Consider the following 72,089-nt stretch of genomic DNA (forward strand, 5'->3'; position numbering starts at 1 on the left):
TGGTATTCTTGGGCACGTCTCTATGTCATGCAAATAAGGAGGGAAGGATTTCAGCTGTTGGGGGCAGAAGCTCATTCAATGTGAAGATAGCAGGATTCATTGCTGAGAGAAAGGGATATCGGGGCCTCCTTTTTGATTTCATTAGGAAGCTAAATTTGATGAAAGTCTTGATCTCAGAGGACACTTAGCAACGCCTCTGGCAAATTGACAGGCATAATGCTGTTTTATTTGCAACCCAAACTGAACAGCTGACTGGCTCTGAATATATTCCACAAACAGATTGTTTGCCGTTATTAAGCGGCAGATGACACCCCTCCACACAATAAAGAAGAGACAAGGAACAACAGTGTATAATGTGTGATGGTCCTGTTTTATCTGTGGTTTGTTATTGTTAGTTGGTCTGAGGATGATTATGGACATAGTGTTTAATATATTTTGTTTTGTCACACCAAATCAATAAGTAGCAGAAAGATTAAGCTATGGAAATAAAAGCACTGTAGCCAGGCTGCACAGATCTGTCCATTGCCAAACAGTAATGGTCATCACGGGTCCGGGTAGACCCTTATAACTGAGATCCGACCCTGGTCCGATCTGGTTCGGGTCTGAAATTCTAACTTGTCCCCGATCGGGTCCTGTTTGATTGTCATGGGTCTAGGGTCTATGTAACTATAGCTGATAGACACAAGTGGACCCGAATGGACCTGACCATGGCTCTGTATAGCCTATAGCATATTTATTTTAACACTAATGAGGTGCATTTATTGACTTATAGAAGGCCTAGCTAATATATCAAGACCTATTCCTTATCCAGAAGAGCAAAATGGCTGATTTAAAAAAAAATGTCACTCGGGTCCAATCACGTCTGGTTTAGACCCGGACCCGTTAGGGTACGTGTCGGATCTTGGTCGAGTTGTCCTCAGGTCCGTTCGAGTCCAGGTCCCCATTTTTTTAGTCTTTGCAAGGCGCTACTAAAGAAGATTCAGGCCTTTCTATTGGATAGTACATTAATCATTTGCATTTTGTGATCTGGCTGTAAGTAAGTCTGATGCTACAGTAGACATGTCAGTTTAACCCAGAAGAGAGGGTTGTCCATTATGGCTTTAAGTGGTAGCGCGTATATTAGAATACCCCAAAATATTTCTGTTTGAATAATAAAGATTGAATAAATATCCCATTTTTATTTTGCTCACCCTGTATTGAAGCAATATTTGAAGAATTTCCACCAGCTCCTTATCAGTTTGCCACGGTAGAATCTTAAACTAATAGCCCTTACCATGCACATTGGGCTTTTGATGAAGACAATTGCACTTCCCCACACAATTACAGGTCACGTTTACCATCCTCCGCCCTGCACCCACATTTGTTTTCACATGGTGTTCCGTCCCTGAGTGGCTGTCAGGGTCTTCTGTATCCATCCGTGGCTGACAATCATACTTTATTGAGAATGGAAAAGTGACGGCTAATTGATTTTACAGTGATACCGATGGAGAGACAATGAATGTGCCATCAATTCAATCCGCTATTTAATGGTTCCAATTTAGCCTCTGTAAACGCTCACTAAACTAATTTCTCCGGGTGCAGCAATCTGAAAAGCTATCATATATCTAATCTCCTCCTATATATTCATCAGGAAAAGGGAATTTAGCCAATTCCAAGGTGTGGAGATGATCTGTTAGCGCAGTGTAAATGTTTAGAACGCTGCAATCGAGTTCATTTATAAGGATATGAAACGTTTTATTGGCAGGGTCAGTGGAGTGGAACTGTTGGATAATAGGCAGTTACCCAGAAGTGTTTGAAAGCTATGAAGCATAGAGATGTAGGGAATAAAATGCCGGGACATACCCTAATCGGAAGCTAAACTGAAATTCTAAAACAGCAGGGCTGTTAGATTCCCACTGATAAAAGGTTCAGTGGCACAGGCCATTGCTATTCAACCATCTATTTATTTTCCTCTGTGTAAGCTCTTCAATTTTGGCCAAAACTGGGGAGCAGTGAGCCGCATATGCCAATGCGATGTGAGATGGAGACGGGGATGCAATGGGCTCTACTTTTCCATCAGAACGTCTCCCAAACCCAATCATCATCGGATATGACTTTGACTTCACGAGGAGAACAGGATGATAATATGGCTATTCTCTCAATAAAGGGGAAAAATACACAGTAGCCTTTTAGTGATGAGATCATTCCATTCAAAACACAATTCAGTGCCTGTCAGAATGACCCCGATCCTTCCCTACCCCCCTTCTTCTTTTTTACTCGCTATTTCCGTCTCCTTCTTGGCGACAGACACACACCTAAACACCCTCCAAGGCCTTGGTCCTGTTTTTGAGTTTTCTGAAAATGAAACTTTTAGAAGCTATGGTAGGTGTATCAGGTCCAATAGTCATCAGTAGTGAAGAAAACAAAATAGTCCTTTTTCTTACAAAGGTTCAGCTCCAGGGTTCATATTTGTCTTTATCACATGCTGTGAAAATTGTAACCTGGATAGATTTCAGTGGGGACATTTCCTGATGCTGCTACACTGGCTGTCACTATGGAGAAGTCCCTACTGAAACCCCTGGAGTGTGATGCTGTGGGGTTTAGCACAGCCCATTCCCACCCCGCTGCTGTTTGTTTACTGCAGGTTGGACTCACTAGGCTGCCATTTACTCACTAATTTAAGCTATTTGAGCCATAATGTGCATCAATCCAAATAGATGGAATCAGGCAAGCAGAATTGGTGTTCTCCATTATCCAAATCAAGCCTTGAGATGAGATCCCTCCTTCACACTGAAAGATGAGACTCTGAAGCATGAGACCCTGAAACAAAAAACAGTATAACAATGTATCTCTTTGCTATATAGGTTAATAAAGTGGGGAAGACATTTTCAATCATGTCTCAATGGATGCACATTGTGGTGTTAATGTTGGCAATTAGTCTTGTGGAGAGTATTCCTGAGTGTCAGAGAGACAGGGGTCTGAGAGATGCTTGTGTCAGAGGCTGGTGATTATCTTCCAGTGATATTCCTTTAGGGGACTGAAGTCCTACACTTACGCCTGCTCCCTCAAGGTGAAGATGTAAATATACTGGATAAACTTGTTTTGTTACCATAGAGACAACTCTCTAGACTATTAACCTCATCGGGTTTCCAACACCTCTCTGAAATATTGATGGAAATCCTTTAAGAAATATTCTTCCCATTTCAAAACTGCTTTCAAAAGTACTTATACATATTTTAATTCTTAACCATAGCAATATACTTGGTCACGTAATTTAAGGTTTTTTTACTAAAATTTTTAGAAAATATATTATAATAAGACATAGATTACATTTTAAATATAATATCCATAGCTTTTGGATTGTTTCTGGTTTAATGTATTGTATAGTATTGATTTAATCCAGCACAACATCTTGTGGGATGCCTTGATAATTTCAGTGAGGCGCAAATTCATTTTTTAAAATTCATAAATTGATATTGGAAGTTAATAGGCTCTTCCCTGTTTTCGAGGGACATGATTAAAATATCCATTATGAGATCAGCTCTATAGTTTCTACGTTGTGGATTATTTTTATCGTCGTCAGCCTGATAAATTATGCAACTCTGCTCTCAATCTAATGAGGTAATTGCTTAAAATATATTCATTGTTCACTTTTCATTCCATCCTAGCAACAGAACTCTCTCATGGCTATGAGCTCTTCCCAGCAATTGTATTTTCTACTTTTCCCTCCATTACTTTATATGCTTATATTTAGTACACTTTTGTACCACGCATTTCATTTGACCTCAAATACGTTTACAGTGTCTCGTTTTCTCTCTGTGATGGTTGAGTGCTCCAATGTTTACTCAACCTGGTTTGCTCAGGTTCAAGTGAGCTAATAAAACTTGGTCAGTGGCCTATGCTGATGACAGTGAGTGATGGCACTGGAACTGAATTATACCACTGTTGTGGCCAAATAGGGATGATGCCACAGAGGTAGGAAAAAAACTATAATCCCTGACAAACAAGCATCTTTGGCTGTGAGTGCTTTTGTGTTTGGTGGTGGAGCAGCGCGAGGCGAGGCAGGGTGGGGCGAGGGCCAGAGTTAAACAGAGGGCCCCCGAGTGGCCAGGGGAGAGCCCAGCTCAGCACAGATAAGGGCGATCATGCTGAAAATGACTCATAGGTAAGACCCCTATCTCTGGATACCCAGCTAGAACAAGCCTTATCAACCCTGGCCCTGATCTGGATCTTAAAGTCCAAACTGCATGAACTCCCCCAGCAGAGAGCTAATACAGTGGAGGGAGTGGTGGCTGCTTTACGGGACCTGAAATTGTAGGCTTACCCTGGGATAGGTTAGAGTGGTCACCCAGGTCTAAAAGATATAACCCATTTATTTTGGGAAGGGGGAGTATTGGTCATTTCACATATCTCCAGGAGATTTGTCTTGGGATGTTTTCCTCAATTTGCCAGGAAGTGTTGTAGTGAGAGGAGGGTACACAGGCATATAAATGGAATGTTTCATTATTTGTCAGAATCATACCACTTTCATTACGGTGTCTTTACTGTATGTACAAACCTGTATTTGATTTTAAATACAAACCATTACTTGCTCTTTGAAAGGGATTGTCAGCCATTTGGATCATGAACATCATTCCTTTTTAAAGTACATAAGTTCAAGCTGTGACGACCATTTCTTTTCATTTCAGTTGAACAAATCATTTGCAGCTATTGTTGAGGAGAAGCTTAAAATTTAAAACTCTCCTTCTGAACTACTTTGAACTCACTCTACCCCAGAGCACAAGGCTCAGGGATCTCATTGTAAGGCTCTTGTAAGGGATCTCATTGTAAGTGCACAAACCTAATTTGCAAGTTTTATTTCAATAGTTAAGGAGAGTGAGATAAGGATGTTTCTGTGAATCAGGAGTATTCCCTTTCAAAATCCCAACACACAAGACTCCGGATTAAAAGAGCCTGATTAAAAAACTCAATTTAATTAGAGTGAACGGATAGATCCACCGCATGAAAGAGCAATAACTAAGGTCCCACTTAGAGCCAGATATCTTCTGACCCACTGAGGTATATAGCTGCCTACACCACAGGTAAAATTGAAGATCCAATCAGTCCCAGTAAGAAGTACGAATAAACTGCTCAAACAGACTTCCTGTCTGGGGACATAGGGTAGCTCTAGTCTAGTGCTTCATGATGAGTCCTGCCCAGTGTTCACAGGCCTTGTAGCCTAAATGCAGATCAATTACAGGGCAGAGAAGTCACTGTGTCACATATGATTCACAATATCAATTCCATGCCTTTCGGAAACTGTTTGGCAAGTGTTTCCTCACTTTACATCTGCTAACCAATCGGAAGGCGATGTGTCGAAGAGCAAGACAATTTAATGGTGTGACAGTTAACCAGGGAGTGCAATGTGTAGAGAGATTCTCCCAGCAGCCTCACTCTGTCTGTCATAGGCGGATATTTATTTATTTACGGGCACGGCGCTGCACAAATAAAATGTCACATCTCATTTACACGTCTTGGTCTTTTGTGAAGCAAAAATTCTCTTTAAATCAGAGCTATGGGGAATGCTGTCTGATTAAAGCTTCTCTAGCAGCGAGGCCAGATGATGAAAAACCACTGTGGCTGTTTATGAGGAGGATGATACAGAGTCAATGAATAGGCCTAGTGAGTCCCCAAATCATCTGCTCTGTCATGCTGGCTAATTTCACCACTAAGCAACTGTATGTGGCCCTTTTCCAAGTCTGGGCTGTCTGGTCTATGTACGAAGTGGGTAGGATAAGATGATTTGGTCTGGTAACAGAATTGGAATAATAATCTTTCAAATTATGATATCATTTTTCAATCTTTAGGTAAAAGGGAAAGTCTAACAAGAGTAAACCCATACAGTATGTTGCGTTTTCTCCTAGTTTTCAATATTGTGCTTTTCAAACTCGCAAAGCTGAGTGGCCAAAGGTAGCATGAATAACATAAATAGGTATTTTTAAAAGAGCCATGAAACAACAATGAGGTGAAATCTCTGGTCTTGGTAGCAGCCATAGTGATCCCCAACCCCCTCTTAAAGATGGCCTCCACAAAGGACGCGGCTGAACTGGATGAGGGCAGGCAATGGCGCTCTCAAGAAAGAGACAAGATGCTTCCTCCTGTCCTTGGAGGCCTGTTTTTTTTTTTAAATAAACATGTGGCAGTGCCAAAGCCATTTCAAAATCTGAAAGGCCGCTGTCCACTAATCTATGAATGGGGAGCCCAGGAGCCCCAGTGACAAATGTTATCTCAGCTTGGCATAGAGGGTTCAGACCCCATTCAGCCCCCACTCTACAGGCCACTGCTGAGATTATGTCACCATAATCCCCAAGCAGGCCCTTTGTTGCCTAAACGGGCAGGTGATTCTATGTGTGAGCAAAACAGCCAGTGCAAGGGCAGCAAGGAGGACCTGTTATTTATTCTCGGCATGGTGACAGAGGTTTGGACAGTCAACGTGTTGTCATATTGCATGTACACATTTGGGTTTTGGGGAGATGTAATTCCAAAGGAAAAAGAAGTACTGTAGAGGATGGATTATTTTCTCATATCAGGGTCGAGGACATGGTCCACCTTTTATACACACCTCTGAGGGCGAGCTGTGTAGCACCACGGCACACATTTCTATGTTGATTGATAAGGAGCTGAATGTTACAGTGCAATCTTGTGTATGGGCACAGTTGAATGTATTAGCCAAACAAGCAAATGAAGGAATGGTGAGAGTTGAAGAGGTCAGTGCATGCATTACTTCTGTCCCAGAGGAGCCAGAATAACTTTGTGAGTGGGCTATTTTAATTGATTCATCCAGAACTACAGTATTGATCACTTAAGAGCCTCTGGTTTTAATGCCCACCAACCTCTTCACACCCTCATAAGCAATAAACAGCATTCCCAGGTTTTACAGCACCTATGCAGCTGTATGTACAAGGATCTTATAAAGGCCTCCGCATAAACATCACTGACCCCACTGGATGAAGGGATTGTGCCACCTTGATTTGATTGCATTGAGTTTGTATCTGCTTTCATTTGAATGTTGATGCAGCCTTGGATGGGGCCACTTACAGGACCATGATTTAATGAAGAGTAATTAAAGTTCTTTCATTGGTGGAGGTTTGGGGAATTAATCGCTGGACGCTCAAGGACACCGAGCCAAGATGTCCAGAAATTAAAAAGGATTAATTGAAAATCTTAATTACTTTCTGAGGGCATAAACATCTCAATATCAATTAAAATGTGTTTCCACTGCACTTAGAGGATATGAGGAGCAGCAATAATTAGATCTGAAGACTGACGGGCTAACTCAGTGCTTTCAACTGAAGCCCTTAGATTGAACTACTATGATTTAAAGATGCAATCTCAAACCTTTGTATAATTTCAGCCGGTCGTTTTGAAAGTGGTGCTCGTGAGCCAAAAGTGGTCCCCATTTTTTGTGTACTACGTCGTCAAATTGTGTACCACGTCATCAAATTGTGTACCACGTCATCAAATTGTGTACCACGTCATCAAATTGTGTACCACGTCATCAAATTGTGTACTACGTCATCAAATTGTGTACTACGTCATCAAATTGTGTACTACGTCATCAAATTTTGTATACGTCATCCATTTCGTATGACATGAATCCAATTCGTAACTGTATGTTATGAATTTGTTGTGCTTAAGATCCTGGAGTGCGTCTTTAAGTATGTAAATAATACAGACCACTTGAGTGTTCTTGCATGTTATTTTTAAACGTTCAGAGTCACCTACTCGAATTTGAACAAAGTTGAAGGTTAGATTAAAGAGAGGTTCGAGGAAAATAAAGAAGCAAAAAATATTTGGGGTTATTATTAAAGTTTCTTAAATTATAGACTGCATATTAAGCAGAGTTATATGACTGGGGCCAACAGGGAAATAATATCCTCCAGCTGCTTCGCTAGCGCCGTGCGGTTGAGTGAACAGATAAAAGCTGGGTAAAAATGGCTAGTGGATGAGGAAATGTTTTGGAGGTGTAACTGTGATTGTTATTCAAGGAACACCCTTCTGCCACTGCCGGCAGTGTGGCCTTGAGCCCTGTCTGTCATCTCCCTGAATTTAACACTTATCTTTTTGAATAATGTGTGTTTATTCATTCATTTCTCTCTTTTTAGGGTTCCAATTGATCTTTTTGGAATTTTTCAAGGCCTTTTGTTTTTACTGGGTATGTATGGGTGGTAGGTCCTCCTCCTCCAGAGCAGGAAGAGGGGACCAGTCATGAACCATTTAACCAGAGAAAATGGGGAGGGAGCTCCTCCAAAACTGGTATTTCTGGACCAATCTGGGCAGTGTATTCGAATTGCAGAGTAACAAATGGACAGTGGAAGAGGTTTGTAATGGTGATTAGAGTCTGAAATTGGTTCAGATTTACAGTGTCAGTCAGAGATGGAGGGAGAGGAATAAGCAGTCTAAGCGGTCTAATGGATCCATCAGCTTGCTTCGGCTGCTCAGTGGGCCGAGCGGGGTCACCAGCCATCCGCAGGCGCAGCCACAAAAGCACTTCAATTTTGTTAGGAAATGTATCAATTTAACTGACTCGAGCGGCACACTGGAAACCTAATGAATCTGGACTCAATTTTCCAGCACACTGCCTCTGTGAACTGGAGGAAACAATGTTGGTGGTGAAGGGGTGAGGTGAGGCCACTGTGATTGGCTGGCTCTGGTCTTCCCCAGTCCTCACCGAGGCCCAGTCCGGGAAACAGGGGCAGGCCTCCGTTTATCTAGCGATAGTCGTCGCGCCGACTGCTGTCACTCATCTGACAATGATGTCATTAAAGGTAAATTGGCTTCTATTTCAGTTGGATGATAATGCTAATTGAGTGGCAAAACATAATACCAGGGGCTGTTGTGCGCTGTTAAGGGGAGGAAGGGGACAGATTAAATGGCCGTACAATAGTGGGCGTCAGGCACGGCAGATGTTGCTTTGTGCTGAGGACTGCATTGACATATCTCTTGCTTGTCAGGCCTGGGCTTTAGGAGAGACTTATAGGACAGGGGGACCAGATGGTCCCACACAAAGTCCCAATAAAAGCAGTTAAACAGCGGCACTGTTTAAAAGAAGACAAGTCAGCCACAAGAAAATGCGGCTAGTTGGTAAAGTAAAAGGAGCGGGACTGGCTTATCGATCCTGCTGCCACGCGCCAGCCCTGACTGTAGGCTAATGAAGGGGCCCTAGTCAGTAGGCGTCATGTTTATTTAGGGGCCAGGCTGTGATCACTGCTGACCCCCCCTCTCAGAGGAGCTGTCAGCCTGGCCTGCCTTATACTGTAGGGATAGAGGCTGGAGAGAGAGAGAAAGGAAAACCTGTGAGAAAGGCTGCTCTTATAAATGAGGTCAGCAAAATCATCTGGTTACATGTCTTGTAATCTCTTTCTTTAAATGAAAGGAATACAATGGTGAGGTCAGTCCATTGATGAATATCCCCTTTGAATAAGCAAGCGTTTCATTTGGGCCTCATCATCATTTTTACATTTATAAACATGATTGTAATTTGAATGGACTTCCACTTTCTTTGGATTTATGGTAATTCCCTTAATATGAGCCGTATCTTCCCCTGGATTAAACCAATGCGTGTGCAACGGGGGACAAAACTGATGGGGTTTGGCTTAGATTGTTGACAACACGCAAACAATATTTATTCTCCAGCGTTTATCGAAAACATAAATGCATTTGCACAATGAACACTTGTTGTCTTTCAAATTCGTCCTTACAGTTGTTGGTTTGCTAGCTAGTGATTTTTGTTGTTGCCATATTAGCATTGACATTAAATCCGTCAAAACACCTCAAAAGCAAGACATGGTTTCGGGAACAAGATGAAACCACCTGAAACGAGACACTTACAATTCCCCACATGGCAAGTTTCTTGTCATTGTTTGTTTGTAGCTATCTGGCCATCCAGAATGACGACTCACGGACTTCTGCCCCATTGAAGCGTGCGCATCGTATTCATTACGTTGTCAGTTTACCCATATAGATGACCATCCGTGATATCAACATTCTAGTTTTAACCATGTTTTGAGGCTATAAATTGGTTGTTTACATTTACATTGTTTACCAACATTGGAGAAAAACAATCTTATAATCTAGGTTCTGATGGGGTATGACAGTTGAACCAAGCTCATATATATATATATTTTTTTTTTTAATTACTGGAGGATGTCTGTGGCACACTACTAGTAGTAGTTTGGGATATTTTGGCTTTCAAAGACTGATACAATCCCAAAAACACTGAGACCACTATTTCTGGTTTCACATCTTCTGTGTCGGAATGAACTCTTTGTGTGTGGCACGCCACCAGGTTCAGTCCTCCTGCTATTCTTAATTGATTGGGTGGTGATCACATGTCTATGTACTGTACTCAAAGCACATAATGCTGGCTGTCATTCTGCAATGGACTAGAGAGGCTGTCCCTCCACTTGACCCCACCATTATTGTGAGCACTGATCTCATTTGGCAAGGCAGGCTCGAGCAGCCTTCAGTGTCTGACATGTCTTTGCAGCAGCAAATCCTTCCCAATGCAGAGCTAATGGGGAGATGGAATAGAAACCAATGGTAATCAGAGGGCATCAGATCTAATGGGTGCAGAATAGTACGTCTCTCTCTTTCATCTTGATGGATGACAAAGTCAATTCCAAGCCATTGGTCTAATCCATGATAATTGTATCACGGTGTGATAGTAAAGTATTAGTGCTAGTTATATTCACCAGCATGGTGTGGTCTTTCACAGGGGCAAAAATGAATAGGTGCCAAGTCTGAATTTGACCATTTTCAAGTTGCAGTACAGCGCTGATGAGGAATTTATGTTTTTCTATCAAAATATGTTAATTTTTAATCCCTGAAACCCCTTTACAACATTCATTTCCACCAAACAGGATGATAACATGGTATTATATGGAAAGTTCCAGTTTGATAATGTTCCCTCATTTAATGTCATCTTAACCTGATGGACAAAGCCGTCGTATGACTTTTGACATGTGCAGAATTTGTTGGGGAAATGCCTATTTATCTGTGACTGTTTAGGGAGCACTTCTGTATGAAGCATTGTATCAATGTTTTGACCTTCAATCTTTGACCTTCGCTATTTTGTGTCATACAAACTACATTAAGCCTTGTCCAAACATCATGTTTTTAGAGTATACAATCAGTGTAGATATAAGGGCTAGGCGGATCACTTAGAATATCTAATGATCTTAACCAAACCCAAGATTGATGTGTGATTTGCTGACATTTCCCCATGTCTGTCCTGTTTTTCCTCAATCACACTTTAACCAGCCGAGCTCTTGTTATTTCAACTGGAACAAACATAAACAGGTAGATGTGTGAAGCCCTGAGAAAGGGGAAGTTAGAGATCCTATTTGACAGGTTCACAGTGACTATTTTATTTTGTCTCTCCCCTCTGTCCCCTAGGTAGTTGACTGTGAGACATTTAATCGAGGGACTAGTGGTTTCATATCAGTAACAAAAATCAAATAATGCAAGATGATTTACTCCCGCTAGCAACCAGGGAGCGTATTCTTAGCAACCAGCCAAGCCCCGGGCCTCGGTGTAATCAGCTTGAAAATATTTCAATTATTGTGTTGATTTTAGTGGATTTGAGAGGTGGTCGGTGGGCGCCTTAGTACATTCAGCCCATGACCTGCAGAGGAAGACATTGATTTAAACAGGTGCCAGAAAGGAAAAGTAGAGGCAATTTAAATGGGAATAGGATAGCAAAGTCATTGAGCATTGTTCAGTGCATGTGTGACATCCACCCGATGCTGCCAAATCAATGTAGCTCAACTGAACTAAAAAATGTACCTTGAGGAATCATCCATCTGCCATGGACCACTGGAGCAAGAGGATTGACTCTCCCTTTCCTTCCTCCTTCCACTTTCCTCGCCTATCTCAAGCACAATCACATTCTCTTTTCACACTATTAAGATATATAGTACTGGGGATGATTGATCAACTTTCTGTGACAAAATGCTCTGATTGATGAATGTTTAGATTTGCATCTCTTCATGATAGAGCTTCAGCAAACGTATGTCACACACAACCAGGGAAAGAAACAAACAACGTGTTTTTGACTGTTTTGTCATGACTGTTTCAAGCTGTGTCGTTAGGTGGACATTGTGAAATCTCTCTGATGCAGATTGCCAGTAGCAGCTGGTGTAAAACAAAGTCTGGTTTTCAATGCAATGGAACGGTATTCAAATATTTCCTTTTAGAAGATCTAGTCAGGCCAAATTGGCCAGTGGTGACCCCCATTCATCTTTAATGGGAAAATATTAACACACCATCCTTCATCAAATTTGCAGGGTTACGTTTGGCATGCAAATTGATTCCTTTCACTTTTCCACAAATGCAGATCATTTTAGCCCAGCTAATTTGAGGTTGTGAGAATAGGGCTGTAAATTAACATAACAGATTTGCTGTGGTAGGCCGATATTGTCCTAAATGCATTCCCTCACTCACTAGCCATATCCTTCCCCAGCCATGATTGTATCATATTGCCTGGCTTATCTTAAGTGAGCAGTGATGTCAGTGGGCACTTACTCGATTACTTCCCAGTATTTTGCTTATTTGCACTCAAAGCTGTAAAAATTGTTAAATGTTACACCGTTAATTACCAGTTGTGCAAAATAGTGAGTGACAATATTTCCCTCCCCTCCTTGCTCTCCTTATGAATATTATCTTCTCCAGTAAAGGGCAATGTAATGGGCACTGTATGGCACCGGCGTGAGATGACCAGCCGAAGAAATCTTCAGGGAAGGTTCGAGAAGAGAAATTATTCCTGTTTGTTCGTGACCTCAGGTGACAGCAATTAAATGTGTTGCACTGCTTTGAGATCACATGGACTACCATTTGAATCATGTCTCTTGTTGATATTGAAGTGTGCGCTGTTATTCTGAGTGGGCTTGTGTAGGTGTTGTTTGTATTGTAATATGTGTGGGCGCTCTAGACTCTAATGGTTAAACATGCTTTCTCTTCATTTAGAGATGGAAAAGGATGCCATTTTAAATATTTCATTTCTACTGTAACTAATGTAAAGGACTGACCTATAACACCAGGTGTGATGGGTAAATATTGGCCTATTTCAATGCCAAGATACTGTGGCCTGGCTTTAAAGTAACTCAGGTGCATTCAATTTCTCTAACATAAACATGTAACCCCCCTCACCCCCCTTTTTAATGTCACAACAGCTTGTTTGATTGTCTTATGACTTTTGGAACAGGCATTCTTACTTTAAGTCCATTGAATTTATGTTTATTGAAGTAATTATATGTAATGCATTAATTGCTACTTTTCATGTATGTTGGAGAGAATGAAGCTTGCACAGTCCATCTGTCAGTCAACACTTGCTTTAGATATGATCGCAATCCGTGCAATCAGTTTACCTCTAACATATGATTGTCCCCCAAGCTCATGAGAGGACACATTTTAGAGACATGTTCTTGAGTAGCTGATGTCCATGGGTAGCTCAAAATGGGGGAAGCCATCAGAAAATGTCGTGTTGGAGAGGTGCTAATGTGTGTGATCACACATTAATCGTCTGACAGTATCTCACATTCTACAGTTAGTCCATTTTCACTGAAGTGAGGTCTAAGTGTCAGGTGTCATAATTTAATTGTGTTGTTTTCTATTTCTCTACAGTACTTAGGGGACTGGAGAACAGGCTAATCTATGACAGAGTCTACTTCTCTCTTTCTTTCCCTCTCCCTTGCTTTCTTTCTTTCTTTTTTTTAATTGGGGACACTAGGGGTTCACTTCACATTTCCCTTTAATCTTGACCTCAGAAGATTAACTGCTGATAAAGATAAGAATCGTTATCTGCCCAAAGAAATTCAAGGAACAATTTTCTCTGCTCATTTTTGTTCATTAATGGAAAAGTGCTTTTGTAGTTGAAGATATCTTGAACATGCACACAGCCCATATCTCCTGTGATAAAGCAAGCCTTTTGTAAAGGAGTTTACGGATGTGTTGTCATTTATTTAAAATTACCTAAAATTATTTTTTGGGGTGGGGTTGCAAGTAATTCTGTTTATATAAATAGTCAGCATGTTGATGACATTCCCAAGAGGGCAGAGGACAAAGAAAGGAAAATAACAATACTGATTGAGATACAGGTCTTCCATGTTGGATTCACATGGGAGACGACCAGAGAAAAGAAAACGTGGAATTTAACAGAGGAGGAGGCAGGATTAGCAATAAATAACCCAGACAAGTTATTGTTTAGGTAGAGCTCTTCTCCTCTGAATTCATTAAGGGAGTGATATATACAGCGTTTCTCAAATGGCACCCCATTCCCCACAAAGTGCACCAAACCCGACCAGGGTCCATAGGCCTCTGGTGAAAAGTAGTGCACTATACAGGGGATACGGTGCCACCCGAGACGCAGATATAGCTAGAGGTCAACAGCCTTTAGGGGCTGCCTGCATCTATGGATCTACAGCAGGTATGTACAGCCAAATCCACATACACTGTAAGACTTTTCTATTATTTCAACAGTAAAACACTGTAGGATGCATAGTGTAATACCATAAATGTGTTTTACAGCATCCATGCAGTAGATTGCACTGCATTATGGGTAAAAATACTGAAAATAACTGTAATTCGGACGCCTCCTGTAAATATTACTCTAACATATTGTATTTCTTTACAGCAATAGCGTATGCCTACAGTAGATTCAAATGATCAGGCAGGCCACATGAAACTCAGACTATTTTAGTAAATATCTTCTTGAAGTGGCTGTGAAGTGGAGGTATATTTTCATCAGCTGCTGGATAGGTACCTTGCCTTGTTAATAAGCATATTTATTACTAGCCAACGTTGAATTACTGCATGTTTCCTTAGCTAACCATTGCTAGATAGCTTGCTAACGTTTCCTAGCTAGCTAGCTCGAGTTGACAAAAGCCATTTCGGTCTGCCTAAAGTTCTTGTAAATTTCTAGCTGTGTGACCTAGAAAAACATCACAGAGAGAATATTGTGATTATAGGCTGTATCGCAGCCTCTGAGCGCCATAGAGAATACACTGAGCGCAGAATCGTGACCGTTCTGTTTCCACCATTACCACAGAGAAAATGGCTTGTTTCTAGCAGCATTTTGACGGGCCGCATTTTCCGCATAAACCATTTTGTGGGCCGCTAAAGCCCATACTTGTGAGCCGCTAAAGCTGATATGAATGACCAATGCACCTTATATGTATCGAGGTGCCTGCCGACCTAAGGTGCAGTGCCACTGGTCAGCTGTAGCCTAACACAGTGTCGGCGGTGGAAACTAAGTGAAGTGTCAGATTTTCCCCTCCAGGATTATACAGTATTTCAAGTAGGATAGCAGCCTACACAAGAAATAACTAATATTGGTAGCCATCTAGATGTCACCGTGACATATTCTACTCAATGGGGAGAGCATAAATGGCAAAAACACACCAGAAGCAAAAACACCAGAACAGAGTGTTCACTTGGCTCTCATCTGCGCAACATAAATCATAGTTTTGTAAGCCAGGATTGTCCATATTGCCTCTCCCGCTAGCCATTTGTTTAATTTAAAAAACATTGTTCTGTAATGTTACAGCATTAGCTAAACCTGTTCACTTTTACCAGTGGTTCGCAAACATTTGGTGGCACAGCTAGAAAGGAAAATGTTGTATATCTGGTAAAATAATCTGTGATATTGTGTAGGCTATAGCAATGTTGTATTCGTTTGCCATGGTTTGAGGTAGGTGTATATAGCTGTCTTATTTGTATTTGTTCAATACCTCAATTGATTTCATAAACTATTCTGGATATATGCTGTAGGTTCGATTCAACCCAAGATGATGAATCCTGAAAGATGGAACAACGTGTATGACAGGGTGGCCCAGAGGAAGCCAGCTGTTTGTTCTCAATCCCTACCTTGCCCCATTCTTCCAAGAGCAAACTGAGTTTGAATGAAGACCTCTAGTGAGGCAAGAACACATACACACGACACCAACTTGGTATGTCCTTTGTTCCCTGTCTTGTTACCCACAGAGTAACGGCCCTGGTGCTCTCTGTCTCTCATTCTATTCTTTCTTGTTCTATGCTTGTCCTAGGGGCGAGAAGAGCTGACAAAGGTTTGTTACGGAACCCCATGAGGAACACCTGATGCTGCACTGACTTCTCTGTCCTGGATGCTCTCCTGCCCAAACTGTCCAGTTGTGTTTCACCTCCTCTGAACCCCTTACCCCAAACAGAGTTGCCCCTGATCATAGATTGGGCTGCATCACAGACTGGTATGGCAACACCACCGCCGCGGAAGAAAGGCACTTCAGAGGGTGATACGCCCCCCCAAAAAGACGTTTACTCTGCCCCCACCCCAATGACATTCATCACTGCAGCAGTTGCTAATAATGTACACATGATTCTTTGTTGTTTTATTATTATTTGTATTGTTTTATTTCACTTTGTCTCCACACTTCTCAATGGTAATTTAGTCTGACTGTTGGTCCACCTATGGTCAATGTCCACCCCAATGGACATGTATTTATTGATCACTGCTACTGTTGTTACTATGTACACTACCGCTCAAAAGTTTGGGGTCACCTAGAAATGTCCTTGTTTTTTGAAAGAAAAGCACATTTTTTGTCCATTAAAATAACATCAAATTGATCAGAAATACAGTGAAGACATTGTTAATGTTGTAAATGGCTATTCTACATACAGAGGTCCATTATCAGCAGCCATCATGATCCAATGGCACGTTGTGTTAGCTAATCCAAGTTTATCATTTCAAAAGGCTAATTGATCATTAGAATACCCTTTAGCGATTATGTTAGCACAGCTGAAAACTTGTTCTGATCAAAGAAGATAAAACTGGCCTTCTTAAGACTACTTGAGTATCTGGAGCATCAGCATTTGTGGGTTTGATGGCTCAAAATGGCCAGAAACAAAGACCTTTCTTCTGAAACTAGTCGGTCTATTCTTGTTCTGAGAAATGAAGGCTGATCATTTATCAATTAACAATGTCTACACTGTATTTCTGATCAATTTGATGTTATTTTAATGGACCATTTTTTATATTTTCTTTCAAAAACAAGGACATTTCTAGGTGACCCTAAACTTTTGAACGGTAGTGTATATAGTACTATTTCTATTTTTCTTATTACCATTTTCATTGTTTTATTTCACTTAGTTCTGTTTGTTGGAGCTAGGAGAACAGAATCTGAAGATCTAGGACTGTACCCAATCCCAATTTTAACTCTGTCTCCCTCTCTCTCTTTGTCTCTCTCTTCCCCACAGCCCCCCAAGGCACAGGCATACATTAGTGTTTTAATGATTCTCTTATTTGGTTACATATGTGGTAACTTCTTGTTACTTCTATTGTCAATTCTGTTGTTAATTCGTTTTTAATTTTGTTACCTATTTGAATACATTTATTTTATGTACAAATGTATTGTTTTTCTTACATTTAGATTTGAGGTAGAATTTCACTGTACATTTACATCATTATCCTGGTACCAGAGTTGTCAGCTTAATACTGTAAGTTTTGCTTTACAGTACTATTTTCCTTACTGTAAAACATTACAGCATCCCTGCAAATGTACAGCAAGGATGGTGTAATATGTCTGTACAGTAAGGAAAATAGTACTGTAAAACATATTACAGCATCTCTGCATCTCAAAATTGCAGTATTAAACTGGTCACTGGTGTGCCAGTGTAGTTCTGTAAATTTACAGGGAAGATTTTACAGTGTAATAGGTTACTAAACCTGACCAGAAGAGAAGCAGCACATAGGCACCATTAAAGAGCAGGACCACAAGACCAATTGTTTGGCCCATTCACCTAAACTCCCTTCAATTCAGTAACATTATGGCCTAGTCATGGGCTAGTACTGAGAAGCAAAGTCTTTATTTCACTCCACCATACAAGTATTCAATAAGGATCTCCATAAACTATCAATTAACGAGGGGTAAATGTTGTCATGCAGCCACTTGTTCTACTGGATCCACAAAGAGTGGCAACCCAGTTAGGGTTAGATTGGGTGTTTTGTTTGTTGATTAAACATGGCTGGTGCACCTTCTGGGAACGAGCAACAAATTATTACAGTCAATATTTCCTGATCAGAAGCCATCCTGCTCTGTGCGCGCTCCGCCAGTATTACTAAGGATTACAGTACCTCCTGGACAGAGGGTGGCCCAAAGCTGGCAAACACATTGGATTAGTGAGTCAAACTGCAGCCTTGCACAGCCAAAACTAACCATGGCGTATGGCGTAGCACTGAGAGAAATGTGAGAAGCCCTAACGCAGTGGCTTCTATACAGTTTTGCCCCCTATGCTGTCTTGTTAATTTATCCATGAGTATGCCATTAAGATTGAGTTTCATACCAAATGTGATTATTAGATTTAGTGGGCTTTGTTTTGCAAATTTCAGTGGACATTGTTATAGCCCAAGTGATTGGAATGTCTCTGTACAAATCTATTGTGAATGCTTGAATTTTCAACACCAGCTCTATTTGAATTTCCATATGGGATCTCGGGTTAAAGTAATATATCCATGTTTGTTCTTCACAGTTGCATACCAGTGTGCATTAAAATTCCTACTGATATCTACTTTACATATATTACTTTTAATTGAATTCCTATTTGGGAGCCTGCCTGCTGGAGAGAATCTCAATTTGTCCAGTAAATGTATGTCCTCCAACTCCCCATTTATTAGACTTAAAAAGCTGTAGGTGGTGCTTTAATTATTTCTCCTGTGCCATAATCGGTTATTTTGAAAGGCTGGCCTGCTTATCGATAGCGCTGAAATGAATGTTATGTCTTAAAAGGTTCCTTCCTCAGGTTCTTCCTCTAGCCGTCGATAAGGTGTTCGGTAGGGAAGCGATCCTTAGACATCTCGGTGGTTGTTGATGGATATGGTCACACGTCTGAGAGGAAAACAGCATTGATTCTGTCCCACTATCACTTCTAATTTTCTTCCAGCCTTTGCACAATGGGATCCTTTATGCCTAATCACACCCACTTACAGGGCTGGTATGAGGCTTTCTTTTTATTTCAAGAAGTGTGCCTGAAGCTCCCAGACAGAGTGTGTCAGTATTGAAGTGTTTCTGGCCTGTCAGATCTCCCCACTTCCTGCTCTAATGTGATCGATCGGACTGGCGACAGAGGCATAACATGCTCCTCCTCTACAGTCTACAGGACACTTTGATAGTGACATTTCAGGCCCAGTTAGACCCTATTTCCCTGGCCCATTAAAAAATACTGGACCTCAAGTGAAACCCTGTGTCTGGCCCATCCCTGAGCTTCCAGCCGCATTAATGACAGAATTGTACATGTCAGTACTACCAGGGGTCCAAAGATGAAATAATGTGCATGTAGTAAGTCAAATCTGAGGTCTTGGCCTTGATGTGTAAAGAGCATTTGCAATACCACTTTAATGACGAAAGGAAGGAGAGAGCTGGGGGTTGGTGACTAGCCTATTGGAGGACATGTCAAGACCTTCACGCCGACCATTTTAATTGCAACCAGAAAATGCCTATTAGCTAAAGAAGACTTACGCTGCAGGCTGAAATAAGATCACTAACACCAGCCCATGCACTGTTTAGTTCGGATTGTGAGGGATGTTATTTAAAAGTAATTATGTATCGAGACCATGAGGATGAGTAACTTTGATAAACAACACCGATGAGTATTGTTAGATTTTTTTTTAACCAACCTCTGACACCTCTGTAATTTGCTGGAGCTGACTTATGTTGTTAACAACTGTGCATTTTGGGGACATTTCTAAAAGGATAGTTAGAAGTAAAAAGCTGGAGAAGATGCTTTGATGGGACTACTCAAGGAGACAATCTCTCTGTTGAGGTGTGTTCTGAGTAATGGTTTTTATAGCTAACTTTTGATGGAGGATGGAACACTGCCTGGCAGTGTGATCAGAACCAATCCCCTGTATGAAATGGAAAAGGTTAATGCAGTTTAAGGGCTGAAATAATAACTAATTATCCTTGGGTTAACTACACCCTATGGCAATTTCTCTCATGTCCTGCTATGTTTGGCTTGACCCAAATCAATGAAAACAGTCCACCTATCAAATCATTAAACGGAGACTAACCTCCAGCAGAACGGCAGCCTACTTTAATGACCACTGTGCAACTGAAGGCACACTCCAAAAGGTGCAACTGAAGGCACACTCCAAAGGGCAGCTAAGGTCTAGAACTGAAACTGAAAAGCACCCCCCCCCCCACACTTCTACTATTATCTGGATATTTGACTTGTAGTGACAGATCCAAGATGCCACAGGAGATTAAGCTCCATTTTTAAGAGCTCCCAGAATTGTTTTATTACAGTGTAGTTCAGTCATTGGAAATTATATCTCAATGTATTCCTCTATTGAAGTACGGTGATCATCAACAAAGCAAGTGGAGATCAATCTCATGATAGTGAACTTTGTTAGTGTTACATCCTATTGATTACAATACATTTTCTGAGATGATCCGTATGCAATGTTACATGTCAAACGTACCTTCATGGAGTTGAAGTCCTATAATAAACCACAACATTTACCCATTTCGCTTTTATCCTCTGACTGTATTAATTAACTAAACTTTTGAACTTTCAATTCAATCTCTCATAGGGTATTCTATGACAACACACATATATTACTTTACATTGCGACAGTATACTAAAAGATAAAAGCCCTCTAGATTGAAAAGTGCCAAGATCTACAGATGGGGCGTTTTTACCTTCTGAAAAAGACTGATTTGAGGCATATGAAAAGAGCTGACATCCACAAATAGATTTGGACAGTGTTGCCTTAACATCTGAGGACACTTTTTTAACTCATCCCATCTCAGGAGGTTTTCACACTTCACGCTTCATTAACCTCTGGGTCGCAGGTTCCCTGGGAAGTCGGGAGAGGAAAATGCCTGTTTACACCGTTCTCTAAAGAAACACCACAAAGTGGTTAGTCTTCATTGTGGCATATCAACACAGGTGAAACATGTGTGGTGGTGGGGAGCGAACAGCCCTGTAAACTGTCTGAATATAACCTAGCTTCAAAACATAAAATGCTTTCTATATACAGTAGGTATCACCCAGGTGGATCGTGCATATGTGTGCTGGATGATGCTGGTCATGCAACGCCATACAAACAAATGCACGATCTATCTATTACATGTAACCCATGATATCATTTCTGGGAGCAAAAAGAGTAAAGCAAATAAGACCTTGTGTGGCAGCACCTTATTGATTCCATGTAGGTTTCTTTTTTTTTTTTTTTTTTTTTTTTTTTGCTGAATGGATTTGGAAACAGATTGAGTGATCTTTTTAAAGCATGTGGGTGTTGACATATGGGTTCACTGAGGAAGTACATCCATCCATATCACACATAAGCTGAGAGTGGCTAGATAAGCTGTACAGGCTATAGGTCTATCTATCATACATGGGCCTGTGTTAAATGTCATTACTCGTGACTTTGAGGAAGACCCCTTATTAGTTATTTGGCTGGAATTCCGTGGTTGGTTCATTAAATGAAAAAAAAGCTAATGAAACACTTTTCACAAGGTGATAATTAGCAGAGAAGAGCAGGGCTGCAGTCACAGGCTGTTAGATATTTAATAACCACAATGACCAAGGGAGTTGGTGTTAATTTCTGGGTCATGTTTATGATGTTGATTTATTCCAGGTCAAAATAATGGATGGTAAACGCCTCAAATGTAAACCAGAATGTCTACATCCGGATATGACAAGATGCGTTTGCTATAGAGGAAGCATTTTGGGGCATATTGAATGTAGCTGAAAGCAGATTGGCGCTAGGCCTATAACTCAAACCTTACAAAAACTGAATAATTCTAGGTGGTTGCCTGTATTGTTTCCCACATGGTTTGATGTAGTTGGTTGATATGACAGATGGATAGAGTATAATTCAGTCCCCCACTGCCTGTACTTTCCAAGCGTGAATTTGCAGATAAAGCCGACAGGCGACAGTTGAGATGATGAGATAATTAAATGTTATAGAAGGTCTTCAGATGGGTGGGCCTATTACACAACAGACATTAACATTTCAATAGAATATTTCCATTTTCACACATCTCTACACTCTTATAAAAAAAAGTGCAATCTAGAACCTAAAATGGTTCTTCGGCTGTCCCCATATAGGAGAACCCTTTTAAGAATAATTTTTGGTTCCAGGTAGAACCCTTTTGGGTTCCATGTAAAACCCTTTCCACAAAGGGTTCTACATGGAACCCAAAACCCTTTCCACAAACGGTTCTACGTGTAACCTAAGTGTTCTACCTGGAACCAAAAAGGGTTCTCCAATGGGGACAGCCAAAGAACCATTTTGGAACCCTTTTTCTAAGAGTGTATAGCCAAATTCTACTTATAGTAGCCTATGTTTTTATCTTGGCCAATAGCTACAAAAAAGACTGCTGGCTTCTCTCTTGTCACGCTTTGATTGTACTGGATGCTCTATAAGACATGTTGCAGTTTGTGCTATGGGCTAGTAGTGCATTGTTCATGAACGACTATGATCGACTAATCTCATCAATGTAGCCAATGACTTTATGTCAAATTGATGTCATTTTAGTTTAGGCTACCAACGTTGTTTAGCTAATTCAGTGAGAGAATGAAGGGGACTTCCTTCTGTCCCAGTGATACCCAAAGAGAAACACTGGCACTTGGATCTTTAACACAATCGCTTAAAATGCTACTTGACATTTGGCTCCTATGCTGGAGCAACTCCGCCATGCTTTTTTAGGATTTTATTACATCGCATGCTTATTAATGGACCGACAGACTTAATCGCTCTGATCTTGGCCAAACTAACGTGGGATAGGATTATCATAGGCATGTGCATTGTTTTACGGTCAATGCCTAAATTGATTTTGAGTCACGTGGAAATTGAATAATTTGCCATGTTTTGTCTATGGGTTGTTGTAGCCTAAAATTATTGGTGTACATTTGCTTTGTTTGACTATGATAGAAAATATAGGCTCACATCTGCAAGTCATATACGCATATACTAAACTATGTTTGTCTATAGATCCACATCGAATAGCTAAACAAATTGGTAATTTGATGTCTGTCGTGTATGACTGATCATTCCAATCTTGAATTGATTTGGCACAGTCCTTCTACATTCATGCTCATTTCGAGCTACTGAAACAAAGCCCTGCTAAGCAGATACTATTAGTGACAAGTTTGTAGAAAACCTCTGGCAACAATACGTGAAAAACCGCTTAGAAACTCAAAGAATCTTCAAAAATATCATAAAGGCTTGTTAGGAAACATGATCTTGGAAAATGTATAAGGAAAAGTGCTTAATAACATTCCTATAATCTACAAAACCAATGAATTAGCAGGTCACTAAACACAATTTTCTTTGTGTTCATTTCCTATAATAATGTGTACTAGCCATCTTCAAATAGTTAAGACTGTAACAAATTAAATGATGAGACAACAATTAATGAATTGGTTCATGATAAAATTGATGTTACACTCATTCATTTCTAACACCAATAGGCCCATGCAATGCTGAAGAAAAACTACGTAAGTGGATGAGTAATACATTCGTAGGCATATCTGTATAATTATGTTGTATAGTTCGGCATTGGTGTGTGCTATGAACATTGCATGTTGTAAAAATATTTTTAAAAGTGTGCGTCTTTCATTCTTAAATAATGTCAATGGCATAATTCCTGGTTGGGATTTGGTTCAACCCCTTAGTTTGCAAAAAAAATGGCAAATGACAAAATAAGTTAATTTACTCAAAGCTGCGAGGGAGGGTAAAGAGAATGTTGCAAATGAGGTTCTTGATATCACGCTCATAATTAATTGCGCAAATTTGTTTCTATTAAATAAAAATAACACGTATTGAGAAACTCAATTAGCATTAATTAAGCTTGATATCCTAATTTGGATGTGTCGTTGAAAACAAGCTTTTTCGTAGTCTTTTTTCCCTCTCTGATGCTGAATACGAACGAGCTTTCTGCCTTTGGGCTGCTTTTCCCTCCTTTGAGAGTTGAAAATGAAAAATGGAAATGAAATATCAGGAGGTGCTAAATTAGCTGCCTGATCTGCACTTATTGCTGCATATACGCCTCTATTACTTTGCCAGTCTGTGTCTCTCTTTTAGCATTCCAGGCATGGAGAGGCGTCGAGATAGCAGATTTATCAAATGGGAAAATGAATGCACGATGATCAGTTAAATTGAAAATCAGCGCCTGCATGACAGCCCGACCTGACACCTCCGTAATTAGAAAGAAAAATGATGGCGTCCGATGCATAATAGAGCAAAAACAATTTACACTCTCCCATAATGATCCGGCGTTCAAATTGAAAATTTCTCCGGGTAGAAATTGAATTCATAAAGTATGATTCATGGAGGACACATTTCCTGGAGGCTGCCTGGACCATATCGATTGATAGTTTGTCTTGAATCATACAGCGTGCAGCTCTCAGGCAAAAAAAAGCTTAACTACTTAAGCAAATCGCTAATTTCACCTTAAGGCCACCAGTGTGCAGCCACGATACTCCTGTTCGGTATGCTAATGAATTAAACATGAACACCCCCTACCATACAACATACGCTCCAAATAAGACACACACAAAACATATATATATATATATATTGAAGGACACATCCAGACAACTCTAATTTCCAAATGGCCTAATCCTAAATGGCAACCTATTGACAGAAATAAAGCTCAATAATTGGGGGAGCTGGGCTGGCTGTGGCTGGCTGAATAAGAAGATAATGTTTTTAAATATTATGTCGGGTATAGGAATATATATTTAATAAAAGTTACAAGTATTATCCTTGTTGGGTTGAGGACTTCCAAGGGCCATTGTATTTGGATCTGTTTTCATCAAATAATAAGTTATTCATTAGCTTATTGACTTTCTGTCTGCCATAGGCCTATATATTCTCTGTTGAGATTACATTTTCCCTTTCCCTATACACTTTTGCCTGTCTCTTATACCAAGAGCCCCCCTTCACCCACACCCAATAAGTCATTGCTTCCTCTGAGCAAACAGCAGTCATCGGGTGAAAATTATGTAAATATTTTGAAAGGGACACAGGCTCAGAAATTCATTTGCGCCGGCTCAGATGTAAAGCTGCCCATCTGATTATTTTCAATTTATTTGCAAATCAAGACCCTAAAAGAGTAGCATGGAACTCTGGGTATTTAAGAACAACTACACCACACTGGAATGGATGTTTTCCATTTTTAGGATTTAGATGTTCGTGTTATTGAGGGCATTTTCACGTGCGTTATACCTATAAGGCCCTATCTTGTAAAACAAGCTGTTTGAGTTGTGAATGGTCTTTCCTTTCTTACCTAGACTTTAGATCTGGTCAACATGGCTAATATTGCCATGGCGCAGATGTCCCCGAGCCTGCACAGCATCCCTGGGGACCGCCAACCCTATTAGAACAAATGTGTTCTGCTATTGTAAATAGGCACGTTTGCTTCGCCCGTCCTATTACAGCCGACGCATGATCAATAGGCTGATAACACAGAAACATCAATGTAAGCGACAGAACAATGAGGGATATCATCGAACATCTATCTTAATATAGCCGGCTACAAGGGCCCTGACAAAGTGAAAAGCTCATGAAAATTCCGCCCCACGAATTCCCATCTCCTATCCAATATGCACAAACACACTCCCAGCTGCCGGGGCTATTATTTTCGTATTTCAATTTGACACCCCAGCCTTTCATGCTAATTCTATTATTCTTGGAAGTTTATGTGATTTCATATCACTAGAAATCGGTAATGTATAATAACCCTTTGGGCTAAAATAAACTGAATCCCTGCAGTAGCCACCGGGAAAATAATGACTTTCATATCAAAACTCTGCAGGAGTCGAGCGGGTCCTTTCGCCTCCGGCTCGTAACCTCATTTCAGTGAGGCTTATAGATGAATACATTTGTTAAAGCAATACACAAAATACAACGTCAGATTTTAGCAGAAAGCGCTACCTATACCCACTATACGGGCTATTTAAGGTCTCACACGGTTTGGATGCATTGTATACAATCGATTTATTTATGAAAACCTTACATATATAAATATTATAATACTTTTACAGCCTTTGAGGATTTTTGTGGTTTTTATGTATTTTTACAGTTCGTTACACAGGGGGGCGGGGGGCTTGTACTACTACCACCACCACCACACACACGTGCACATATACACACGCACGCACGCAGCAAACACACACACGGTTATAACCCATCATCATCAGAAAATAGGCTATATATGTCATCTTTGAAATGAAAGTTTATATTCTAAGACGTGATTGAGCTTTGGGCAAATGAAAGGTGTTGTTGACGCTATCAATATTTTTTCTCACCTATAGGTCTATTATTCCATACCGACATCTTGAGTCTCTGTCTTTGTCTCTGGTGGACAGTTGGTTGTCACAGACTCGGAACTCTCTGGGTAGTCTTTTACAGACTGCTCTTTTTTGTCTAATGGCAGATACTTTGAATCATCATCATCTTGGAAATATGTTGCACTACAACTGGCTGAAGGCTGACTACAGTTGCTACTGGAAAAGGTAACAAGGCCTGGGCTGTTCTGTGGGGAACTAGTATTTTTCGCGGTAAAGTTGACCTGCACTTTGATTGCTGTTGCGTCGTTGAGATTGTTGGACTCCTTGTGGTTTTTATGTCCAGTATTGGCAGATAAGCTGCTGTCATTCACTAGGGTTCTTTGTGTGGAGTTGTCAGTATCTGAGTCTGGTGGTGTTGTCTTCAAAGCAGTCTGATGAACAAGGAATCCAAGCGGCTGGGTGATAGGATAGAGTAAGAAATGTCCTTTCCCTATCAAAGGCCGCGAAGAAGGTAAGGCAGAAAATCCATCTATGTTCGGTTTGCGCCTTGGTCTGGAGTCGGATAGAAGGCTTTCTACGCTGAATGGGTTCAGCTTCTGAAGGGTGGAGGCTCTGCTGTTGGCGCACATGCTTGACTGTTGACTGCTGTCGGACGAGTCCAGCTCGGATCCACCAGCATCTTGGTTCAAGTGTCTTTGGTTCTGGAGAGTTTGTGGTGTTTGGTCACAGCTCGATTGGGTTTGGTTTCGGCCTACAGAGTCACAATGTGGATTTTGTTCACTGTCTGTCACTTGTGACACTCCACTGTCACTGTCAGATCCTGGGGTGTGAAATAGGTCCCCTGACAAAAGTTTATTCTGGGACCTCAACAGTCTTCGCTCCTGCTTCCTCTTCTTTTTCTCCATCCTCTCCAGTTCTCGCCTGGCGATCTCCTCCGCGTCCATGGGCTCTCCACTGCATGTTGTTGGGTGGGAGTTGTGAGCTGGTCGCCCTGGACCCTTCTTTGTGTTTTCTTTTTTCCTCCACTTAGCTCTACGATTTTGGAACCATACCTGCATATTAGAGAAACAAATCATGTTACCCACGTTCAAAAAGAAGTCCACTCTTCTTTAAAAAAAAATACATACAAAGTAATAATAATAATTCAGGATAATACTTGTGTGAACCATTGGAATAATGTTTTGTAGATGGTTCCAAATTACACAAAACCAAAGAACAAAGCCTCTTGCTTGTAGGCCTACAATTGTTTATTATCAGATGCGATGACAAAAATACGCATATTTATTTTCCAATTCGACCTACAATTATTCCGTGTGCTTGTGCCTTCTTCATTATTCAATTAAAAGTTAAATGCTGTCTGTCTGATCTGGAAAATGCTCCATGAAAACATATATTTCACTTCATAATAATACATGGTTTAATATGGTTACAAATACTCAAATTTCCCCCAACACTAACTGCCTAAAAATTGCTAAAGTGACATGCCAAATATAGGACTAGACCAGCATTTCCCAAACTCGGTCCTCGGGACCCCAGGGGGTCAACGTTTTGTTTTTTTCCCTAACACCACACAGCTGATTCAAATTATCAAAGCTTGATGATTAGTTGATTATTTCAGCTGTGTATTGCTAAGACAAAAAATAAACGCTGGTTTAGTCCTATATTTGGCATGCCACTTTTGCCATTTTTGGGCATTTTCTCTGTGTATAACACAATATACATATGAGCTTTTGGCATCAGAAGTGCAAATGATCACAATAATAAGTCCACGTGCATGGACATTTGACTGATGAGGATAGATGTGGGAAAAGATGTGTCCTTTATAAAAATGTACGGCTTGAAAATGTATCAATATTCAAGTTCAGAAATGTATGTGTATACTTGGGTGTTCTATCGGTTTATATAGGAAAATACAAGTGAAAATACTGAATGTGCATACGTCGATGTATTCATTTTGAGTATGTTTGAGTGCAAGTAATATAGCCTTGCCGGCTGAATCTACACAATTCATATTGAAATCAAGTACAGCAAATGAACTGACCATTCCATGGCTTAGCCATATTTAAAGTATTTCTCCTTGAACCAGAGGTCCTCTTTATACTCGGTTTGCTGCTCGTATCACCCTTGATTTCGAAGACTGTATCTCTATAAATATATCGTATATTGTGTTATCTAAATAAATATTCACGTTTGATAATGTTTTCCTTTTTAAAATAGTGAAAATGATTTGCTTTCATTTGCAGTTTTGAAGCATCGTACTGTATGTGTATATATATGAGGCATCGTACTGTATATATATATATATATACACAGGCATCGTACTGTACATACTATAATAGGCCTTTATGTGCCTATATTACACGAGCTCCCTGCGGAGTTGTTGGTCACAGTACAAAACAACAAAGATACAGGAATTACAGGACAGCTATATATCTAAAAGAGACTATTGTAACATATTTGTGTAAGAGACATGGGGAATAAATAGGCCTACTTTCCTTTGTTCAAACAGCCTATCAGTGTTTAAGAAACATTAGGCTACACATCATAACAAACCAACAACAGTGAATTCCAAAAAGTGGACATGGTTGATATTTACCTGTACCCTCGATTCTATCAAGTCCAATCTCAGAGCCAGTGCTTCCCTCATGAACACGTCGGGATAGTGACTCTCATTAAAAGCCTTTTCTAATTCTTCCAGTTGCCAACCAGTGAAATTTGTACGAGTACGTCGTCTCTTACAACCAGGGCTATCCTTGTCTGGGTCACACGAATCTAGCATGAGAATACAAAACAAGAGAGTGTGTGAGAGACGCAAAAGTAGTCGGCATGAATTTTTGTAAGTTAACGTTCTTTCTGTGGTCCTTTATAAAGAAATGAATCAAATCTAGTCTAATAAATTGGGCTATTATGTCAGTTTTCGATGGTAAGAAAATATCAGTAATAATAGACTATTAATCATACAATATTGATCCTATTAATAATAACAATAACACATTAAAACATTCTACTAACAATAGAGAAATAGTGATGTTTCCCACCCTGTCACAACACAAGGGGGTTTCATGTTTGGAGTTGAGCTCCTATGCTGCTCTCCACTGAAATGAATTGCATAAAGCCTAAATTTGAAAGCAGAAGAAGCGTCTTTGTTTCTTAGGATTTGGATTCCCTCTTTAACGCTTTATGGAGAGGATATACAGGACAGGATATACAGACACTTTCAGTTCTTTGTTTAGTCCTTTGATCTAGAGCCAACCTTTTGATAAGTATTGTATTTCGTTTTGCTTACCTGTCAACTTGTACTGCTGGTTATCTCCATTCATACCACAGCCAGACAAGAGGGGGTTTGAATTAACCACTGAAGCTGTGCAGGAACCATTAAGTAATCCGTCTATTGAAAAAGGAACTGCGGCCGCAGATTGAAGTTGATGACCGGCTAATTCGTAAACATGATGGTGGCTTAGATGGTACGGAAAGCCCACCATCCCGCCGAGAGAGCCTCCGAACTGGGCATGAGGTGGATCCAGTATCCTGCTGTCCATCATCTCCTAGGCAAAAGGAAACGACGTCTGGAGGCTGGTGCTGTGAATTTAAAAAGCATGCAGTGAGTGTGGCCAGCGAGGAGGGGACATGATGTGGAGGGAAGGATGAGCTGTACTTTATCAACATGAACCTTCCAATAATTAGCCTAGGCTTTGGGAATTTGAGACCAATGAGAAACGGTAATCGAGTATGACGTCAGAGGCGCGGTCTGCAAACGCTTTCCATATCGATTGCTAATTAAACCTGACATCCACCTCAATAAACAATATCAGAGCTGTCACAACAAGACAGGAGGGCTTTGATAAGAACTACATCACAACTACACGGGGGACCACCAAGAGAGAGTGATCAGATTGTATCCCAGTAAAAGGTGAAAGAGATGGACTAATTTCGAACGCTCGCTTCCACATCGAAAATGACGGAGGCTAGTCACAGTTTTTGGTCAACATGTTGTGGCGTTTTAAATGTTTACTCTCTCTAGTAATCGATGCCGAGTTACAAATACCCTTATTTTACACAAAGACATTTATCATCCAACGCGGTCAAATTTGATTCGAGACTAGAACCAATTCGCGTGCAATATAACGGGATGTTGATGAAAGGGGGCGATCGACTCCTCAGCCTGCTGTCGATAGGCTGATTGAAAAAAGGCAGATGTTAAGTTATTAATTACATCACACACTAATTAATCTTCTGCTAATAAGAGGAACGATGTTAGGAAGAAATGTGAACCCTTATTCCCCAGCACTTATACTGTAATTAATGAGACTTAATTTAGAAATGTGTGAGAATTTTTCCCAGGTTTACAAAGTAGCTTCTTGTGTATACGGTTTTGTAGTTATTGTTATATATATTTTTTTGGTAGGCTAGTTTTGAACTCATGTAGGCAGGTAAATGCTGTCTTTATGAGACAAACAAATCAAACATTGTAGCTAGATGTGCAGCACCAGTGTGTCATCTGATATCTCTCTCTCTCTCTCTCTCTATACTATATATATATATATATATATATATATATATATATATCTATATATATATATATATATATATATATATACAATAATTGTATTATATTTACCTTTATATGCCTAGAGATGATTTATTCTCGCAGTTCAAAATAGACTCATCTCCGGTGAAAACTGAGGACATTTATGATTGTGTAAAAGGTTAACAAAAATGTATGACCATAGTCTACTGCGGGGAAGCTCCGAACCATTCATTTTTGTTACATTATGCTATTTGTCCGGAGACCTTCATAGTACTAGTTCATGTTTCCCCACTCGCTTATGTACAGAAATGTGTTGTGAATAAAGCGAATCAATCCTGTCTAAGTAGGTCTAGTAGTTATGTCTCTCTGCTCTTTAGGCTACAGAGAAAATTAATTTGACTTTATTTATCCCACGTCTGGTGCTGTCATAATGTTAATCTGAGTGAAATTTCGCTCCCCACTCACTCCCTGACCCTTGGCAACCCGGATTGGCGTGTTGTAATAACCCGAATCTCTCAACAGAAGCCGTGATAATTGTTACCTTATTAGCATGCAAATTGTTTAATTAATATTATTATGAGGAAGTATATAATCCGTTCGTCACTTGACCTCAAGCCCAAATAGCACCCCTCTGCATTTCAATGTGTACATTTTAATGAACTCCTTAGAAATGTCTCAGGATCTGGCCGTTTTATCCCTCTCCCCTACAAAGATGTGGTTAGAGTTGCCTCAGATGCCTTTTAACTAAGTTTATCATGTTTTACAGATGTTTTATGAATAATTCCAACCATTCATTTATTTTTTGAACATCTAAAATTCAATAATTGCTTCTTGTCAATTCTGATCGTAACCCCATCCAGGCGCACGGGCTCAGTGAAAAGCAGCCCTTGACACGCAGTCCCGGGAGACATTGCATTTAAATCCGTTTTTCTACAACCGGGTGACATTGTCAGATCCTAGCTTTAATTAACCCGATAATAAGACGAACAAGGCTTGCATTCAGTGCCGCTACAGGCCTGTCTTTTCATTTGAATTCAAGAGTTTCATCAACAATTTAACTGGCCTTGGTCGATAGGACATAAAGGTTCAGTAAAATAATAGAAAAGTGCCTCAGAGTCAGCACCCTAAACTGCAGAACAATAGACTCTTAGGGAAAAAAGTGCTATATAGAACCTAAAATGGTTCCTCGGCTGTTACCATAGGCTTTCTCTATATGATAGCCCTTTGAAGAACCCTTTTTGGTTCCAGGTATAACCCTTATGGGTTTCATGTAGAACCCCTTTCCACAGAGGGTTCTACATGGAACCCAAAAAGGTTTTACCTGGAACTGAAAGGGTACATGGAACCAAAAAGGGTTCTCCTACGAGGCCAGCTGAAGAACCCTTTTGGAACCCTTTTTCTCTAATAGTGTTTTATAGAGCTGGTAGCTTAGCCAATATGGCAAGTAGACATACATTGGTTCATGTGATATTTGTCTACCTTATTGTTGCCTTTACCACCTGATCTTAAATAGTGACTTTCTTGGATAAACCCACATGCGGATGGAAAAGGTAGCTCCCTACACATCCATCCCTGACCTGCAGGTCAACCATTGGCACAAAAGGCCTGTCTTTTATTTCAGATTCATTGAAAGAAACTGGCTTAAATCACACATTTGAAGATCTCAAATCATAATTACTGGAGACCATCAAAGCAGCAGATGAGAAAACAAATAGGCCTATTTAGCCTACCATCTAAAATCAGCAAAAAAAAAAAAAAACAAACGTCCATTTTTCAGGTCCCTGTCTGTAACGGGTTTCGTAGGTGGAAGAAGGTGTGGACCAAAGCGCAGTGTGGTACATGTTCATGATTTTAATAAGGGAACACTGAAATACGAAACAACAACGTGAATAAATGAAAAAAACTAAACAGTCCTGTATGGTGCAGAAAACCACTAAACAGAAAATTAAACACCCACAACCAAAATGGGGAAAACAGGCTACCTAAGGATGATTGAATCAGAGACAACAAACGACACCTGCCTCTGATTGAGAACCATACTAGGCCAAACACATAGGTGCGGACTCCCCAAAGGTGCGGACTCCGGCCGCAAAACCTGAACCTATAGGGGAGGGTCTGGGTGGGCGTCTGTCCGCGGTGGCGGCTCTGGCGCGTGACGTGGACCCCACTCCACCATAGTCTTGGTCCACTCAAGTGGCGCCTTGGGAGCGGCGACACTCGCCGCCGACCTCGGACTCGGGACCCTTGCCGGAGTGAAGGGCGATACCGTCAGCGCCTGACTGACGGGCGGCTCCGTCAGCTCCTGACTGACGGGCGGCTCCGGCAGCTCCTGACTGACGGGCGGCTCCGGCAGCTCCTGACTGACGGGCGGCTCCGGCAGCTCAGGACAGACGGGCGGCTCTGGCAGCTCAGGACAGACGGGCGGACCTGGAGGGAGGAGACGGAGAGACAGCCTGGTGCGTGGGGCTGCCACAGGACCCACCAGGCTGGGGAGACCTACAGGAGGCCTGATGCTTGGAGGAGGCACCGGAAGGACCGGGCTGTGGGGGAGCACTGGAGCCCTGGTGCATACCACTCGCACCTCTCCCTTAGGCTCAATACCCACATTCGCCCGGCACGGGCGGAGCGCACGTATAGGATGCACTGCACCCTCCCTCCCAGCGCCTCGGAGACACAGCACGAGGAGCCGTACTGGAGACCAAACACGCTGGGCCGGCATAACACACCCTTGCTGGATGCCCACTCTTGCATGGCACTTGCAGGGGCTGGCCTATAGCCCACCGGGCAATGAGCGCGTACTGGCGACACAGTACTGACCAGTACTGCGCTTCTTCTGGTAAGCACGAGGAGTAGGCTCAGGTCTCCAACCTGACTCTACCACACTCCCGTGTGCCTCCCAAAAAAAAAACATTTGAGGGGCTGCCTCTCGTGCCTGTCGCGCTGCCGTGCTACCTCCTCATATCGCCGCCGCTCAGCTTTCGCTGCCTCCAGCTCTGCCTTGGGGCGGCGATATTCCCCAGCCTGTGCCCAGGGTCCCTTTCCGTTCAAAATCTCCTCCCATATCCAGGTGTCCAGAACCCTCTGCTCCGGGTCGATACCACGCTGCTTGGTCCTTGGTTGGTGGGTGTTTCTGTAACGGGTTTCGTAGGTGGAAGAAGGTGTGGACCAAAGTGCAGCGTGGTACGTATTCATGATTTTAATAATGGAATACGAAACAACAACGTGAATAAACGGAAAAAACGAAACAGTCCTGTAAGGTGCAGAAAACCACTAAAACAGGCTACCTAAGTATGATTCTCAATCAGAGACAACGAACGACACCTGCCTCTGATTGAGAACCATACCAGGCCAAACACATAGAAAAAGAACATAGACTACCAACCCCATCTCACTCCCTAAAACAAAGACATAACAAAGGAACTAAGGTCAGAACGTGACACTGTCTTTCAAAGATAATTCGTAAATATCCAAATAACTTCACAGATCTTCAATGTAAAGGGTTTAAACACTGTTTACCATGCTTGTTCAATGAACCATAAACAATTCATGAACATGCACCTGTGGAACGGTCGTTAAGACACTAACAGTTTACAGACGGTAGGAAATGAAGGTCACAGTTATGAAAACATAGGACACTAAAGAGGCCATTCTACTGACTCTGAAAAACACCAAAAGAAAGATGCCCAGGGTCCCTGCTCATCTGCATGAATGTGCCTTAGGCATGCTACAAGGAGGCATGAGGACTGCAGATGTGGCCAGGACAATAAATTGCAATGTCCGTACTGTGAGATTCCTAAGACAGGGAGATAGGATGGACAGCTGATCATCCTCGCAGTGGCAGACCACGTGTAACAACACCTGCACAGGATCGGTACATCCGAACATCACACCTGCGGGACAGGTACAGGATGGCAACAACAACTGCCCGAGTTACACCAGGAACGCACAATCCCTCCATCAGTGCTCAGATTGTCCGCAATAGGCTGAGAGAGGCTGGACTGAGGGCTTGTAGGCCTGTTGTAAGGCAGGTCCTCAATAGACATCACCGGCAACAACGTTGCATATGGGCACAAACCCACCGTCGCTGGACCAGACAGGGCTGGCAAAAAGTGCTCTTCACTGACGAGTCACGGTTTTGTCTCACCAGGGGTGATGGTCGGATTCACGTTTTTCGTCGAAGGAATGAGCGTTACACCGAGTCCAGGACTCGGGATCGAGCGGGATCGATTTGGAGGTGGAGGGTCCGTCATGGTCTGGAGCGGTGTGTCACAGCATCATCGGACTGAGCTTGTTGTCATTGCAGGAAATCTCAATGCTGTGCGTTACAGGAAGACATCCTCCTCCCTCATGTTGTACCCTTCCTGTAGGCTCATCCTGACATGACCCTCCAGCATGACAATGCCACCAGCCATACTGCTCGTTCTGTGCGTGATTTTCTGCAAGACAGGAATGTCAATGTTCTGCCATGGCCACCGAAGAGCCCGGATCTCAATCCCATTGAGCAAGTCTGGGACCTGTTTGATCGGAGGGTGAGAGCTAGGGCCATTCCTCCCAGAAATGTCCGGGAACGTGCAGGTGGCTTGGTGGAAGAGTGGGGTAACATCTCACAGCAAGAACTGGCAAATCTGGTGCAGTCCATGAGAAGATGATGCACTGCAGTACTTAATGCAGCTGGTGAACACCAGATACGGACTGTTACTTTTGACTCTCCCTTTGTTCAGGAACACATTATTCCATCTCTGTTAGTCACATGTCTGTGGAACTTGTTCAGTTTATGTCTCAGTTGTTGAATCTTGTTATGTTCATACAAATATTTACATATGTTAAGTTTGCTGAAAATAAACGCAGTTGACAGTGAGAGGACGTTTCTTTTTTTGCTGGGTTTATAGACCTACTGTATGCTACTTGTTGTAGGCTACATGTCACATCATCTTCACAGCCTTGTATATGTCACATCATATTCACAATCTCTTCATACTATGTTGTGAGCGTTGAACCAGATGACATCAAATCACTCCTTCGATCACAGATGTTTAGAAATGTGAAGAATGAAGCATGGCCTGTGACCGCACACAGTGCATATCAAACTTGTGTGTCTGTGTGTGTAGGCATCTGTCTGTCTGTCTGTCTGTCTGTCTGTCTGTCTGTCTGTCTGTCTGTCTGTCTGTCTGTCTGTCTGTCTGTCTGTCTGTCTGTCTGTCTGTCTGTCTGTCTGTCTGTCTGTGTCTGTCTCTCTGTATGTCTGTCTGGGTCTATGTAGGCCTTTGTTTATAGGGCTAGACTATGTGAAAGCATCATAATAAGGGCTATAACACTGTCATAACATATCATGACAGGACAGGTTATTATGAAAACAGATTTGACACTGTCTGAAACGATCCATTAAAGCCAGTTTTCTAGCTTTGAGCATAGTCAACTGACTGTTTATAGCCTAGCCCATATGACAGAGTGTTCAAGTTAAGTGTACTGTTTTTGCATCACACTATCTTTAGGCTATAGAAGTGTGGAGGACAAAACATTACTGTCTTCACTGATCTTCCACTGAGGTTTGTTTTCCTGTGTTCACTCTTGGTAACTGCAGGTGACAGGGCAATGGTAATGATGTGGACAGGGAGTTCCCGGCACCTGAAGATACAAAATCAGTCCTTCAACTCCAAACTTTCCCCCTGACAGAAAATGAGCATGTGTGGGCAAGTAGACATGATTGACCCTATTAACATCAGGTATTCAAATGTACCACCCCGAAAACAAACAAACTAATCAAACCAGCCATCTAACACTGATGCCTACTTTACCAACATTACAGAAAATCAAATTCATGTTTAATTAGGCTAGCAAATTAATAGGCAGCAGTTGAGGAGTTTAATTACTCAATTAACTTCATGCAAGTACATTTTTAACTATCTAAATTAAGTTGCACATTATTTGATTTGATGATAATTATAGAATTAAATCTAAATGAATTGTTGGTGGATAATTTGATACGATGAACTAGATGCAATTCCAATTAAACAGTAGAAAGCATTGGTTGCCATGTTAAGCTACCAAATCCTTTGATTCGTTTTTAAGCAAGAAACTCTGCTTCTAAATTTTCTCTGATCCTGAAAATTCTCTCTCTCTCTTAATCCCCACAATTAAAAGTTTCCTCCATCTAATTATCTGTAATTGTGCTGCTGTCAAAGTAGAATGGAGAAGTGAAAGCGATTGATTTGGACTTTTAATTCACTTCATTTCTGATAGAAGAGAAAGTAATTCCCTTCAAATTACCTCATTCAATTCTGACACCCTAATGCCCTTCAAAATCTTTTTACTCACCGCATTTATATATTAAAATGAATCTAAAATGAGTACTGCCTCGTAATAATAATAACCAAACTTCCATTAGAATAATAATTTCATTTCAATTAAAACTGACTTATCACCTTTGCTAAAACGTGCTTAATATGCCGAAAATTATCAATGCTTGAAGGAGCCCAAACTGGGGAGTCTAATTGTAATCAGCAAATCAGAGGTGCTTGTCGCTCCCGTGCCTTTGCAGAAAAGCAGTTCGGAAATAGAACTAATTTACTCAACTCCCCCGGGAAATCCGCTCAACAGATTAACATTTTCAAAATATAGTAATGATATAATTTGAGAAATGGTGACGCCAATTTGTGAGAAGCCTTTGTGCAGAATAATTTGCATTTTTTTTCACCGCCTGCATTTTCCCTGTTAATTACAGCTCCGCAGATGAAGGGTGTGCAGTTTGACTCATTGCTTATTATTCAACTTCAATCTAGTAATTTAACACTACAGGAAAAAAATGTCTCTCCAAATCTTCAGCTAACCCCATTTAAATCCGAAAGTGCCTCCGATGTGAGGAAATTTGAATAGGTACCTTTTTAAATGTCTGGTAAGTGCTGATATGTATGTATGTATGTATGTATGTATGTATGTATGTATGTATGTATGTATGTATGTATGTATGTATGTATGTATGTATGTATGTATGTATGTATGTGTGTGTGTGTGTGTGTGTGTGTGTGTGTGTGTGTGTGTGTGTGTGTGTGTGTGTGTGTGTGTGTGTGTGTGTGTGTGTGTGTGTGTGTGTGTGTGTGTGTGTGTGTGTGTGTGTCTGTATGTATGAACAGTGTGTGTATATATAGCCTTATATGTAGGAGGGAGGTTGCAATGTATGTAGTCTACTTGAAATTATGGAGTGAGAGAGATAGATACATTGGGAGACACAATAAGTTAGTTTTACATTAATATGATTTTTGATTGCTTTGCTTGATACAATCAAACATTGCGGTATCATTGGCTGCATTTACACAGGCAGTTCTGATCTTTTTTCCACTAATTGGTCTTTTGACCAATCACATCAGATCTTTTCACATCAGATCTTTTTCAGAGCTGATCTGATTGATCAAAAGCTCAATTAGATAAATCAAATATCAGAACTGGGCTGTCTGTCTAAACGCAGCCATTGCTCCCATACAAACTTGGGCCTACCAATAGGGTCTTTTTTTTGTATCCTTATCTAAAGGGAAGGGTGTCATAGGCTGGTTTATAAGTGAAACGTGAAACAGAGACAAACATTTGGTGGACAATACCGTGCATGTTTATGGCAGAGGAATGACATAATTAGATATTGATATTTGTCTAATTGAACCTCTCAGGGAGACTGCTAATAGTCAGCATTGAAATGGTTAATATATCTTCGATACAAGAGACGGCTGGATATGAATCCCCTGCTATGTCGGTAACTCACATTGTACAGATCGGGTAGAGAGAGAGAGAGAGAGAGAGAGAGTTAACTATTTTCCGCACCCCGGCCATCTGCTGTTGTAGAATATTCGAAACCCAGGAGATCTACTTATATCCACATCGTAAACGAGAAAAGATGTTTTAATTAAGAGAAATCAGGTTAACTTAGCGCTAATTTACAAGCCCCCTGCTTAATGAATTGTGTGTGCAGTTCTCCCTTTAAATAAATGGGATATCTCTCGGTTTCCTGCTATAAAGACTAGCCTATTAAAAAGTAGCATGTCATTTAATAAGTCCGCATCTCAATAATTTTCACATGAAATATGCATATTGTCTGACAATCAAGACCAAATGATTGATGAAAGATTACTTTTCTTGATTCTGATTAGAGGTTTAGGCATGCCGGCAATGTTAGGCATATGAATTAATTGCCGTGGATGAAGACCAGTATAATGTTGCAGCAATAGGCCAAAACGTGCATGGTGACAATTCCATTTCTCACTCTTCAGTGTGTCTTTACACTGGCCATTATCCATTAATCAGAGGCCAATGCAATGTCATTACTTACCATATAGGCTACTCGGAGGTTAGATCAATGGAAAGTGGCGAAGCGTTGGAGAGGCATGCCCAGGATCCCAGAGCAACTGCACCTGCTCTGCACATGGGCGTGGGCCTACACCTTGAACCCACGGACAAACCATGAAACGTTATTTGTTTTCAATATGGCGCCTAAAGTCTAAAAGAGTTGTGGCGCCAACTCGTGGCTATTCTAAGTCTTCAGCAAAGGCTTCGACCGCAAAGCTACTATATAACATTGTTAGGCCAATTTGTCCTTTCCAAAGTGATGAAAAGCACACAAACTGACATAGCAAATTGTAACTATTCAATGTAGCTCATTGCGTACTTAAATATTTAACTGCATCTATGAACTAAAATAATCAATTAACTGGGAATTTGTTTTTTCAATTGTCATGTTTGTTTGACTGTTTTCTTATTCAAATGAAGCCAATCGTTATTTCATATGCCCATCCTTCATTTCAGTAACCCTCTCCCTGTTGAATTATATTTCAGAGGCCTGCTCTCTGCTCCACTGACCCTGTCATTGCGTTAATTCCCCATTCTTCTCCATCTGTTCATCTTCGTCTCCTTTTCAGTTGGTGTGTGTTTTACCACATTGTCATTCACACGTTTATTGACACCTCTTCTCCACACGTGCACTCTGTTCGCCTTTGCAGGTCGCGAGCAGCTTTCTCATCTGGCCCATTAACTCATTGAGATGAAGTCTGGTTAAACAAAAGACAGAAATGTGATGCCTTGTATTCATAAACCGTTCGTACCCTCACGCCTGCTTCCCAGTCAGCCTCGTGGGCATGAGTCCATTCTATAATATATCTACTAACACACCATGAAATCTGTGAATAATCTCACAATGTTAAACAGACCATGTCTATACTAAATCAGGCTCATATAACTTGATAATATATTGACATGATAATGGCTCCCAACGTATTTATGCATTTAAAATGTCGATTTGAATTGCTATCATTGGTTGGAGAAAAAGTCCAAGAATGTTCTATATGCTTGGAAAGTTCTATATAGTTGTAATAATGAAACCGAATTGTGATCAATATTTGACATTAAAGACAGTGTTCATGCTTAATTGTGTTTTTGACCGAAAACAATACAGATATGGCCAGCCAATAGGCCTCTCAGATGCATGGATTATTAGGGACAATCCCCATGTAGGCAGCCTATCGGAATTGAATCTTGCATAAAAGGATTATTAACCAAGAATAATACTATCTTATAATAGAAAAAAATAAGGCGGGTTTCTGCCCCCTAATTTGTCATGATGGCAATTACCATCCAATTGAGCAAAACCACCAATCTTGTACTTGTCTGGATGCTCGGGCGTTTTTATAGCAGGATAAATAAATCAACAAAATCGTTATTCAGTTCTCCTGGAAACGCACACCTATTGAATGAAAAAGGCATTGTGTCCCTGAAAAGCACAAGGGGCTATTTGAGTCGTTATGAAGGTTAATTCAAATGACTTTATCTCGCCTCATTGAAACTTTAAAAAACTGGATTAGATATCAAATGGAGGAGACTTGCAAGAATTGGATTTATAATCAACGGATTATATGCATTTGAAGTTAGGATCATCCATCTGATTAAGATCATATTTTTTACCAATGTAATTATGAAACTTTTTTGAAAGAGAAACTCAAAAGAGTACAAAGATACTGGTTTAATAATAATGGTTTAGTAACAGTTTTGGTAACTAGTTCAGAACCTGTTTTATTGTGGTCTCTCATTCTAGAAAAAAACAACATTTGACTCCTGTTTTCCAGGAGTGTAGAGAGAAACTACAGAGTTTATATATATATATATATATATATATTTTTTTTTACATTGAATAGGCTTTAGGATACTGTAGCAGGGCTAGTTGTGCTATAGCTCTCACCTGAGAAACAGTGGCATCCTGAGATTGTCCAGAACAAAGTATGACCAAGGAGACTCAGAGGTGACTGGCACCATGAGGACAAACTGTCCGGAAGCCATGTCAAATGTGGCATCCAAAATATTGCTATGGCAATAAAGGGATGGGGGTTTGAAATGATTACAATAATCTTCTACTTCGAGCAGATATAGTGTGAGCAAAGGAAGAGGAATCCCTATGATGAACCAGGTGTTCAGCAAGCGATGCCATCTGGCAGTAGAATTAGCAGCTTATGAGCCAGGTGCTACAGTACAGGGGAAGAATCTAGACGAGTGCCTCTGTGATCCCTTCTCCCAGCCTCTGATCATAACACTGTACTGTTGCATAATGAGAATAGTTCATTTTGTGGGTGACTCTACTATAGAACTACTATTTCTAGCTAGTTGACCTCTTGGTGATGGGATTGATCCTGCTATGCTGTGTGTTCATGTGGATTCCAGTGCCTCTTCAACAGGGAGTTGCTGCTTTAAGTTAGGCTTTGTTTCTAGTAACATAATCATTAACAATCACTATCTATGTGTTTTTCATACTCATGTCGAAAGGGTCTACAACTTCATACTTTCAAAATCTGAAACTGACCAGGTAGGCCCAACCTCACTAACCCATCCAGTGACACTTTCTGTACGTATATATTGTAACTTTATCTTTGCAATGACAACTTTCCTCTGCAGTTACCCTTCTGTTAACGCATGCATGAAACATGAGATTAGAGGGTCTATTAACGGGACTGCCACAAAACAAAAACACAGTGGCCAGTCATAAACAACCAGATCTTGAAGACTGTATAGACGTCTGAAAGAGCTCTGCTGCCACCATCTGGTAATGATATGCCATTACATTGACTGCAGTATTGCACATTTTTCTCTTTAGACTCCACAATTGCTTCTAGTGTACACAAAGTTGTATAAAATGGCCATATGGGCCATTTCATCAGCATGAATGATTCACCTATATCATCACCTACAGGCTATATTGTGCTGATGAATAAAAGGGCACATTTACTTGTGAAACAAAGATATGTGCTCTGTGAATAACACATCTCTGTTATTCAGCAAGTAAACAAATACAATATCAAACACAAAAACAGTTGGAAGGTGATAACTATCCAAAATCAAAACTAGCATTATTCTGCTTATTTTGTGTGATTTGTTATACCCTATTTATATAGACCTACCATGATTCCAGAAAAGCGATTCATTCTGACATGGCCTTTAACTAGTCTGGCGAGAGACTAGCTAGTCACCTTCATATCTAGTCACAGTGACACGGCATTATTTTGAGCTGTCCGTGGTGCTGGTTTAAGACAACCCAAAAACGTCTCAAGTAGACGTTTTGTAAAAACCAGCACCATGGACAGTTCTCAACAACGCTGTGTCACTGTGATTGATCAAAACAACGCTCCACCCCTGCCTCGTGTGGTACATTCTGGAACTCCCTAGCTAGTACAACCGTGAGGAGGGGCGTAAACAACAGCGTCAGTGACGCTTCGATGTAGCTGGCTGTCAAGAGAGCTTGCTAGCCACTCGCTTCCTCAAAGTTCAACGTTAATCTCAAAGCAAGAGGGGAAAGAATAATCAAATATAGCTGTCTGGTTGAACCAGGTCTCTGGGTAAGTGAGAATAGTCGTCTATTTTTGCATGTATTTTTCAATTTACTATGGTTTGCTGTTAGCTATCGTATCTAGCTAGCTAGTCAGCCAACCAACCCAAGGCAAGGGCAGGAAGGGTGTCTCCAATCCAATATTCATTTAGTGTTAGCTAACTAGCTAACGTTCGTGATGGTAAACAAGCGTCCCAAATATATTTATGCTAAATATGATCCGTTTCGAATTAATGCTAAGTGAAATGAGTAACTTAAACGTTAGTTAACTACCAGTAACGACGTAATGTTAATGTTACAGAAGTTGTCTAGAATGCTAGCTAACAACGTTAGCTTATCATCAAATAAGCTAGCTAGCTAGCTTCATTTTGTTGTTGTTGGCCTGTAAACCAGGAACAAGCTCATCAATGGTATTCCATAAATAACTCAATAGTTAACGTTAGGTAGCTTAAGCGCAGACAATTCTAACATTGGTCTGCTAGGTAATTGCATTTATGTCCTCGAGCGATTGTACAGGGAGGAACTGGCCTAGTTACTAGTTAGCTAATTAGCCATGATAAGTAGCTAGCTAGCTAACTGCTAGCAGCGAGGGAGACTGCTGCTAGATACCCCATAATAACTTAGCTAGTTAGCAGCTAACGTTAGTCAACATGGCAAAATGTAAGCAGCAAGAGGCGATGGCATGATTCAGCATTCGTTATCATAGGAAGTCCTAGCTACCTAAATCTAGATGGGTAGCTAACGTTAGCTACCTGTATCTGTCAGTGGACATTCTTCCATTATGGACTTTACACGTCCATAATAAGCCTGTTACATAAGCATAACTAACGTTAGTTGAAAGGGAAGCACATAAACAAAGGGACTTTTTAAATATCCTAAAATTGACATGCTGAATCTACTGTTCTTAAAAAATGAAGTGATGCGGACCAAGTTAGTTTTATTTAAATAACCTGTCACAGGTCAACAAACATTGTTTATGCATGATCTTAGCTTTTCTATGTATCTTTCAATTGAAGGTTGTATCACCATAGTGCCATGGAGTTTCCAAATCTAGGAGAGCATTGCTCTGAAAACTCATGCAAGCAGCTGGGTGAGTGGTTGTTTATGTAATGCTGTCTCCTTTTACTACCTCAATGCCTCTGGGACCCTTCCAATACAGAGCATGTTGTTTGTGTTCTCTTCCTGTCCTTTCTAGTATGGCTTTGGTATCTGTAAATAGTTGTGGTTTAAGTCAAGTCCTCCACAACCAATTGTCATGGGCTGCACTACCCATTATCAGGATGGAAGAGGGATAGTGAGAATTTAATTGATCTACATTCATATGGATGATCTCTATCCTTTGCCATGGAATCAAGACCTTGACATATTTCTTATATCTGACAGATTTCCTACCAATGAGATGTGATGCCTGTGAAGAGATTTTTTGTAAAGACCACATAACCTATGCAAATCACAAATGCATGTCATCCTACAAGAAGGTACATTTTAAATAATTTAGCAGCATCGTATGTTTGAATTAAAGCAAAGTTCCTATAATGTGCAATTAGTATGTAGAAATGAATGTATGCTGATCAACCTTATTAGTTGTCTATTGATCCAAACAGAGCTTTAATACGGCTCTCTGCTTGATTCTGTCCCCAGGATATCCAGGTCCCTGTGTGTCCTCTGTGCAACACCCCGATCCCCATCAAGAGAGGGGAAATGCCAGACATCAAGGTTGGGGAGCATATTGATCGCGATTGCCAGTCGGACCCTGCTCAGAACAAGAGAAAGGTATGGTTGATAGGCTTCTCTACAGGACCATTTACACAAACTGCCCATGGTTAAAGTGAAGTAGCTATGCCTAATCTAAGCTAACCAACCTTTTTTTTACGGTAGATATTTACAAACAAATGCTCGAAAGGAGGATGCAAGCAGAAAGAAATGATCCGAGTGACATGTGACCAGTGCCACATGAATTATTGTCTTAAACACCGACATCCACTAGACCATGACTGTAAGCCTGAAGACAAACCAGTCTCCAAATCTGGGTAAGTATTTCCCTCCACCTTATGCCATTTATTGATTGTGGTGCACATTGTGAGCTTTTGCGGTATAATGATGATTACATTGGATTTCTTTCAGATTTGCTGCTTTCATGCGGTCCCAAGGAGCATCCTCTAGCAGTGCCTCCACTTCAAGCAGTAGAGGAAGTTCTAGGCCTGTTTCTAATGGGAATGCTAGGACCCAGAGTAGTCGGTGAGGATCCTCATGTATTGATTTTTGAAACGCCACACTGAAGAACCACATGAAGCTTAAATAAATAAACAAGTGATATTGGCAAGCACAGTTTGTCCTCTAAATTCATGAGAGGCATATTGTCACTAAAACACATGGGATGGACGAATTGACAGGTTGTCAGCGAAATATACTACACATGGAAAGGATGTGACATTTTTGTCCTTCACAGAACTGCTCTTACCTGTTACCGCTGTGCTTTCTAGAAAGTGTTGACTTGTTGACTCTATAACCCCACTGAGCATTATTGTTTTTGATTCTATCACAGCAGTGCTCAGGCCATTTATAATCCAGCTCCGGCCATGCGGCCCCCTCCAGCACAGAATGTAGTACCTGTTTCGGCATCCTTTCAGGTTGGCCTGGTATGCCTAACACTCTTACACCGCTTGATTGAAACTACTGTAAACTCTCTTCTCTGAATAATTCCAGTCCATTCATTCAGATTCTGTAGTCTGCTCCTGTTTATTCATTGGAGATTCTAAAGTCTGTTCCTCTTTATTCATTGAGATTCCAAGAAGAAAATATAGAACATCCTGTAAGTGTTTATCTGCATGTTGTGATTGCAGACTGAGGAGCAGGCCTTACAAAGAGCGCTGGAGATGTCCTTGGCTGAGTCGGCTCGCAGCACAGTCCAACAGCCAACACTCAGGTAATAAACAATCCCCAATAAATCCCATAATCCAGCATCACCCACACATAATATAGGCTGTCATTATGTCCAGATGCCATCAACACAACCCTCTTACCTATTGTTTCTCATCACTAGCTCTTATTGCTACGTGTTAGCCTGCGTTTCAACTAGAGCAATTTGGTTACTATAGGAGAACACAATATTAATAGGTTTGACATTCCACTATGTAGCCCATGGTGGGATGTCCATGATGACTTCATAAATGAAGGACAGTGGTGCCCACAATTCAGTGTTTCTTCACCTCATGATGTGTGTTGCTGCTCCTCAGACCTGTGTGTGTTGTTGTGCCTCTTGCTTGCTCTCTGCAGTGTGATGATGATGCATTCCTCTGTGTGACATAGAAGTATTTGTCTGTCTCAGCCCTCAGGAGCAGGAGGATCTGGCTCTGGCTCAGGCCCTTGCTGCTAGTGAAGAAGAGTACAGACGCCAGCAGCGGAGACAACAGGTATCCAGAAAACTTAGGCGTCAGTAGCATGCTAACAGGACAGGACCTCACCTAGGTACATTGCCTCCATGGCGTCCCCTATATTCCTTCATCATCCTCACTGGGTGCATTTAAAGATCAGCTAAGGAGAAAATTAGTGACACAATTTTGAAGTACTACTTAATGTGTATTTTATCTGATGGACCTATTAAATGATCCTATTTTTTCCCCCCCCCCCCATGTTGAATATATGCCATAAATGGTGAGACAAGCCTCTCACTAATGACTCTGTGTCTTGAATTAAATCGACTTTTGCCTGTACTAATATCTCACTTTCTATCGTAGGAAAGAGAGTCCGCCAAACAGTCTTCCTGCAGCCTATCATAAACCCAGATCAGTGTCTGAGCCCAAGCTGCTACCACCAGTAATCAACTAGCAACTGTGCTACATCGATGGAACCCTCCAGCAGAACTCTTAACGTCCAGTATCACTTATCCCAACTAATGAACAGTCTGGGACTTTCATAGAGATATATTGAATAGTATCACTGCTTTCTCTCTTCTCAGCACATAGTCTAGACAGGCTTTCTGTCCTTTTTACCGATGGCTCTCTATGTACATATTTTCTATGTTGATCATGGACATTTAACCTCAGCATCAATGTTTCTTGAATAAATTATTTTGAAGATGTATTTGTTTCTGAGGCATGTTCTATGTGCAAGGCATATATACAGGAGAATGGATATAACTGGAGAGGAAGGAGGTTTGGAGAACTAGAATGCGATTAAATTTCTATGGGTTAGAGAAAACGGTCTCAGCACAAGCTTTGCCAATTAAGAATAAAAAAGCAAGGCCGTTATTTAATCCAACATATTTAAATCGAAGATTATTGGTCTAGTACACAGTTTAGCAGATGTTATAACGGGTGTAAATGAAATGCTAATGTTACTAGCTAGTCAAAACAAGTAGACACTTGTCTGCATCATCATGACAACTGAAAACCAACAGGTACATCATACACAATACGGAGTTGGTTTTATTATGCTATTGACTAGTCTGAAATTGGCAGTGCTTGGTAAATGGAATGAACACAAATACACTTGTTGATTTCCGTGATGTTGACGTGTATTATGTTCACCAACACATCCATCAGGACCTTTGCGACGCAGTTCCAGCTTTGAATTCCCTCAGGGTAGGCCTTATCGACCTTGGCTGTTGAATTGAAAGTTAAGTGGATAGAAAGTGTCTTTTTATTGTCAACATTTCATCGGTAATGTCTGTTTTCAAGAAGACTTTAGCAGTTATTGAGCACCACCCATAGAAAGAATTCCTAACAGCAAAAACAGCTGAGACAAAACCAACATGTGCAAGATAGGAGTGCAGCAAACCAACTTCAGTGTTGTGCTGATGCATATTCATTACGCCCATTCTGTTGCAAAACGTTTCTTAAACGGAACGAAATGTGGAGGAACCTTCCTGAATTTGTCCAATAGAAACTCTTGTTTTGCTTCCGTTTGGTTCTTAAACCGGTAAACGGTTTCCGTGATGAATACACCTTTTGTTAAATCGCTCCTGTTCCTCAAGGAATATTCATGAAACCTGTATTTACCACTATGCATTCATACTTTGTCCAACAGAGAGCAGCATAATGTTGCATGTGAAATCTTTGAGGGAGGCCAAAGAGGATAAAATAAAATTGTAACGTTATGTCACATGCGCCGAATACAACATCTGTAAACTTCACCGTGAAATGCTTAATTACAGGCCCTTAACCAACGATGCCGAGTTAATAAAATATTTACTAAATTAAGTAAAACATACTTTTAAAATAAAACAATAAAATAACAATAATGAGGCTATATACAGGGGGTACCGGTACCGAGTCAATGTGCATGGGTACTGGTTAGTCGAGGTCATTTTTACATGTAGCTAGGGGTAAAGTTCCTACCTATCTCTCTGATTTGGTCCTGCCGTACATACCTACACGTACGCTACGGTCACAAGACGCAGGCCTCCTAATTGTCCCTAGAATTTCTAAGCAAACAGCTGGAGGCAGGGCTTTCTCCTATAGAGCTCCATTTTTATGGAACTGTCTGCCTACCCATGTCAGAGACGCAAACTCGGTCTCAACCTTTAAGTCTTTACTGAAGACTCATCTCTTCAGTGGGTCATATGATTGAGTGTAGTCTGGCCCAGGAGTGGGAAGGTGAACGGAAAGGCTCTGGAGCAACGAACCGCCCTTGCTGTCTCTGCCTGGCCGGTTCCCCTCTTTCCACTGGGATTCTCTGCCTCTAACCCTATTACAGGGGCTGGGTCACTGGCTTACTGGGGCTCTCTCATGCCGTCCCTGGAGGGGGTGCGTCACATGAGTGGGTTGATTCACTGTTGTGGTCATCCTGTCTGGGTTGGCGCCCCCCCCCCTTGGGTTGTGCCGTGGCGGAGATCTTTGTGGGCTATACTCAGCCTTGTCTCAGGATGGTAAGTTGGTGGTTGAAGATATCCTCTGGTGGTGTGGGGGCTGTGCTTTGGCAAAGTGGGTGGGGTTATATCCTTCCTGTTTGGCCCTGTCCGGGGTGTCCTCGGATGGGGCCACAGTGTCTCCTGACCCCTCCTGTCTCAGCCTCCAGTATTTATGCTGCAGTAGTTTATGTGTCGGGGGGCTGGGGTCAGTTTGTTATATCTGGAGTACTTCTCCTGTCCTATTCGGTGTCCTGTGTGAATCTAAGTGTGCGTTCTCTAATTCTCTCTTTCTCTCTTTCTTTCTCTCGGAGAACCTGAGCCCTAGGACCATGCCCCAGGACTACCTGACATGATGACTCCTTGCTGTCCCCAGTCCACCTGGCCATGCTGCTGTTCCAGTTTCAACTGACCTGAGCCCTAGGACCATGCCCCAGGACTACCTGACATGATGACTCCTTGCTGTCCCCAGTCTACCTGGCCATGCTGCTGCTCCAGTTTCAACTTCCACCTGACTGTGCTGCTGCTCCAGTTTCAACTGTTCTGCCTTATTATTATTCGACCATGCTGGTCATTTATGAACATTTGAACATCTTGGCCATGTTCTGTTATAATCTCCACCCGGCACAGCCAGAAGAGGACTGGCCACCCCACATAGCCTGGTTCCTCTCTAGGTTTCTTCCTAGGTTTTGGCCTTTCTAGGGAGTTTTTCCTAGCCACTGTGCTTCTACACCTGCATTGCTTGCTGTTTGGGGTTTTAGGCTGGGTTTCTGTACAGCACTTTGAGATATCAGCTGATGTACGAAGGGCTATATAAATCAATTTGATTTGATTTGATTTAAAGTCACTATGCATAGATAATAAACAGCAAGTAGCAGCAGTGTAAAAACAAAGGGATGGGTGTTGTTGGGCAGATTCACAAGAATGGTGTTTTTTTCTCTCTCCATAAAGAAGGCTCATTTGTTGACTATTTTTTTGACAGATTGGGGAAGTGCTGCTCATGTTGTCATGGTTATGAATGAGTCAGGCTAGTGTGTCACTAGCATGATTGTGGCACTCAACAATAATTAAATTCCTTGAAATACATCTGATGCCATAAATGAAAGATTATTAAGGTAAATACATTCTGAGTAATATTTTTCACTGATAAAACATGACCAAGGAAGCTATGCAATTACATAAAGAATTGATGGAAAGCAACCATGTTCATAAAAATAAAAAAAACATGTTAATTGGCAAACAAAGTTCATTTGCATAATGGTGTGCTTAGTCACCTTCATTTAGCTCCATTAGCTGTTACGACCTCCTCACCCTCAAACACTGGAAAATAGCACATAATTGTCAATTGTCACAAAGTGACATTAGTTATAGGATTACTCATTTGGATCTAGTTTCATCTGAGCAAACAGAATAAAGGCACACTCTGTAGCTTCCCATTGGGCACATCACATCATTTCAACATGGAAATGTGGGTAATATTTGATTGAGGTTGATCAATGAAATTTCAACCTTTATTCACCCACTCAAAAAGACAGCCAGAGGTTTGTTCAATTCCCAATGTGTTATCACTTTCAACCATCTAAAAGAACAACCAAATTCCATTGGAAAAACTGTCCGATTCTTTATTTAGTTGTCATCATGTAAATGTGTTATCACTGCGCTTTCAACCATTTAAAAGCACAACAAAGTTCAAATGTAAATACAATGTCAGATATTTTATAATTATACAAAAATGTAATGTGTTATCACTGTGCTTCATCTAATAGCACAACCAAATGACCTGAATTTCAATTGAGACAACATTCAAAGTACATAGTGTAAGTACCGGGCATAATAGCACCAATGTCGTCCTAAAAGTTATATGTTTGAATCTGTCCATAGAACATTCTTCCAAGAGTCTTGATGATCATCCAGGTGCTTCCAGGTGCTTTTTTGACAAACTTGAGTCAATTTTTTGGACGACATTATGGCTGGCGAAAACCAAACACTGCATTCCACAGTAAGAACTTGTCAAGCATGGTGGTGGTAATGTGATGGTTTGGGGATGCTTTGCTGCCTCAGGGCCTGGACGACTTGCCTTAATTGAAGGAGCCATGAATTCTGCTCTGTATCAGAGAATTCTACAGGAGAATGTCAGACAATCCGTCTGTGTACTGAAGCTGAAGCACAGCTGGGTCATGCAGCAAGACAATGATCCACAACACGCATTCAAGTCTACATGAAAATGTCTGAAAAGCAACACATTTGATGTTTTGGAATGACCTAGTCAGTCCAGACCTAATCCCTATTGAGATGTGGCAGGACTTGAAATGAGCAGTTCATGCTTGAAATCCATAAATGTCGCTGAGTTAAAGTAGTTCTGCATGGAAAAGTGGTCCAAAATTCCTCCACAGCAACTGATCAACAACTACAAGAAGTGTTTGGTTGGAGTCATTGAAGCTTAAGGTGACACAACCAGCTGTTGAGTGTAAGGGGGGCAATTACCTTTTAAAGCAGATGCATTGGGTGTTGCATAACTTTTTTAAATGAAATAAATGGAATAAGTATGTAATTGTTGTGTTATTTGTTCACTCAGGTTCCCTAAATCTAACATAACGTTTTGGTTGAAGATCAGATAACATTCAGTATCAGAAATATGCAAATGTAGAGCAAATTAGAAAGGGGACAATTACTTTTTCACATCACTGTAAATATAAACATTTAAAGAACATGACTAAATCAAATCAAACTTTATTTAAAGTGCATTTAAAGTTTGATTTGATTTAGTCCTATTCTTTAACTTTGGGTTTTGGTTTAGATGGAAATGTGAATCCAACATATCAATTATGAACTTGAAGATTACATTTGAAATCAAGAAAAGCTTGAAATATTTATTGTTAAGTTTTTAGTTGAACCCTGGGTTGAATTGAAACTAGCTGTTGATGATTTTGCAAATGCTGTTTAAGCCAATTAATGATCGTTAATGATGTATGACTAAAGTATAGTTACATTTCATTTGCTCTGTTAAACCTACCATTGGAATAGTTATTAAGAGATCTCTCAATAATCATTCTCACAATAGCACATTAGTTGTAGTCAATCACAAATATCAAAGCTAGGCAAGTCTGGCCATAGTTAAAACCCTGGATGCGAGACCAAATGGATAGCTGTAGATAGATCAACTTTCCAAGAGGAGGTGCTGCTGAACTTATAGTTTTTTTTCTGATACTGGATATATAATGTTGAACATCTGACATTGTTTCAAATGTACTAATTCAACATATTTTATGCAAGGTTTGTCTGTTGCTGAAAATTGGTAATCATGATGACAATCCTGTTGTAAAAAAATGTATCCTTGACTTTTTGCAAATCCAATGTATTTAATCTGTAGATTCCACATCACAATGCATTGTGAAATTCCATTGAAACAATGTTGTGTGCTCAGTGGGTTATGTTTCCTGTCAACAGTGTGGCTCTGATTGGTGTAAATCAATGGTAGACTGTAGATCGGGGTAACTATGGTGTGGTGATGTCTATGCTATAAGAGGAACTCGTGAACCCATCTGTTGTTAAGTCATGTATTCTGGGAAATACAACCAAAATTCAGGTCCTCTCACATGTATCATTCGTCAGAGTGACAGAAGAACCATCCCTCCAATGCACCCTGTCTATACAGATCCTTATCAGTTGGGATGTGAAGCATATTCAGGGGGATGACAGCTGCACCTGTTACACCAGAAGCATGCGATTGAAAATATATCTGAGCATCATGAAAATATCCGTTATTAGGAATCAATATGCAAGTGGGTATCAAACAAAAATATATCTTGTTGTTGCACATTAACCAAGAACAACCCATTTGATTACTAGTCTCTTTCACTCTCAGGAAAGCTGGAAGATCCTCCAATCTGTTTTGTTTGTGCTTTGCAGTGCTCTACATCGAGGGTTTTCAAACTGGGGCCTGTGACGGTATTGCAGGGGTTCCACAATAAAAATACAATGACATTGGGAAGTCTACAGGAACAGTTATCATGCTAGCTGCTCCTGATCATTCTATTCTGGGAAAGTAGATAAAGGGCTTCATTGCAAAATCTCAAACTATCCCTTTAATACAGAGGAAATTACAGTCATTGGAGCTAATTTCACTTTTTTCTCTCTATAGAAACATCTTTTGTGGGCCGTCTAAGTGGTCATTTTTGGGATGAAAAACTCTTTCAGTGCCAAATTAAAAGACCAAAACCAGATAGAAAGCATGCAGAAAATAATTGAACTATATACATTTTTTTCTAATACCATCTTTGATTTTGTTCTAATGTTTGAGCAAAGGTACACAGCATTAGCCATGACAAAATTTATAAAATTGCAGGAAATTAGCTTTAAAACTGCAACATTGTCTCTCAGCTCCATGTCAAACTGTATGGAATTCCTGGAAATTAGCTTTAAAACTATAACATTTTCTCTCAGCACAATGGAATATTTTTTTTAAATGTGCTTTACAACTGTGAAAATTGTCTCAACGCCGCAAGATACCTTTACCATTTTAGCTGATAGACCATGTTAGAGTTTACATTTCCTCTTCCAATGAACTGTGGGGGAGATCAAAATAATGAAACTGTCTACCAACTCAATTCATTTCAAAATGATGATTACTTCTACTCAAGACATGATTTTTTTTTTTTTTTGCTAACATATGATGGGGGTCCCTGGGTCGGCGATTTACCTGAGTGGGGGTCACTGGGCAAGAAAAGTTTGAAAACTCCTGCTCTACATTATTCAGCAGCACCTCTTGGCTGTCCTTGAAACAAGTTTCTCTCTGCATTGTCTGTAGTGCTGGTAACAGAATGGATCCTTTAGTTAACTGTGTGGATGGTAAGATTCAGTGAAAGCATATTTACCTTGAATCTAGTGGTATTCAAACTGAGATAAGATCTCAGTCATCAAAAAATAAACAGTGTGGGCAGGGTGTTTTGTTTTTCTTGCACATAAAGCCCTCAGTGACTGAAATAATATAACATAGAAAACAGCAAGTAGAAAACATGTAGGCCTAATCTCACATCAACTACAAAGCCGCAAATTCAATGTATCCTATCCTCCTACCTCCTTTTTGAAGGATTTGCACACTTACTTTAATGCTCTGTCTCCAATGAGACAGCCGTTCCCAAGGTAGTGCTATATTTTATTGCAGGTACATCTGGGTTAGCGCTGCTCCTTGGAAAATTATTTTCATCTCGAGTGCGGGCTGGCAGCCTCTCAGACGGGTGGGTGATTGTGGTTCAGTGTGGCTTCAGGGGGTTGGTGATGAATTCGTGGGCTTCTTTAGCTTCTTACAGCAAACAGGGCTTTGTGAATATTGTCAACCTCAGTAGGATGTGTCCTTAACCCTCGAGGATATGGTTTTGTGGTTTTGTAAAGAAGTCTGACTTGCAGTGTCCTTTGTGTTCTCTAGAACATTAGATAGGCAGAAGGTTTATTACAGGCCATAGAAAATGATGCAATGATCTGTATTTATTGGGATGTACCTTCTTGTGCTCCGTCCAATACATCCAATACATTGACATAAGTAGGTAACACCAGACTCTCTGTCTGTTCTATTTCCTGTTGTATTTCCTGTCTTTGACAATCATGTTAACCTTTTACCAGTCTCAAAAATAAAACAAATTAAACTCATATTCATCTGAAAAACAGTTGCTTTCGTTACCCTGTATGTCTTTTTTTGTTCATGGAAACTCACATTGGAACAAATTCTTCAAAATTATATTATCATGCCCACATGAAAAAATACTTCAGTTTACTACAGAATACTACATTACTTACTGTATATTTGTATAGTAAACTCTAGTATACTGTAGAATACTATACTACAGAATGTACACTTTCCCTTTTACTTACTATAGAATGTTGAAGTATGATGAAAAATACTATACTAAATACTACAGTAGATATCTGCCAAAAGAAGACTGTAGTGTCTGCAAAGACTCTGCTATAGTAAAAACTACAGTATCTATTTAATTTGCATATGCCCTGCTCATTCCACTCCCCCATATCGCAATTTGCCATATTGTGTTCCTTACAGCTTCTAGAAAAGAGCAGAAAATGTGCTCTTTTAGTATTCCTCCGGTAGGTTTCCTGAAATGTCCGCAATAACACTACAGTAAATACTACAATATACTACAGTCTGCAAAAACACTACAGTATAGTACAGTCTCCAAAAACGCTACAGTAAATACTACTACAGTACTACTACTACAAATACTACTACAGTTTGCAATAAACATGACATTATACTGCAGTTATTTTACTACAGTATTTGTACTATAGTTAACTGTAAATACTATACTATACTACAGTCGTTAGTCTGCAAAAACACTACTGTGAATACTACAGTAAAGTCTGCAAAAACACTACACTACAGTGTTGGAGGGCCAGTAGGAGGCACCCTTTCCGGTGGTCTAAAAATATCCCAATGCCCCAGGGCAGTGATTGGGGACATTGCCCTGTGTAGGGTGTCGTCTTTCAGATGGAATATTAAACGGGTTTCCTGACTCTCTGTGGTCACTAAAGATCCCATGGCACTTATCGTAATAGTAGGGGTGTTAACCCTGGTGTCCTGGCTAAATTCCCATCTGGCCCTCATACCACCAGGGTCACCTAATCATCCCCAGCTTACAATTGGCTCATTCATTCCCACTCCTCTCTCCTGTAACTATTCCCTGCTGTAAATGAGAATGTGTTCTCAGTCAACTTGCCTGGTAAAATAATGGTTAAATAATAGTATTTATAGCATAGTATACTATGGTATTTTTTTTAAGTGGGTGGAAGTGGCATTCATAGTAGCCTATGTGCTGTCAAATATTTCAGACACTATTTCAGACACACTGTGCTGTATTCATCGCAAGCAAGGTCACATAGCATAGAATAGCACATAACTGTTATGTATTCAATTTCTTCAATCTAATTGGTTATCTGAAATGTGATGTGTAGGGTTCAAACATGCACTAGCTTTAACCAGATGCAGACCACCAAGTGTCACATAGGCTGCGTTTACACAGGCAGCCCAATTATGATATTTTTTTCTCACAAATTGGTCTTTTGACCAATCAAAACAGATCTTTTCACATCCAATCTTTTTTAGAGCTGATCGGATTGGTCAAAGAAAAATCTGTGAAAATATCAGAATTGGTCTCCCTGTGTAAAAGCAGCCATATAGCATCCAGGAATTCAGACACTGTTGTGATCAAAGGATGACTTTGGGAGCTATTCATGTCTCTCAATTAATCCTCTGGGTCAGCAGCTCTTAAATATCACAAAGTAACGACTAACTAGCGAGGCGAGAGGTGCAACACATCCTGACTAACAAGGATGATCCCAATCAGGGCAAACCACACCGAAACAGAACCAACCTCGAAATCAAAACTCAATTGAGAAAAACCTCAAATCATATAATAGCTGTCAAATATTTCAGACACCATTTTCTGTGCTCCTCTCATCGCAAGCAATGTCACATAACATGCGTGGACTGTTATGTATTCAATTTCTTCAATCATATTGGATTTCTGAAATGTGTACAGTGACACGTGATGTATTTCCGTGACATGATACAGAGGTATTGTATGTTTGTTGTGTAAGGTTCAAACATGCAGTGGTGGAAAAAGTACTCAATTGTCATACTTGAGTAATAGTGAAAGTCACCCTGTGAAGTACTACTTGAGTATAAGTCTAAAAGTATTTGGTTTTAAATATACTTAAGTATCAAATGTAAATGGAATTGCTAAAATGTACATAATTACCAAAAGTAAAAGTACAAACCATTTCAAATTCTTTATATTCACCAAACTAGATGGCATAATAATAAAATAATGTTTTTATTGGCAGATAGCCAGGGGCACACACCATCATTTACAAACGAAGCATTTGTGTTAAGTGAGTCCGCCAGATCAGAGGCTTGAATGTAGTGGAGTAAAAGTTGGCAAAATTATAATTAGTAAAGTAATGTACAGATACACCACAAAACTACTTCAGTAGTACCTCTAAGTATTTTTACTTAAGTACTTTACACCACTGGCACTAGCTTTAACCAGATGCAGACCAGCACGTGTCACATACAGCATTTGGAATACAGTACCATGCAGGAATTCAGACACTGTTGTGATCAAAGGATGACTATGGGAGGTATACATGTCTCTCAATTATTCGTCCGTCCCCCCCAAAAAAAAATAAATAATAATAATTAATACGAAAGCTACAAAGCAAGTTTGTGATTGTGTCAAGCTCTTTCAAGAGGCTGCAGTGAAATTCTACATGGAAATATAATTCAAAATGAAACCGTAAATAATTTCTCTTACAGCTCCATTTTATTTTCAAGATGGAAGTCATATTGTGTCTTTCTGGGTTTTAACTGCACGCTGACAGTCTTTCCTGTTCTAAATGGTTCCTTCTACTAGAAATACTGCCTTTGGGAAATATGTCTCATAAAGCAATGAAACAGTATAACAAAGGGCTGTGTTCATTTAAAAATTCACCATAATATCTTTGAAGCTTGTGTTCTCTTATGTAATTCATTAGTGTCCATCAATGTTTATAAAAGCAGATATCATACAGTATTAACGCCTGTGACAGCTCTTTATCGTCAAATGATTGAAGGAGTTTCCCATTCTGCTTTGTTACTGTGTTCTCCTGTCTGTCATCAGGTAATGTGGAGCTGATTAATAGACAAGAAGGAGAGCTATTACCTAAAGACATCTGGAATTACAGGTTGTACTGTTATCCTAATCAACCCCTCTGCAGGGGGACTATTCCGCATGCTCTACCAGCTCTCACAGTCTCACGTCAGAATCAGACATTCATCCATGTTTATCACACATCAAATTTTGAAGTTGTTCCAAATGTCAAATTTCTAAGTGTTTAAGGTTAAGTTTAGGCATTAACTCCAAATGTTTAAGGTTAGGATTAAATTCATGCATTAACTCCAAATGTTTAAGGTTAGGATTAAATTCATGCATTAACTCCAAATGTTTAAGGTTAGGATTAAATTCAGGCATTAACTCCAAATGTTTAAGATTAGGATTAAGTTCAGGCATTAACTCCAAATGTTTAAGGTTAGGATTAAATTCAGGCATTAACTCCAAATGTTTAAGATTAGGATTAAGTTCAGGCATTAACTCCAAATTCTTATGTTTAGGCATGAACTCCGAATGGTTAAGGTTTGGGATAGGCTTTAAAAAACAACTCAAAAACAACTTTCTATCACTGGATTCGCACATTTCGCACAAGAGGCAGATGTTGACGCCCTAGCAAAACCAAAACTTTCTTGAAGGTAACAGCACTCACTGCCCCTGGTGGTCGGTTTCTACATCATCTCCCGTCGTCCACAGATATAGATGTGACTCGTATCATGATTGAACTGGCTGGCGTGCTAGTGTTTCATCACAATGTGTCACAGTCACCCATAGCAAAACACAGGGAGAACCCCATACTGAGCTCTTATTCCCGATATGTGCTGGAGCATTCTAGTATTGGACGAAAATAGTCTGAATAATTAAGTGAATCAATATTATTCCCTGCAATTTGTTTCTCTTAGTCTAAAGACAGACTGCCAGGAGGTGTCAGGGCAACAGGTTTCATTTGGGACTGTTAGAAAAAGCATTGGTAGTGCTGCAGGCCCTGGATGTTCTTATTGGCTGCAGAGGCCAGTAGAAGCAGTGAAGTAGCAACATCTTGAAGTAAAGAGAGCTGCAACTTGTCTGTCAAAGACCAACCAAGCCTCCAGAGTACACTCTGTAAGAGTACACCCTGTAAAAGTACACCCTGTAAGAGTACACCCAGTAAAAGTACACCCTGTAAGAGTACACCCTGTAAGAGTACACCCTGTAAAAGTACACCCTGTAATTACAGCTTTCTTTAGGTAATAGCTCTCCTTCTTGGCTATTAATCAAGGCCAACATCAGGTAGTGCAGCAGATGGCATCTCAGTGACATCAATATTTGAAAGCCAATTATCTCCACTGCTTTTTGCATGAAGCGATTCCTTAAAATAACTCCCAGAGCTCTAAAGGCACACTATGTTGATATCCACTAAAGTGGTTACAAGATGACATACTATATGCCAATTTCTCGAGCCTTTACTAGTATTAGCTGGCCGATATTGACGTATGTAGCGCATCTCCACTTTCTTTCAGCATCTCCACTTTGGCAACAAAGGTAGTTGCATAATTACGAACAGTATCTTGCAGGATTCAATTGTGGGAATTGTAAGAATTGTTGCCCCTGTCCCTTTCTCTGCGATTGTCATTCTAATGGAATCTAGAAAGAACAAAACCCTGTCCTCAAACGCTTCCATCAAAAGGTACAGAGATATAGGCTAAGAAACAAAACATCCACATCAAAAGTAGTGCACTGGGCCTTTACTAGTCCTGTATTAGAGGACCGATATAGACATCGGTAAAAAAAAATGTAGCACCCCCACAATACTTCCTGGGGCTATGGACACACCACTGCGAAGTGACAATGGAGCTGATTAATAAATTGAGCTTTGACTGTATATTGTCAGGTTCAAGGCCCACTCTCATTAGCCTGGCCAAAAAATTTAGAGATCTAGGTCAGAGAAATAAGACAAAAGTGCACCTTCATTACAGCTCACAGAACATCACTGTCCCCTTTGCCATTGAGATCTTAGCATAGGCTATTCATGTGCATTGTAGGAAGAACACGCAATCAGTGATATGCAACTAACAGCATACAGAATACCACAGTATGCTTTGCCATTTTCTTTGAAATATCGGCTAGCATATTCAAAACATATAATATTATAATATATATTCCATTGAATCATCTGCACTAGGTAGAGCGTGCAATCACTGACACAATCACTGACACAATCACTGATGCAGTCAATTTGATTAATCCTTAAGAGTCTATTGAAGCACCCGTGCCTCAATCTAAGTAGAATAATACAAAAAATCCCCATCAAAGTCAGTCAGTTTAAATTACATTTATTTATCTTTGATGATTTTTCACACCAAAAATCGAATCAGTCTCTGAAGCTTTGCAAACTGTTGTACCTGGGTAGGAGAACTGGTTGACGATTTACTGTATGTATACTGGAGAGTCATCAAGGACATATTAGAGAATTTTGTATTCGGTCAGAGCAATTAGTCAACTCTATCTAACACCCAACAGACAACGCTGTCTGAATTCAGATACTTGTGTTTCCATGACAACTAGGAGAAAGACAGGATGTGATTTGTGTATTTATTGGAAACTGGGACTGATCCCTATATTCCCGATTTAGGGAATAAACATGACTGATCCAATTGTGACTATTCCTGATTTAAAGCTGAGATCCGCAATAGGCGAAACAGCACCACTGGCTGCCCCAGGGAATTCGTTATTGTTTTTGCTTAGCGGAATTGAGCATCCAGCATCATGGCAACAAACACAATTTTACTATACACTCTGCATTTCTATCGCTGGTGCAATGACGAGCAACGATGTCTGAGGGAAAAAAACAGTGTTCATTGTTTGAAGTAACGTCTTTGTTGTTGTAGTATCGCCTACGAACGTGGCAGTTTCACCGCAATGGATTGCAGCTTTGAGGGAAAATATTTAAACTAACAAAATGTAGAAGAATATTTACCTATCAACTCAGAAGCACAACTCTTTTCGATGACTTTTTAATCATGAAAAATACATTGAAAAAAAACATTAAATCAAAGGTGAAGACAGTAATTGTAGTGTATATTGAAAGTCTAGAGCGTAAATCTGGAACTGCACCCTATCCCCATAGGGCAATTTAAAAGATAGGGTGTCATTTCAGACGCTGCCTATGCTAGCTCATCCTAGTGCCACTTACAATTTACAGCATAGGTCATCTCTTAACAGAATGGTTTTTGCAGTTCTGGAGAGAACTGCTTAACTAGGTGATAGGTGAAAATTTTCTGTTAATTGAATGATTAGAATATTCTGCCCTGAAACATATGATTGTATGGAATTGATTAGAATGTATGAAATCATAATAAATGTGTAGTCCTAGTCAGTATTATTGTAAAACAATATGCCTTTATGGTATTTCAAACACAGACTGTCTGAGCTTGGTGCCGACCTGACTAGAGATTTGGGAGAGAACGGGGAGTACGTCTCAAGGACAAGGTCACTATCGCTGTCGGCTGGGAAGTGAGACAGACAGTGTGTGCGTAGCAGGACATGTGTGTGCGTATGTTTGTGTGTACTTGTGTGCGTATGTTTGTGTCTATGTGTGTTCGTATGTTTGTGTGTATGTGTGGACGTGAGAAGTCAGTATAAAATGAATTGATTTGTATTCTTGACTTCAGAACGTTCCCGTGAATAAACATGTAACTTTGGTAGACTGGGCCTCTGTCTGTTTTTGTTTCTATCAGTATCAGTATCTATCAGCAAGTCTGTTAAGATCAAATTCTTATTTACAATGACAGCCTACACCGGCCAAACCCGGACGACGCTGGGCCAATTGTGTGCCGCCCTTTGGGACTCCCAATCAAGAGTCCCGAAGGGACTCTGGGACTCCCAATCTACCAAGATGATTTAGGATAATATGTTCAGTGGTGTCAGATGATTCCTGTGACTCAATGTTCATGTAACCAATCTAACATCTTCCATTTAACCAAATAGTGTCAAATGTTGTGTTTCTCTTTCCACGCTTCAGTGGTCACATATCTTCTTCTAACACTTACAATTCCTTGGTGAGAGTGTGAGGTTAGTTCCTAAATGAAATCACATGATCTGAGCTGACACTGCTGTTGACCTCAGAGAACACAGGTTCAGCTACATTCCAAATGTGAAGAAAGGTAATGAGAACTATATCAGGAAAGAATTCTACTGTACAACATTTGAAGACAGAGATTTTGACCATTTGTTTATTTTATAAAACCTTTATTTACCCAGTCAATTGAGAACTCATATGCAGCAAGTTTATGGGTGCTTGCCAAGGTACTGCACAATATACACTGATGTGAAAAGAGGTAATCAGCCTGTGTGTTTTCGTCACACGTTCTGTAGTAGTTTGGAGATTGGCCTGTCCTAATCAAAGCAGCTACTACTTCAACTTCCTGGGCTTTCATCATGATGGGGGAGAGGATCACCCTCTAACCACCACAGTGTTCTGGAAAATAGCCCCAATCCTGAGCCAAAATATACCTTTCTATGTGTTATACAATGACTGTGATGAGGATCCTTTTCAGACTGCTTTTAAAAAAATGTCTCTGTGAACAGAATCCTCTGACATCTCTGCCTTAATGGTTTTATGGAAATGAAAGCTTGAGTCTCATTAGTTGTAATGTACCTCAACTGGCTAATCGACAGAGAATGTTTATCCCTGTCTAATTATTCTTATCCATTTTAGTGTTAGTGTGTTGACGTTGACTGGAACTAAAATAGTGAGACATATCATGTCAACCACTGGCCAAATCCAAAAATGTATTGTGATTATCTTCCTGATTGATATTACTGCATAAAGCAGGCACAGATCGGCATATTCCAACCACACAGTACTGGAATAAAATGAGTCGATTAAGGATTTACAGTACATACAGTACCTCTAACTACTCTGACAGATTGGCTCCTCTTAACCCCATCATTAGAGTGAGTATTATATGAGATGAGAACCTATGGGAGGTTGAAAGTTTAGGGAAGAAATAGAAGGTTGGAATAAATCCCCTATATGCTGTATCGCAGTGCTTTTGACAACGAGTGGGTACTTCATGTTAATTCGATTACACAGCACATGAATGTCAGAAGAACATCTCACTGATTGCTGTGCTCTTGGTGCCAAATCAATCTGAAGTGTCAGATAAATCCAGTAGCATAAAGTGCTAATGGCCACGGGCACAGCCAAGGATCTGATCAGTGTCCTGTGAAAATGAGCCTTCTTTGGTTGCTATGGGAACCTGCCCACAAAATAACCCAGGAGGCATTTCAGAATGCTGATTTACCAGTACCTTGCCACAAAACTTCATAAGCCACGGGCACTTTGATAGTACTTTAATGTATTTTTTCCCCACCCACAGACGCCCATCTTACCATTCACTAAATACATCATGATACAATGTACTGCAAAGCTGCCATAGGACACATTGACTTTTTATTGAAAAGCTCTTTGCAGCCAACAAAAGCTTCCCTAGGCAACCTTGAGTCACACGTTGAATTGTACCTTATGACGTTTCTTTCTGAATATTGTAACAATGCTTAACAACAATACTCTCTGAAATCTCAAGAAGTGTAATGACGAAGTACCACTTATGCCATTGCTATTCAAATGCAGTGTGAAGCCCCTAGAGTCGATGTCCGCGGCCCCCCTGTGGAAATCTAATTAGCATAAACATCTGTCAGTTTAAACTAGAGACGTCAGATGTGTTGCATTGGATGCGCCTTAATCCACCACATCGACGATGCCGCATCTGCAGTGAAAGGTGACAGAGCTAGAGCGGTGTTGGTCAGACCACGAGACATGCCGAAAATCTGTTTTCTCACTAAATCGTCTAGCGTCAGAACCGTTTGGCCAACAAACTATTCTGGAAAGGTGAGACTCTCACAAATACGTACATATCAGTTGTTTTGCTCTAGGACACCCAAAGGCCTCACGAGACTCCTCTGAAGGTCCCCAATGCCAGTTGAAAAAATGAATGGCAGTACATGCAGTGCCTTCAGAAAGTATTCAGACCCCTTGAGTGTTCATACCCTTTTCCACATTTTGCTACATTACAGCCTTAATCTAAAATGGATTAAATACATAAAAACTCCTCAGCAATCTACACACAATACCCCATAATGACAAAGCAAAAACTGTTTTTTAGACATTTCTGCTAATTTATTTAAAAAAACATTGAAATACCTTATTTACATAAGTATTCAGACCCTTTACTATGAGACTGAAAATTGAGCTCAGGTGCATCCTGTTTCCATTGATCATCCTTGAGATGTTTCAACAACTTGATTGGAGTCCACCTGTGGTAAATTAAATTGATTGGACATGATTTGGAATGGTACACACGTGTCTATATAAGGTCCCACAGTTGACAATGTCAGAGCAAAAACCAAGCCATGAGGTCGAAGGAATTGTCTGTAGAGCTCCGAGACAGGATTGTGTCGGGGAACAGATTTGGGGAAGGGTACCAACATTGGAAGAAGTTTGGAACCACCAAGACTCTTCCTAGAGCTGGCTGCTTGGCCAAACTGAGCAATCGGGGGAGAAAGGCCTTGGTCAGGGAAGTGACCAAGAACCCGATGGTCACTCTGGAGTTCCTCTGAGAGGAGTTCCTCTGTGGAGATGGGAGAACCTTCCAGAATGACAACCACTCCACCAATCAGGCCTTTATGGTAGAGTAGCCAGACGGAAGCCACCCCTCAGTAAAAGGCACATGACAGCCCGCTTGGAGTTTGCCAAAAGGCACCTAAAGACTCTCAGACCATGATGAAACCAAGATTGAACGTTTTGGCCTGAATGCCAAGCGTCACGTCTGGAGGAAACATGGCAGTATCCCTACAGGGAAGAATGGTGGTGGCAGCATCATTCTTTTGGGATGTTTGTCAGTGGTAGGGACTGGAAGACTAGTCAGGATTGAGGCTCGGATGAACGGAGCAAAGTACAGAGAGATCCTTGATGAAAACTTGCTCTAGAGCGCTCAGGACCTCAGACTGGGACGACGGTTCACCTTCCAACAGGACAACAACCCTAAGCACACAGCCAAGACAACGTAGGAGTGGCTTCGGGACAAGTCTCTGAATGTCCTTGAGTGGCCCAGCCAGAGCCGGACTTGAACCCGATCAAACATTTCTGGAGAGACCTGAAAATAGCTGTGCTGCGATGCTCCCCATCCAACCTGACAGAGTTTGAAAGGATCTGCAGAGAGGGAAGGGAGGAACTCTCCAAATACAGGTGCCAAGCTACCTACCCAAGAAGACTCAAGGCTGTAATCTCTGCCAAAGGTGCTTCAGCAAAATCCTGAGTTAAGGGTCTGAATACGTATATAAATGTGATATTTCAGTTTTTGATTTGCAAAAATTTCTAAAAACCTGTTTTTGCTTTGTCATTATGGGGTATTGTGTGTAGGTTGATGAGGAAAATAAACAATATAAAACATTTTAGAATAAGGCTGTAATGTAAAAAAAATGTGGAAAAAGTCAAGGGGTCTGAATACTTTCTGAATGCACTGTATTGACATGGAAACAAACTTCCTTTTGATATTTTAAGGGATTATCGGTTGTTCCATGTAGTGAATCTGTTGTTTAATGTGTTTGTATGGGTTAATAGCAGTAAGGCCAAATAAAATGTTTTATTCCCCTACCCCAAAAAATTATATACTTCAAGGGTCTTAAAATTCTAAATCAATGACCTTCTTAAAACAATTCCTTATAGTTTACCGTAAGGCCAAATTAAATGTTTAATCAAATAATTGTTTTTTGGGGGGATACTTCAAGGAGGATCTTAAAATCCAAAATCAAATTGCAAAATTATCCTTGGTATGACCTCCTTAAAACAATTCCATACAGCTCAGTAGTAAATTGTTGAGCTAGCTAACTAGCAGATTAACATCAACAATCAGCTGATAGCCCACCCTCTTTTCCCAATGTCAATCATGTCTTTAGGATGCACTGTAACTATCTTGCATTTACGTACACACTGTTATCCAGAGCAAGAGCACATTGACAGATTTTCACCTAATCTGCTCAGGAGTTTGAACCAGCGACCTTTCGATTACTGGCCCAACTCGCTTAACTGCTAGGCTACCTGTCAACTACCGCTAGGCTACCTGCCAACTACCGCTAGGCCACCTGCCAACTACCGCTAGGCTACCTGCCAACTACCGCTAGGCCACCTGCCAACTACCGCTAGGCTACCTGCCAACTACCGCTAGGCCACCTGCCAACTACCGCTAGGCTACCTGCCAACTACCGCTAGGCTACCTGCCAACTACCGTTAGGATACCTGCCAACTACCGCTAGGCTACCTGTCACCTTCTTACAATTTGTGATGAGTGAGTGTGTGTTGTAGAAATAAATGAATTTCGAGATATGAACTATGAAAATCAACAACCAAAATATCTAGCGAAGGGAGGAGGGGGAGAGTGGGAGGCATGCCTCTTGGGTGGCTTTTTTCTCCTCATTTTGAGCACCTGCCCACTGAAAGGTCTGTGAAAGGCTCTGGTAATATATTATGGTGTATTGTAACTGAGGACAGAAAGCTCTGGAGCGCTCAGACCAGGCATAAAGTGGTGCTGAGGTAATAAAAGGTCAATACTGTGAGTCTCATGTGAGTTTTCCTCTGAGGTTTGGCTTTCCTCATCTATCTCCTCACTGTAATCTCCCTGAAATTGTCTGGTTACTGCCTCCGTACGCATTGTATTCCCTAACCGTACAGAATAAAGTGCAAAAATGTATCACAAAAAATCATGTTGGCAGACTTTATTTAAAAATTATAATTTGCTAACATGTTATTGCTTAGTAATTACAATACATTTGTTTCTTTGTATCAGTTAATTATAATCCCAGCTAATTACCAATTGTGTTGAATTACTAGAAGGAGTATGCATTTTGACCACACCATTCCCTAGTAAATACCAAGGACATACCAGCTGGAACAACACATCTTCATCTTCAGGGCCATTGCAGTCAAAAACCTGATTTTCCTGTGATATACAGTGGGGCAAAAAAAGTATTTAGTCAGCCACCAATTGTGCAGTTCTCCCACTTAAAAATATGAGGCCTGTAATTTTCATCATAGGTACACTTCAACTATGACAGACAAAAAGAGAAAAAAAAATCCAGAAAATCACATTGTAGGATTTTTAACGATTTTATTTGCAAATTATGGTGGAAAATAAGTATTTGGTCACCTACAAACAAGCAAGATTTCTGGCTCTCACAGACCAGTAACTTCTTCTTTAAGAGGCTCCTCTGTCCTCCACTCGTTACCTGTATTAATGGCACCTGTTTGAACTTGTTATCAGTATAAAAGACACCTGTCCACAACCTCAAACAGTCACACTCCAAACTCCACTATGGCCAAGACCAAAGAGCTGTCAAAGGACACCAGAAACAAAATTGTAGACCTGCACCAGGCTGGGAAGACTGAATCTGCAATAGGTAAGCAGCTTGGTTTGAAGAAATCAACTGTGGGAGCAATTATTAGGAAATGGAAGACATACAAGACCACTGATAATCTGCCTCGATCTGGGGCTCCACGCAAGATCTCACCCCGTGGGGTCAAAATGATCACAAGAATGGTGAGCAAAAATCCCAGAACCACACGGGGGGACCTAGTGAATGACCTGCAGAGAGCTGGGACCAAAATAACAAAGCCTACCATCAGTAACACAATGCCGCCAGGGACTCAAATCCTGCAGTGCCAGACGTGTCCCCCTGCTTAAGCCAGTACATGTCCAGGCCCGTCTGAAGTTTGCTAGAGAGCATTTGGATGATCCAGAAGAAGATTGGGAGAATGTCATATGGTCCGATGAAACCAAAATATAACTTTTTGGTAAAAACTCAACTCGTCATGTTTGGAGGACAAAGAATGCTGAGTTGCATCCAAAGAACACCATACCTACTGTGAAGCATGGGGGTGGAAACATCATGCTTTGGGGCTGTTTTTCTGCAAAGGGACCAGGACGACTGATCCGTGTAAAGGAAAGAATGAATGGGGCCATGTATCGTGAGATTTTGAGTGAAAACCTCCTTCCATCAGAAAGGGCATTGAAGATGAAACATGGCTGGGTCTTTCAGCATGACAATGATCCCAAACACACCGCCTGGACAACGAAGGAGTGGCTTCGTAAGAAGCATTTCAATGTCCTGGAGTGGCCTAGCCAGTCTCCAGATCTCAACCCCATAGAAAATCTTTGGAGGGAGTTGAAAGTCAGTGTTGCCCAGCAACAGCCCCAAAACATCACTGCTCTAGAGGAGATCTGCATGGAGGAATGGGCCAAAATACCAGCAACAGTGTGTGAAAACCTTGTGAAGATTTACAGAAAACGTTTGACCTCTGTCATTGCCAACAAAGGGTAGATAACAAAGTATTGAGATAAACTTTGTTATTGACCAAATACTTATTATCCACCATAATTTGCAAATAAATTCATTAAAAATGCTACAATGTGATTTTATGGATTTTTTTTTCTCGTTTTGTCTGTCATAGTTGAAGTGTACCTATGATGAACATTACAGGCCTCTCTCATCTTTTTAAGTGGGAGAACTTGCACAATTGGTGGCTGACTAAATACTTTTTTGCCCCACTGTATATATAATTCCACACTATGAGGTTGGAATAATACTGTGAAATTGTGAAAATTATAATAGCCTTTTATTGTAAGAGCTGTTTTAAAGACTGTTTTGGTGGGATGGAATTTGAGTGCCTGGTGTAATCACCTGGCAGTAAATGAGTTAATAGACCAATAAGAAAGAGAGTTCCAAATCTCTTTGCCAATAACAGATAGTTTTCAGTTTTCCCCTCCCCAGTCAGACCACTCCCAGACTGCCCTATCAGAAGTATTGCTTGAGAAATTGCTGTTTGCTAATCTTTGCTATGAAACTATGTATGTTTTTTTGATGTTGACAATTTTAATTGAAAACAATCACAGTAAGGTACTTAATGGTTACCCAGAAATGATTTAATATTGAGATATAATGTAAGTGGCTGCATTGGACCTTTAAAGCAACGCTTGAGCACGGGGTATGATCAAATATGCATAATTCACAGTATTTGTAAGCAAGAGCATTAAGCATCCTTCTCAACTGGTTAAGAGGCTGCTTTGGGAGGTCAAGCTTTCATTCCTGTTCAGCTGAATCATTTCCCACTTAGATGTGCTTAATGTGCTGTTGTCATTATTACAAAGAAAACTATAATACTATTTTTGTAATGCATAATAACACACACCAAGCCAACTGTGTGTAATTACGAGCTGGTTGTGAGTGTTTCTCGCAGGCTACAAGGTGGGAGTAATTATGTTCTCAAAATGTTGGAAGTGAAAACAGAGCAAAATGTTAGGAAGATTGGAGACTGAACTCTACAAACAGATGTATACATCTAAGGCTAACGGTATGGATGATTTAGATCAAGAGAGCCCGTACGGATGACTGAATATCAATATCATGTCACCCTAGATGTAAACACTCACAGGGCAGACAGACACGCACACACGCATTGACGAAAAGCACACACAACACAAATCTATTTGACCAATACATTGAAATGTAATATATGTGGATGAGAGACCTCGTTTCAATAGGGGCTAACTTTATCAAGCTGCTGTATAGAGTCATCCAAAAGGGTTACGTTTAGAAAAGCATAAAGCATAAGCCATATTCCCTAACGTTGCAACTTGATCCCACAACCAAACAATTCATATATCATCCTTTTCTGAGTTCACAAGTTCAAAGCCCCTAAAGACAAGCACCCCCAACACATTAGTGAGCACAATCCAAGAGAGCTGTATTGTGCTATTTATCACAATAAGCTACCAGTCAAAGTTGCCATAATGATGCATTTATGGAAAACTTTGCACCACATTAATAGCTGATGAGTTCCAGCCGTAGTGCCGTAGTCTGGGTCCAGCAGGGGCGTGACTGATTGACAATATTGCTTGAGGTTATTCCTTTATCCCACTAGCTGATAATAAACAGTGGTTGTTAAGTCTTGCTCCAGTACGGACGGCAGTTTGTAAAACACAATGCACCTCTTCTGCAGTGAAGTGTGAACATTCAATTAAATGTGGAGGAGGAGCCTTTGTGAGAGGGGAAAGGGAAGGGTTGAACTGAGAGAGAGAGAGAGAGAGAGAGAGAGAGAGAGAGAGGGAGGGAGGGAGGGAGGGAGGGAGAGGAAGAGAGGGAGATAGAGAGAGAGATATCCAGGCAGAATATCAATGTGCAACGGAGGAGAGGGAGGAGAGAGAGAGCTCAGGCTATGGAGCAGATATTAGCATGAGCAGCATTGTTTTTCTGTTGAGGGTAGCAGGACACAACAAACATAAACAGGACATTTGAACAACGGATATATAGTTTGCCAGTAATCCTGGTAAGTAAAAATCACCCTAAATACATCTACTTCTAATTTGCATGATGTGTCTACATTCATACACAAACGCCTTCAAATATTTATAAAGCAATTCTTCTAAAGGTTTCAAATGCATTTACCATGTACCATATTCTGTTGTGAGGAGGTGCATAACAGCCGACCACTGGAATGTGGGATGCTAGATGGAAATGAACTACTCTTACTGTTACAATGAGAATGTGCTTCAGAAGTTTGGTTACATGTTGTCTGTGTCTTCACCTTCATTTTGTTTAATTACATTTGTTCATTATAAACACATTTATTCCACTGATCTACACTCACCGGACAGTTTATTAGGTACACCCATCTGGTACCGGGTCGGACCCCCCTTGCCTCCAGAACAGCCTGAATTCTATGGGGAATTCTACAAGGTGTCAGAAACGCTCCACAGGGATGTTGGTCCATGCTGATGCGATGGCATCACGCAGTTTCTGCAGATGGGCCAGCAGTACACTCATGCTGCAAACAGCCCATTCCATCTCATCCCAAAGATGCCCTATAGAGTTGAGCTCTGGGGACTGAGCAGGCCACTCAAGTAAACTGGACTCGCTGTCATGTTCCAAGCGACGTATTTCCACTCCTCAGTTGTCCAGTGTTGATGATCACGTGTCCACTGGAGCTGCTTCTTCTTGTTTTTAGCTGAGTGGAACTCGGTGTGGTCGTCTGCTGCAATTGCACATCCGTGACAAGGAAAAGCAGAAAATTGTATGTTTATTTTATATCCTGTCATTTACCCTCCTCTTATTGTCCAACACTGCTGTAATTCCACACAAAACCATCATCATGACTCAAGACGAGAGGCAAATTCTGCATCCTCTCCAACTGTTGGTTCACACACGCTAAGGGATTAGCTCGATAGCTCTTCTAGCTCGTCCTCTCTGCCTGCCTCTCAGGCTGGCTGTCATGCTGCTCTTCCTGTCAGCCAGCTCAAATGACATGGCTGTCATGCTGCTCTTCCTGTCAGCCAGCTCAAATGACATGTATGTCAAGATTGTTTCCCCCTGGGAGTTTGGCTTGCTGAGGAGCAGAGTCTGGGCTCTGACTCTTGACAACAGGAGTGGTGAGACGCCTCTTGGAAATGGAATATAGACCGTAGCGGTAAAGCTAAAGTGGTAGGCTAGAGAGCATTGATTTAAATACCAGAACTACTTACTTATTGTCTCATACAACTCCATTGAGGATACCTCAGAGTTTATTTTAAATAATTTGGTGTATTTCACATAACCGCCCTTCCTCTTTTGGTAATCGGCAATTAGCCACAGAGGTATGTCGACAGTTTGCTTTTTCATTATTATTCAAGGTCACATATTGGCAATGTGTAAAGAACAGTGGGCAAAGGCAGCCTACTGTGATTACAAATGTGATGTTGTGTTAGGAAAATCTATGTTTTTATTATTGGGTATATTCAATTGAATCCTGTTCTCCAAAAGCCTCATTTAGAATAAAAGGGCACAATACTGTGCATGTTGTTGTGGTACCACAGCAACATGCATTTTGTATTTGATTATGGAAGATTTGAGGTATGTTTGTGACGTGTTTGGATGTGCTCGTTCCACTATGTTTGCTTCTTTGTGTTTGTGTTCCCAGGTTGAGTCAGTGTTTGCCACTGTAATTGTCATCTCCCAGATATTCCAATTAGATTTAATATGGAGTCTGTAAGAGATTTAATAGGTGGTAGAAAGACAGTGTTTAGAGAGAGACTGTTTCCCATTCCTATCAGCCAGAAAGCATTCAGTGAATGAGACATTTTAAAAGGGGTTTACTGTATGCTATAGTACTGCTCCAAGGCCAATATGAGAACTATGTAAGAAGAGTCAACCGTAGTAGTACATCGCCCTGGAGTAAATTAGGGCACATCGACAGATTTTTCACCTTGTCGGCTCAGGTTTTCCGACCAGCAACCTTTCGGTTAATGGCTCCAACATGCTAACCGCTAGGCTATCAAATTCCTGACTTTCAGCTGATGTAATAATAATTTGACAGTGATTTGACAAAATATTATTTTTAAGGCTTTCACGGTCCCGAAATTAACCCAGAGAGATCAAGCCAATGGCATGCAATTTAAAGGGTGGGAAAGGCAGGATGCTGCACACTGAAAATCACCAGATGTACTTTCATATCACCCTTAATATAGTAGGACTTCTGAACGATTTGGGAAGAATCCAAGTCTTTTGTTTTAAGACAATATGAATGCCTATAGAGCCTTTACAGTTGTCGTTATTTTAACGTGGGACTTGAATCCTCTGTTACAAATATGTCAAACTGTAATAACAATAATGTCGCATCAGACCAATCATGACAGCAGATGTCAGCTTGACAACCGACTTAGCAGTCATGTCACAAACCTAATAGGATCCCCAGCCAATTAGTTGGCTGAAACAATACTCTCTGTCATGGCTATTTAAAGTTGGTTACAGCAGCTGTCGTCTTGACATCTGACTTGTCATGTTCATGGTACGGTAGAGATCAGTCAGTCCTGTGCTGGATCAGGTCCAGTTTTGTTATGAGGAGCGATGGGTCTG

The 72,089-nt window shown here is 40.7% G+C and overlaps 3 protein-coding genes across 6 annotated transcripts in view; 2 read left to right on the top strand and 1 right to left on the bottom strand.

Moving 5' to 3' along the window:
- Positions 1-26,166: 26,166 nt before the first annotated feature.
- Positions 26,167-30,133, bottom strand: LOC112246021 (homeobox protein unc-4 homolog). The gene is made up of 3 exons (XM_024414283.2): positions 29,576-30,133; positions 28,886-29,061; positions 26,167-27,341 (listed from the first exon to the last, which is right to left on the bottom strand). The coding sequence occupies exons 1-3, from the start codon at positions 29,829-29,831 to the stop codon at positions 26,319-26,321; spliced, it is 1,455 nt and encodes a 484-aa protein (XP_024270051.1). The 5' UTR covers positions 29,832-30,133; the 3' UTR covers positions 26,167-26,318.
- A 12,386-nt stretch (positions 30,134-42,519) lies between these two features.
- On the top strand, positions 42,520-46,746 carry LOC112245998 (AN1-type zinc finger protein 2B). Of its 4 annotated transcripts, none has more exons than XM_024414259.2 (10): positions 42,520-42,675; positions 43,682-43,755; positions 44,049-44,143; positions 44,307-44,438; positions 44,544-44,695; positions 44,790-44,903; positions 45,211-45,304; positions 45,509-45,591; positions 45,994-46,133; positions 46,403-46,746. In XM_024414259.2, exons 2-9 carry the CDS (start codon positions 43,701-43,703, stop codon positions 46,103-46,105), a joined length of 837 nt encoding a protein of 278 aa, XP_024270027.1. In that variant the 5' UTR covers positions 42,520-42,675; positions 43,682-43,700; the 3' UTR covers positions 46,106-46,133; positions 46,403-46,746. The 4 variants fall into 4 exon arrangements, with proteins under 4 accessions (XP_024270027.1, XP_024270025.1, XP_024270026.1 ...); XM_024414257.2 differs by having other exon boundaries at positions 45,994-46,078; XM_024414258.2 differs by having other exon boundaries at positions 45,211-45,295; positions 45,994-46,078.
- A 22,619-nt stretch (positions 46,747-69,365) lies between these two features.
- LOC121847277 (galanin receptor 2b-like) overlaps positions 69,366-72,089 on the top strand; it is a 7,165-nt gene continuing 4,441 nt past the window's right edge. Inside the window, 1 exon segment of the mRNA XM_042327875.1 lies at positions 69,366-69,528. The gene's annotated coding sequence lies outside the window, so the exon portion shown is untranslated.

This window comes from Oncorhynchus tshawytscha, linkage group LG09 (genome assembly GCF_018296145.1).
Source record: "Oncorhynchus tshawytscha isolate Ot180627B linkage group LG09, Otsh_v2.0, whole genome shotgun sequence".
Classification (NCBI taxonomy): domain Eukaryota; kingdom Metazoa; phylum Chordata; class Actinopteri; order Salmoniformes; family Salmonidae; genus Oncorhynchus; species Oncorhynchus tshawytscha.

Bases quoted from the DNA above. Each gene is read 5' to 3' on its own strand.
- LOC112246021 (XM_024414283.2), bottom strand. From the start codon at position 29,831: ATGATGGACAGCAGGATACTGGATCCACCTCATGCCCAGTTCGGAGGC. The intron at 29,062-29,575 runs GTAAGCAAAACG...TTCTCATGCTAG, and splicing joins CCAGCAGTACAAGTTGACAG to ATTCGTGTGACCCAGACAAG. The intron at 27,342-28,885 runs GTAAATATCAAC...TCTAATATGCAG, and splicing joins TGATAGAATCGAGGGTACAG to GTATGGTTCCAAAATCGTAG.
- LOC112245998 (XM_024414257.2), top strand. From the start codon at position 43,701: ATGGAGTTTCCAAATCTAGGAGAGCATTGCTCTGAAAACTCATGCAAG. The intron at 44,904-45,210 runs GTGAGGATCCTC...ATTCTATCACAG, and splicing joins GCTAGGACCCAGAGTAGTCG to CAGTGCTCAGGCCATTTATA. The intron at 46,079-46,402 runs GTATCCAGAAAA...TTTCTATCGTAG, and splicing joins GCCAGCAGCGGAGACAACAG to GAAAGAGAGTCCGCCAAACA.